At 38.1% G+C, this 61,837-nt stretch overlaps 3 protein-coding genes across 7 annotated transcripts in view; 2 read left to right on the top strand and 1 right to left on the bottom strand.

Annotated features, from left to right (window-relative positions):
• Window positions 1-10,069: 10,069 nt before the first annotated feature.
• Window positions 10,070-30,514, top strand: LOC121941515 (adhesion G protein-coupled receptor G1-like). Of its 3 annotated transcripts, none has more exons than XM_042484331.2 (16): window positions 10,070-10,467; window positions 18,762-18,840; window positions 20,067-20,362; window positions 21,044-21,230; window positions 21,491-21,536; window positions 21,816-21,930; window positions 23,838-23,960; window positions 24,177-24,293; window positions 24,989-25,031; window positions 25,165-25,271; window positions 25,526-25,641; window positions 25,751-26,013; window positions 26,103-26,202; window positions 26,429-26,703; window positions 28,082-28,228; window positions 28,856-30,514. In XM_042484331.2, the coding sequence occupies exons 2-15, from the start codon at window positions 18,777-18,779 to the stop codon at window positions 28,207-28,209; spliced, it is 1,980 nt and encodes a 659-aa protein (XP_042340265.1). In that variant the 5' UTR covers window positions 10,070-10,467; window positions 18,762-18,776; the 3' UTR covers window positions 28,210-28,228; window positions 28,856-30,514. The 3 variants fall into 3 exon arrangements, with proteins under 3 accessions (XP_042340265.1, XP_087937061.1, XP_042340256.1); XM_088080935.1 differs by having other exon boundaries at window positions 10,071-10,252; window positions 10,347-10,467; window positions 28,082-30,514; XM_042484322.2 differs by having other exon boundaries at window positions 10,071-10,467; window positions 28,082-30,514.
• Window positions 30,515-31,886: 1,372 nt separating this feature from the next.
• On the top strand, window positions 31,887-43,918 carry slc7a6 (solute carrier family 7 member 6). The gene is made up of 10 exons (XM_042484310.2): window positions 31,887-32,035; window positions 37,100-37,681; window positions 37,805-37,930; window positions 38,875-39,019; window positions 39,622-39,745; window positions 39,844-39,947; window positions 40,148-40,244; window positions 40,665-40,814; window positions 42,115-42,298; window positions 42,416-43,918. The coding sequence occupies exons 2-10, from the start codon at window positions 37,192-37,194 to the stop codon at window positions 42,481-42,483; spliced, it is 1,488 nt and encodes a 495-aa protein (XP_042340244.2). The 5' UTR covers window positions 31,887-32,035; window positions 37,100-37,191; the 3' UTR covers window positions 42,484-43,918.
• Window positions 43,919-54,662: 10,744 nt separating this feature from the next.
• Window positions 54,663-61,837, bottom strand: part of phkb (phosphorylase kinase, beta) — a 146,833-nt gene continuing 139,658 nt past the window's right edge. For all 3 annotated transcript variants that reach the window (XM_042484300.2, XM_042484291.2, XM_042484283.2), the window contains 5 exons: window positions 60,430-60,564; window positions 59,955-60,084; window positions 58,622-58,729; window positions 57,393-57,533; window positions 54,663-57,114 (listed from right to left, as the gene is read on the bottom strand). In XM_042484300.2, coding sequence (XP_042340234.2) covers window positions 56,977-57,114; window positions 57,393-57,533; window positions 58,622-58,729; window positions 59,955-60,084; window positions 60,430-60,564 — 652 coding nt within the window. In that variant the 3' untranslated portion in view covers window positions 54,663-56,976. The remainder of the gene's footprint in view (window positions 57,115-57,392; window positions 57,534-58,621; window positions 58,730-59,954; window positions 60,085-60,429; window positions 60,565-61,837) is intronic.

The raw sequence follows: 61,837 nt of genomic DNA, 5'->3' as shown, positions 1-61,837 counted from the left end.
TTAAACCAAAAAATGCATATTTTTACAATGTTAGTGTTCTCCTTGCTTACAAGTTAACCTTAAAATTGCCACCACTTTATTTCATTGCTTTCAAAACTGGACAACTTGTGACACACAAGTTTTAAAAATGACTTCATAATTTGCTCTACACTCATTATGAGGACATAAATAGTGTTGCCAATCTTACACATTCCCATTGCATTAAAAAGCCAGGTGTTAGCAGGTGTTAGCTGGGTTTCTGTACAGTGGAAAATAGACTTATGAGTAAGATCCACCCCTCGCTCACCCGCAGCTCCACCCTGTCATCTTCTAGATCCAGAAAACCAAAATGGTGAGGAACCCGAATTTCAGACTTCGAAACGGCAGTTCATTAACAAATGTGTGATGTCACAATAGCAAAGTCCATTTTTTATACAGTTGAGTGGGCAGTGCCTGCTGCCAGAGACATAATATTTGCAAAAAGTATCAAAATTCAAAGGTTCAATAAATTTCTATGTATCAGTTCAAAGGAACGGATCCTGAAAAGAATCGGCCCACCCATCACATGATCCCTCTATCCCACCTTATTCACTGTTAACTCTCTGCTATGCAGTGTCTGATAAAGGCTAAGGTGCTTTTTAAAAGTAGTAATTATGTGTTGACTTTCATTTCCCTCAACTGGGGGGATCAGTGGTAACCATCAGAAACGGAGCAGCTGCCATGGAGACTGTAATAAGTCTCTATAGGTTCAGTACTGCTGCCTCAACCCTCTGAAACCCAGCTCATCAGTTTTCTTCTGCTGCGATCAGAAACCTTCCACAAGCATTTAACCCTTTGAAACATCAGAAAATTTGGTTTGATTTCTTTCAGAAGCGCGGAAATAAAGGCAATAACAAACTTTACAAGAAAAAAGACTGTGACAAGAAAAAGACCTGAAAAATAGCTGAGAGAGCAAGAGAAAAAGAAGAGCAAGAGAACTGGTGTAAAATTATCCCCCCAAAAAAGGGAGAACCTAAAAACAATTTTCATAATTATTGAAATTATCTAATTAAAACTCTGTTACACAAAAATAGATATTAAGAATTATTAATATCATTATAGCTTTTTAAAAAAAAATTGATTTGTTTTGTCTTTTTGGGTTTTTTTCAGTTTTTTTTCTTGTAGGCTTACTTATCAATTTTTTATCATTTTTTTATTTTTTTATTTTTGGGTAATTTCTTAAGTTGCTCATTGCCCTTTTTTTTTTTAAAGAAATGAAGTCATTTTGCTCTGGTTTCAAAGGGTTAGCTCATGCGTTCAGCATTTTCCGTTAGACGATCACTCCAGGCAAGGCCCTGCTGTGTATGAACTGAAAACTAAGTTGACATAAGGTTTGACATCTAATACATGGTTTCTACAGACAAACGATAAAATTCGAGGTGAAATGGAGGTGGAGCTGAGGGCAGAGTGCAGAGGTGGGCAAGAAGAAAGCCAGTTGAGAGGGTGAGTCAGTAAGTGTGGAATGATGGAAAGGAGGCCTGGATGTTTTGGTAGTAGAAAGTCTGTAATCAACAAACACATAGCTGCGTTTGTGCCAACCAGACAACCAGACAAGTCCCTGCACGCCCCATACGTTTCTGTGTACGGGTGAAAACAGATGCTGTCTGGAGTGTGAACACCACCACTCCCACCAAATGAATTGGAGAATAAATACTCATTTGCAACTGGCAATCAATGCAAGGATCAATATGCTAATGCCTGCTGTGCTTTCCCTCATGGCTCTCAGGTGTGTGTCCGAGCATATAAGCAGGCAGGTTAATGAATAATTCTCCATGCTGCACGCCGTGTTCTTTCTTTGTTGTGTCTCTCTTTCTCATACACACGTCACTCCCCATCACAGCATCGCAGTCAGGGTCCACCAGCTGGTCTCCAGCAGGACACACAGTTGTCACCATGGTGACAAAGCCTGGCAGATGAGGACCCATGTGTGTGGTTTATGGCTTGTGTATGCTGTTGGTTTAACAATGTTTTAATAATGCATAAAGGAAGGCCTGTGTGTATGTGCTTTGGTGTGTGTGTGTGTGTGTGTGTGTGTGTGTTTCCCATATTCCCATATAGCCTTCAGGTTTCTTGTCTGTATTCCAGACAAAGAGACTATAGAGAATAACAGAGATGAGAGATAATCATGTTGATACCAACACATCAGTGAGTAGTGTGTTTCATGTGTGTCTGGCACAAATCCTTCTTAACTACCCAGACAATTGTTTTCAGATTTAGTTCTTAAAATTGGAGAGTTTTAAAGAAAAGCAAGGATAGGCCTGTAGAAGGTAAAAGATAAAGAGAGGAAGGATAAAAGGTGCTAGACTGAGAGGAATGAGGGTTAGGGAGAGAGGATAAGGGAGGTGGAGAGGAAGAAAAGGAGCTCAAAGGTAGCTCAGACCACCTGCCTCTCATACCACATCCTCATTTAAAATCTTTTGTTTCCAGTAGCTCCAAAAACTATTCATAGAGAAATTTCAGCACCTTTTGGTATATTTTTTCTCATACCAGATGCAGAACTGAAGTCCTTAAACAGAATTCAGAACAAATGTATGTACAACGAGCTGTCCGAAATGATGTAAATGTAAGGAAGTCTCTTGCTTTTCAGGTGGCGCTACTATAAACTGTAGGGTTACTGTTCATGGTAACATTTGCATTCTGCTATAAAGCAAAAACAAAGGTCTATACCAAACCACTGACAAACATAATGGCTATGAAGGACAAATAAGGCCTTAATAATTTAAATTTTATTTGCATCTCAATGCAAAAAATCTAAATTTAACTACTACTTATTATTTAATGTTCACATTTAAATGTACAGCTTTTTGACTTTAAAAACCATCCAATTCATAAGGTTTGAATTTCTCTGTTAGAGTTTCCACGGGTTTGTTTTTTTAATTTTTCTTTTTCAGTTTCAAAAAGAGCCCATCTTGCAATGGGATTTATGAATTAAAGCGAATGTCAGCCAGGTACTTTTGGTACCCTTACTCAGACTGCACCCATCTTTGAACTTTTAATGTGATCGCAGTGATGCATCTGTAAGGTTTTGTCAGTCAGTGGCATAAAGACTGATATATAAACACCTGGCAAAACTGCTTCTGTGGTAGTTCCTGCTACAATTTGTATCACCAGGACCACATTTTGCCTTGATGACACACACACACTCACGAGGTGAGAACAATACCAGATGTCGCAACACCATAGTAATGGCTCTCCTTGGTAATGAAAATTAAAGTGTACAGGATTTCCTGTTGCTCACCCTGTTGGGTTACATAACTGAAGTCGGATTGATACAGACTTGATTGCTTATACATAGTAGCCCTGATGTTCAAATTTAGTTTTTCATATTGAATTTTGCTGTCAGAATCTTTCCATTTAAGCAACTAGTTTTTTTGTACTTAACCTGTATTTTTGGATCTGTTAAAAATACAGGTTAAGTACATTTTCACACACAGGTTAAGCATTTTCTAAAAAACTTGAACATAAACATGTGACTTTTGAGTAAATGGTGAAGTTGTGATCAAACAGTTGCTATTTACACACCCAGCAGAGAAACAATATTGTTCATTTGGAGATGTGTTTCTGTATACCTTTTAACAATAAGTCCAATATTCATTTTTTTTTAGCTCAGTTTTTGGTCTCCAACCACTCCTGAAGGAAATATCAGGCTCAGATTTAGAAATTCTCCAAAATAATCATTGACTTTGTCTGCTGTTTGGTGCTGGGCATGTAGTCTACAGTCAGAGCTTTGTTTTTTCAGACTTATTTTCACTGCAAACATCTGCCTGTTCTCTCTTATCTTAGTCATTATTCATAGTTGCTGTTTTTTTAAAGTTGCAAACTCCAAATTACCTCCACTACTAGAAATTTCAAAAAAGGGTAATTCGAAACATATTCTAACTGATGGTTCTTTAATAAGATTCAAACTTATTTGCTTCCAAGATGTTCTAATATCCTGAGCCCATCTCATGCCAAACTTGGTAAACAGCACATATTCTGGGACTAAAAGACACCTGAGGGGCCTCGGGGAACGACAACTCTGTAAACTGTACTTCCTCTTTTGTAGACTTTAGGGAAGTGACTGTCAACTGGCAGTCTATGGGCCACATGGAACCTACCAAAGCTTTCCATCCTATCAACAGATTATTAGCCCTAATTAATTAAAATGTAAGGAGGAACCAGATGCAGTCCTGTGTTTAGGATAGATAGCATTTCCCCAAAAGGTTCTTTTTTATTCATCAGCCCTTCAGAACATTCTCCGTTGCAGCTGTTCTGCGGCTTTATGTTGGTTTATTCACCTAGTGTCTGAAAATATACTCCATCAAGCCTCAAAAATCTCTTTTTAAGGATACATTGTGTTTAATATCCTACTGTTATTTCATATTTTAATGAAATGTTTTTCCAAAAGCTTTTTATGTGATTTCTCGTCTGTATATCCTTGTTTAAACTCAGATTAGAAGCACTTTGCCCGGGATGCTATTGTTTTTATTAAATAAGTCCTTTATGCTTTCAGATGTCTATAACTTAATTCACCTCCTGCATGCAATCAGGTCTGTGTTCATGCATACTACAGCAACCTTGCACTGACTCTCTGAGGACCAGAAATAGGACCCACAGACACCCACTGCAAAAAAAAAGATAAAACAACTGCATTAGCTTTAGATTGTTGTGAATCGTTGCTTCTAATTTGTGCAAAATGAGCTTAAACACAAAACTCTGTGGATGAATGGCTGAACTCGTGACAGGTGCAGAGCTGATTTAAACCCCTGTAAAACAGTTGCTTTCATAGGGAAGGCTGTCCTTTTGCCTTTATGACCGTGCTGTAAAGTCATTTAAACTATAGAGGGTCTAGCCCTGAGACCCAGAAAGGCTCTGACTATTGTTGATGAATTTAACAAGAAAGGGCTCCTGTGAGCATCTTCCATTATATAAAGGCATACATGTTTGAAAATGTCCTTGAATAAGTTTGAGATATTTTGATTCTGGAATTTGGCTTAGCCAGTTTAATTTTGACATCATTGGGCAAAAATCCCAAAATAAACTTTGAGTGTATTGCAATTCAGGTAGTCGAAAAGAGAAAACTACACAGAAAACACACAGCTCCTATTGGCTCTGTTTTCAGGCTTTAAAAAATGTATCTCCTGAAGGGAGACTTTAGCCATTTCAGAAAGAGGTGTTCCTATTGGATGTTCTTCAAATGCAGACGCGTGTGCACTTACTTTCTGATGGTAAAGCCTGATACAATGTAGAGAATCCTGCAGAGGAAGTTGCTATTCCAGCATTGGCAACAACCCCTAAAAGGGGGACATTAAAAAGAGTCTACAAGATACTCTGGAAGAGAGTCTAAAATTTAGTCTGACAGTGAATGAGATAAATCACTCTCGGTTAAGTGTTTTAGAGCTGGAGAGAAAATGTTACTATCCTCTTATGCTGAGCCAAAGGATCACACCTGCAGCTGCGTATTCACATTTATGTCGCTAATGTTGGCTACAATTTCAAATAGCTGTATGTTTATCCTACAGACCACCTTGCAGGGTGGAGAGAAGAAGCCCTGCAGATGGAACCATGGTCAGCTGCCGCAGAAAAACCCTAATCTACCAAGGGCAAACTCAGCTTCGAGAGAATGGGCAGCCTAGATTCCCTACTGCCTCAGAAAACTTTCTGCTGCTGCCGTTACATAGGTCAGACCCAACGCTGCCGCTGGCCATCAGCCCCTTGTGACACTTTGTGCTGGCAAAATCCACGCTGCCACAGCTGCCAACAGAAGGTCCGTCCACCGAGCTGCTGCTGGCTCTCCCCCAGGGAAGCGGCCCACAGTGGCAGGGAGCAAGGCAAAGGGACTGTGGAGTAAATAGCTAGATAATTGTTGTCCTATTCATGGTTTAGAAAACAGAGAAAGCATGGCAAGGACGGGCTGAACAAATGAGCCATATGCAGCTCGACAAAGAAATTAGATTAAATAAAGGGACATTCTGTATTCTGTATTTGCCTTTTCCAAATCTCTGAAAACTGCAGCTTCAAGGTCTACGTTCAGATTCAGAAAAATAATTATATTTTGGCAAAAATACGCATTACTCAAGGGCAAAGTCTTGCATGTGGTTAAGTGTGTTTTAGTTGCCAGTGTTGGGCCTTATAAATGCAGTAATACCAACATGTTTCTCACCACACAATGCATAATTGTTGATATGTCGGGCAGTTTCTCACTCTAGGAAGGTGTGTGCTTCCCCTTACAGTGCGGTGTATTTGCACAGTTCACAGAAAACACACAGTTGCAGACAGAACCCTGCTTTCACAGCATGTGATATTTGTCGCAAAATACTATGTCTAGGCATGATGGATTAAAGAAAATTTGCTTCCAGATATTATCCTTTGGTGGGTGCCTGTGGGATACCATAATTGCAGGATGTCAGATCAACTGCTAAGTGACTGAATCACAAAGTGCTGTACTCTATTTCCTGTCAGACTCACACTCGTGATAGGCAACAAAAGCATTTGCCTTCAAATTCAGACAGTAGAGAACTATTTGACCATATTTGGAGCTTTTGACAGGAGATGACATTACACGCTCAGGGGCCAATATACAACTGTAGGACATTGTTTACTGCTGACATGAATGCACAAACATTTTCTGTTTTGTTGCACCTTACCCTGTTATTGTCAGCCCTAATAGTTCATCTATTAAGGAGGAACCTCAGATACCCTCAACGCCTGCTATGGTTTTTACATGGAGATGGATGATAAGATGACTAACTTGTGAAGGCTTGAGATTATCCATTCAGTCTTGGTGTCTCATGCTGATTTTATCTGTAGTCATTGTGCACGTGCATGTGTGTGTGTGTGTGTGTGTCTGTGTGTGTGTGTGTGTGATTGTGTGTGTGATTCCAAGCGCACCTGTCAACACTGAGACAGTAGGCCCTTTATTACCCAAGCCCACGCAATTCAACTGACAAATCCTGCTTCACACAAACATGCACACACACACACACACACACACACACAAAACCACTTACAAAGACAGTTGAACAGAAGAGAGGAGCCAGGTGCTGAATCTAGCCATCCCCCTCTCTTTTCCTCTTTTTTTCTCATTAGTACAGATGTCGGCCTAAATTTAAAAATGAAGGTTGCGTTTGTAGTGGAAAATTTGCTTTAAATTGTCATGTGAGCACGGACAATGGCATCAGATAATGCTGTAAGTTTAAACATTAACCTGCTTTAACACCTACACCTGCAGCGTCAGGGATACTTTTGTGCAAGCCAGCGTACAAAAACAGGTCAAAGTCACAATCATTCAAGCTTTATTTCTAGAACAAATTTTATTAGCGAGAAAATACATGCTTTAAACAACATACAACAGAAACAATAATATATTGTGGACACAAGGGGCTTTTGCACATACACAAATATTTAGGTCTTACAAAAAAGGCTCTTGCCTTTTGTTTTGGCAGTGTTTGCTTCAAACAAGCCAGTGCCAGGAGACCTGGGAGACCTTGTTGGCTCATATCCTGAAACAAAGAAGTTTATTGTGGTGCCATTCAGAGTTTTCTAGACAAGCAGGAGAGCCACAAAGTCAACTGTAATGTCCACTCGAAGCCTTTAGCTGGATAAAGTTCAGTTTAGCTTTTCTAGGTAACACACATTCAGGCAAAGCTGCTTCATAGAAGGCCAGAGTCATGGCTTTGCAGTTATTTAATCTATTTATGGTAAAGGACATCACAGTTCTGAGTTGATATTAACAGGAGTTCCAATGTGCAATGGTCTAGGTCCCAGTGATGCTATAAATATAATCTATGACTGTGCTCATTGTTTTTTATGAAATAAGAGAAATTACCATTAATGAACTGATGGCAAGTATCAGATCTTTGTTGTAGATGCTTGATCTAAATATCTCTTCAAGACTTGCGTCTTTTGCTATTTTCTTAGCTTCACACCTGCCTAAAACCGTTTTAGGGATTTCATAGCACACCCAAGGGATTTTATGTTTGCCAGAGAGCACTTGTTATTCAGAAGCAGTTATCAATACTGCTTTTTTATTCAAGGTTCAAAGCCTCTTCAGGATGAAGCTGTGGTTTGTGGTTATACTTGAAACCTGTATGAGTGCCAGCTGCCTGTGGCATTGAAGTCTTGCAGCTCTATCTGATACCAATGTCACAGAAAATGCCTATAATAATAAAAGCCTGCATCAAGCATGGGTCACTGTTAATGCTTTGGAGATAACCAAGTTAACATTTTTCTATATGGATATGCCCATAGACCAGACAGGGCTCCAACAGTCTCAAGACATTGATAGGGTACTTATTTGAGAACTTGTGCAATACCTTGAAGTATGCTCCTCCAAAACCCAAGGCTTTAACAGAGCAGTCATTAACACAATGAACATTTATTTTCATAGGATTTTGGGGGAGGTTAGCCTATCTGATGTAATCGTCAAACTTAACATCATGCAGGGCTATGACTCAATAACAATGAGATTAAATGGTTGTTTAACAAACTTTGAAGGTTAAGTTATGTAATGTAATGTAAAGTTTTGTCCGTGTCTTGGCCTGACGGTGGCTTTAGAAAGTGAGCTGACTGATTGTACTCTCTTATGCAGCCCCTCCTCTGTGCTCCAAAGATCCAGTCACCCCGTCTGGCTTCCCGTCAACACCTTGCAGCTCGACCGACAGCAATCAAGTGAGAAACAATAGAATACAAAGAGGAAATGACTTTGCCTTCAAAATAAAGGCGCAAATTTTAACTGGGGTGAAAAAAAATCACAATTTACATTAGTCATGGTGTTAAACTGAAATTTTGCAATATGGGTGAATAGGCTATATGCTTGCAATTCTTGGCTTAATAAGGAATCCATTAATGAGTATACATTTATCTGCAGTCAGCATAGGCTACAGCAGTTGTGTTTTAGGTGGAATAAATGAAAAATGGTGGGACAGCAACTACTTTGCACAGATGCCAAAGCACAGTTTGACAATGGCCATAATTTGTTAATGCTCGGTTCCCTGTTTGTAGCTATACTCTGTCGGTTTGGGTAGCTTACTATGCTTGCTAGAGACCATTCTTCTCCAAAAAAGAACACGCAGCACGCAAAAAAATGCTTCTCTGACAAAGTATGTAGCAATGTTTTTTCTGCAGAACTACTCCACATTAAATCTGCAAATTCTTTTTCCTTAAACCAGTGTTTTTTTTAATAGCAATAGGCCCTATGAGGTGAAAATCCTTTTTTTTCTTATGGTTTAAGGCTTACTATTTTTAAATTCATGCTGATTCAGAAGCTAATCCACATCATGGTGACCACAGTAACTATATTCTTTAAAAGCAATATTAGACCCTGTGATTTCTGCCAGTTGAGCAAATGATGATGGCAGTAACAACTTGGCAAGCAGCCAATCAAAGTGCAGTAGGGCAATAAGCAGTCAGCCCCACATGGCACCAAAGTTGTGCCACTGGCTTTTATTACCTGGCCTTTTGTTAACTGGCATTTGGAACACCATTTAAAAACTTTTGACCATAAATAGTAAAACAGTGATACATACTAGCACCATCAAGGTTTATTTTATGAAATGAATGAATCCAGAATTACAATCATTCTTAAATTTGCCCCACTTGCCTTCACAAGAAATCAACATCAAGTCCTACTGTAGCCTATTTGTCTCTTGTATTTTGTTTATTGTGCATAAAAAATGATAATATCTCAATAATAAATACTAAAATATTTAGCTTCTGTATCCCAGAAATTTGTAGACAAAGTTAATCTGTAAATTAGCCCTTCAGTTTCAGGAAAATATATGGGTCTGAAGTAAGAGAACTAAAAACACTTAAGAGGTGATTTATCATGGTATTCATTTATTTTTACGTTTGTTTGTTTTTTTTTAAATTATTATCCTTTAGAAGGAAAAACAATAGGGAAAGATAAGATTACATAAATTATACATACACAGTTATATTAAGAGTGCTTCTCTATTCCGCCGCTCAGGTTGCATGTCAGGTTGAGAGCCTACACTGTCTATGGTTGAGAGATGTATTGTGAAAGTCAATATCGGAAACTGTACTCCTTTCATCGTAGCTGCCTTCACATCAGCTCTTGCTCACACCTCGCGCGCACTGATAGTGTCCGCGAGCACAGGCTGTGTGTGACGACTCTGATCAGCCCTTCAAGACTTTCCATTTTTTAAATATCTTCAGCGTTGTCTCGTGTGTTGAAGACGCAAGAAATGACCTGAAAAACTACGAGTCAACACGAATTAAGTTTTTTTCCCCTCTGGTCAGCCTCAGTTCATGTGGTTCACTGAATTTAAGCGTCCATCCTAGATTGTCACTGCGCTTTGAAACGTTAGCTATTTTGACATTTTTTACAGAGTCCAGTTTGTTTGGAACAGCGGGACAAAATTTTATCTGGAGACTTGAGGCATCAGGAAGTCTTGTGTTTTTCAGGAGGAGACCAGAATCCTTCGACTGCTGACAGGAAAAGTCCTCAAGGTAAGCCGAGGAAACATAGGTTACTAAGGTTATTTGTAGCATGTAGAAACAAGCTATGCTATGCAAAGCAATAAAATTCATTTGTCATTGAAATGACTGATATTCATTTGCAACGCTATTTGTGACCCTAAACATATAATCACTGTTAAATGCTAAGGTGTAACAGTTTTGTTTTAAGAAAAAAATATATAAACCTATTATATGTAAATATATATATATATATATATATATATATATATATTTAATTTAATTAATCAATTGCGTGTCCTGTCGAGTAACGTGATAATGAGTTGAACCTGACTCTGCTTACGGGCAACTTTTTTACGGGCAACACCATTTTTGCGGTTATAGATTGAGTTGCTATAGCCTATATAATTGATTGTAGGTGGGCTAATATCTTATTTATTCATGTAGGGACTGTACTTTATTTATCGTAGTAGACAGGGGGCTGCGGCGTGACTTTGTTGGTTTTGTTTTTAATATCATGACCCTACCTGGAGTCGCAATTATATTTCTTCAGGCATCTCTGAGTGACTGAGGAGAAATGCATGATCCTCCCTCAGTCATTAGAATACCATATCTCACTGTTTCTGGCTATGATAAATGTTGTGGTTTAGGAGATTTTTAAAGAAAATATGCCTTTAAAAACCCACTTGCGGGCTGAGTTCTTAGGAGCATTTAAAATAAATATAAAACATGTCCATTTAAAGCTGAATGTCTCTACCCTAAGCCAAATAAAAAAAACTCCCTGGTGCGTAAAAATTATTTGAAATGCCTCCCCTGTTTTGCACCACCCCCTCCATGCTCATTAATAATGAACAGTCCCTTATTTGTTTGGTGCTGGGGGTCATTATTTACAGTAACAGGGTTGAACACAGACTTGTGCATTATTTTCTCATGAGTGTACCCATGATGGCGTTCGATGTGAAAAGGCAGACATCAAAGACAGGCAGCAGGGACTTTAGGGCTCTACCATGCTCTTAGTACAGCTCTCATATGCGGTTTCCTGACTGTGCTGAGGCGCACAATCAAAAGACTTCACTCAGTCAAAAAAAACCATAGTGTGAAAAAGCCTAAAAAAAATATGGGCATTGCACCAGTTTAAACATTTGTAAAGCAGCGCAGATCAGATGAGCGCTTGGTGTTTGAAACTGAAAGTGAAGTTAAGGGATTTTTTTTTTTTTTCCAAACGCTTCAGCCCTTGAAATGCAAATATTGCAGTGGATGTGTGACTCATTGTAAGAATAAAAAACTTCTCTTTTGTGCTGACTTCATTTTTCATAATGAGGAAAAGAAAGCCCCTGATGGCAAATCAGACCTCGTGACCCACACCTAATGCCACACTGGGGGTGCTTTAGGCCCTAATAACATGCTGGCTTTTGTCTGTGTGTGTGTGTGTGTGTGCGCGTGTGTGTGTGTGTTGTTTTATTGATTCATTCATAGCCCCAAAGGAAATATCTGCAGCATTCCACCTGCTCCTCCAATTTCCTCACAGACAACGGCAAGATACAGATAAAGGAACACATACACACTCATGCAGACACTGCATCACTATGGCGCTGCCACAAAGAATGCAAGGTCCTTTGTAGCCCCGGGGAAATGCCATATCAGCAATATTATGTCTTTCACTTCAAGTTGAAATGTTTCTGTGCAGAAAGCTTTGATGCTCATTCCTGCTTTGACACAGCTCTGCTGGCTTTTATTTGTTTGTTGCATCTGGTGGAAAAAAAAAGTTCATAGGAATACTTTCCATTTGATGTTATGAGTCTCACTTTCAGAAAGGTATTCAGTTTCCGCTCAGTATATGACTGTAAGCCGCCGTTTTTATACGCAAGCCCTGAACTGCTAATATGCTGTAAATCAGCATGTCACCAGCTGCTGCTTGTATTGTGCCTCAGGAAAACAAACCCAAATCTTATCTTGTAACCATGTTGGCAGCAATGCATAACACTGTAGTACTGCAGTCTTCTCACAGCAGCAGCTCCTGCAAAAAGACAGTCGAGGTCAATGTGTTGCTTCAGCACTAAGAGTGAAAGTCTTTTTCTTAACCAGTTTGCCCAACATGACTGGTTTGTGTATTACACTGTTAATTTGATTCCGTCCTTATTACTAAAATTCTTAATGGGTGAAACTGGTATATTTCAGCCTGCACCCTATTTTTGTGTTTAAGTGACTAATGGAAACAACAATTTTTGAAACTGGTTCAGTACTGAGGGAGACCATTGCAGCCAGCAGCAGCAAAATAGGCTGCAATGTAACTATTCAGGGTGCACTTCTAATTTGCCTCCAAAAAGTGCTTGTTTTTGCCACTGGCAGGCTCAGACTGTTATTCTGAGAGTTGGACACTGTTTGGTTGTTTTCAAGCAAACCAGTAGTGGAAAGACAAACCAAGACAGTTGTTGTGAGTTCTATTTTTTTTTCTGTCTGACTTTGAATGAAGTGTGTTTTATGGTGATAAACTGCTTTTTATTTAAATGGAGTCTGGTGAGTTTGGCTGTAGCCTTTTCAGAACTGTTTCTAGTTAAATAAAAAGGATCTTACTCTTTAACAAAAAAGTCTGTCATGTACTTATATATATACAAAAACAAAAATCTTTAGTCTGTATAAATTAACTGTGCAAACATGCCCAAAGTGGTTACATTGCAGCCTGTGTTCACTATTGCCAGGTGCAGCATTCTGGCTTTATACTGGATCAATTTCAAATATTGTTGTTCCCATCAGTCACTTAGACCGTTACCCCTTACCCTTAAGAACTGGAAATAATATATCCAATTAAAATATGTATGATTTCAAGATATACATTTTCAAAGTGGTCAGAAACCTCAGTCCCCTCCCTGTCATTTTGACTGAGTGTGTCTGTTTTTTTTTTTGTTTTTTTTTGTGTGTGTGTGTGTGTGTGTGTCTTTTAGCCATTGGCTTAAACAGCCTCCAAACCAGCCAGTGGTCTCTGACCCATATTCACACTCGCTGTCACTTCAGCTCTACAGGCTGACAACAAAGAGCAGCTTTTGTTTCTTAAATTACGCTTCCGTGCACATTCTTTGCTCCTTCACTCTGCTGCTTGCTGCTTGTGGAGGAGTGGGGTGGATTCAAAGTTAAACTCATGCAGGACAAAATTTAAAGTCTACTGTGAATGCATGTGCAAGATAATGATGTGAATTTTGATGTGTCAGGCTTTGTCGTTAGCTGAACCAGAAATGCGCTGTGCAAGCGACACCTTACTCCAAGAGAAATTAGACATGAAAATTACTAATAAAATGTTGTTCAGAGGAGCAGTCAGCAACATAGAAGAACAGATATGAAAGGCAGTCAGAAAATGAGACATTCAGATGCTGTAACATCTTAAAGAAGAGCAGGAAGTGGTATTTTCTCGAGGTGCTTTAAGGTTCTGAAAACAGGTCATGTATATCACAGGGTTTTTAAGTTTAGATCATAGGTGTAGCTGAAGCTTAAAATCAGCCTTTTGGTGTAATTCATAGCCAGACCTGACAACTTCAATTATCTAGGGAATTTGGACAACTGCAGCCTGTGACATCATCATGCACAGTGGTGCTCTGAGTTAAAAGCTAATCTCAGCATACTCAGTGTGACGATACTAACACACTAATGTTTAGCTGGTATTATGTTTACCATGTTCACCATCCTGTCTCTGTGTTTTAGCATGCCAGCATTTGTAGAACGCAAAGAACAAACTGAAATGTTGACCCAATAATGGTGCTTATAGAAAAGCCAGGTGATCACCAAACTCATGTCATGCCAATCCATCAAATAGTTTTTGAGACATTTCACCCTAAAACCAGACTTTTCAGACATTGCTGAAAAGAGTTGGTACCTTGCCCACTCTCTGTCTGTCAACATTATCTGCTGTCTGTGTCGCGCATTGTTTCGGCTGCCATTCCAATTCGCATGAGGTCAAACGAGACTTGTGAATATGAGGGTGTGAGTCAGACCCTCATGTGACGCACAGATGGGAATACACATGCAAAATTTTACTGGAAAACACAAAGTGACAGACTGGGAGGTCAGGGGTTTGCGGCGTTTGTCTCGTTCACACATGCATGGGTTGGTGGAGGTTTTGCATGTGTTGACACATAAACACACATTAGGGCTCTATATGATCCTGTATGAGTGTAGGAGTGACGAGCACAGTAAGGCAGCAAGTTTCAAGATGAGTGTGCGCTTGGTACTTACAAATGAGAAATGCTGGTATGTGAGCAGCGTTCCAGTCTGCGTCTCGCACACACATCCATTTATGCCAGTCTTTGGTCAGTGCCTCTCACACACCCACATAAGGGTTGGAGAGTGAAAGAAAAGGGGAAATTCTTGCGCTGAGCTGATGCCTGGGCGCCATGCAGGGACAATAGAGAGGGTGTGGGGGTAGAGAGAGAGTTAGTTTACACGTAGTGGCAATTCAGCGAGTTGAAACATGTGAGAGAGCGACATTAAAGTAGTTTGAGTCGTACTTAATGTTCTCTTATGAAGCACCAAAGGAAAAGTTATGTTAAATGCACATACATATACACTCTATGTAGTGGTAAGACATTTTCAGACATGTTCATTTAGGGCAGCAAACACATACAAAAGGGGTTTGTGTTGTCAGTGGGGGACATTTTCGCCTTCTCTCAAACATCTCTAGAGAACTGAGCCTTCCACTGTGGGTTCTTACTTTAAGCTGTGGGTGGGGTGACTTTGGCCACTTCCTTCAGTGCAGCGAGTCTTCATCAATACGCTGTCTATAGTCAGAGAGCCATCACAAGCAGTCAGGGCTGACGTGAGTGACACATTAATGCAGCCGGTGAATTCACCAGCAGTGTGATGCCAAACGACTGTTGTAGAATCTTGTTGTATAGTAATGTGTCATCACTTCACCCCAAAACATGACTGCGTAGTCCTGCTTGGGTCTAATTATAGCAGATGTGGAAATTGTTTTTATGTGTAGTTATCACCAAACCCCAGGCAGTTTAACAACATTTTTGATAACTTTTTGAAAATATCCCAATTTACCTTTATTGTCTTTGTCATAGGATTTTCTGTTGTAGGAATTTTAGATTGAGACAGTTGACACAATTCAGCTGATCTATTAAAGAAGCTTAAGTAAAATCACTCTGCTTTTTTTCTTTGTTTAGCTTTTTTTTAATGCAATGAACAATTCTGTATCTCTATATTCTATTCTAATCTAATTTTAATTGATAGAGATGATTACAGATCTAATATTTTACTTTTTCCCCATGTTTGAACAATAGTCAAGTTCTTAATTTTGAATAAAAAGTGATAAAGCAGTAAAGTGGTATGTACATATAAAGTAAGACAACTTCGTTTTTAACTGGTAGAGATTTTGGAATATCATTTATACTGAGGTAACTTTCTATGCACTACAAATTAATCTGCTGAATTACTTTGATTTTTCAGTTGTTTATTTAGCTGGATTTGGCAGCCAAATTGCCAGATGTAGTCTACATATGCCATGCTGCAAGTTTCTCTATGTGTAAGCATAATAGACTGCAACCACATTTGTAGGCTGTTTGACTGTGAAGTTTGTTATTGAGAGCGAGTCAGGCCTAAACCAAACCTGAACCATTTCTTGGTATTGGCCTCTATTTTTAAATAGAATCATTTAAACATTTTTTTCATAGAGATTTTTGTCCCATTTATCAAACAAGACATAAACATGAGCTTATCTCAAGGTACAAATAGAAAACTGTAACCAAAAGAAAGACAGAGACAGATCGCAAGAAGCAAAGAAGAAAAAAAAACCCAAACAAACAAAAATACATGTATCATAGTGGATTCAAGCAGGGCAGACCACCTGAGGAGGTATAATGTTATAATTCCAGGCCAGGTAGACTATTCACCTAGTTTATAATGGGTGCCAGGTGAAATAATAAAATAGCTTAATTGAGCCAGTTAGAGTGCATCTGAATTTCTCCAGATTGATGTTTTGCATCACATCTGTAATCTATTGGTAACATCCTTACCATTAAATAGAATTCAGTGTCTTGTAAATTGAGAAGAAAAAGCAATAACTTTCTGTAAGTGAAAACAGACACTGGAATTATCTGAAACCAAGAAGGCATTCTGTAAGCCTTGGAAATGATGTCAAAAAAGAATGAGCAGAAAGGGGCAGGTTTTGGGCAAGATCGCAGCATATGCAGCAGTGTGTGTGTGTATGTGTGTTATATATTAGTTCCTTAACAAAACCACTGTGAAGTCACACCTTAGTGCCTTTTCCCCATAAAGTTTTATTGTCGCTCTTGAATTTAAAAAAGGGAAGTGCCAAAACCACAAGTCATGCAGAGTAAAATACACAGAGGTTGCAGTTTCACACTATCTTCCTTTGCCTTGAAATGAAAGTACTCTAAATTATAGGTATTATAGTGCATCATCTTTTGTTATTGTAGAATGATAAAGTAAAACATAAATATAATGAAAACATTTTTTTTGCAAGATGTTTTTTTTTTCTTTCATGTGTGGTAGTCATGTAGCATGCTGTATATTTAAAATAACTTCTGGTAATGCAGTTTGAGTACACTTCCAACTGGTTGTCTGCCCCCCTTGTATTTTCATAAATAATCAAAAAGGTTTCTGTAAACATAATATTTAAACACATTTTTGAAATATAACTTTTCTATCATGCTAACCTATTGGCCAAACTTATTTACAGTATTAAATGGGGTTTAGTAACCTAAAGCCAGAAATTTTTATTTTAGAAGGGCATGTTTTTGCAGACACCGGACATTTGATTGATAGATGCTTGATAAGGCATCTATAGTGAGTGTCTGTTTGTTAGTCTGGCTTGTAAATGCTAATGCTAGTTAAGCCTGGTTCAAGATATCAACCTGAAAGCTATCCTGAACAGGACCAGGGCTAGGTCTGTTCTTTATTTTGAGTATCTGTTCATCTGCTGCTCCCTAACACTCTGACTTCAGTGTGCAAATGCTATGTCTGCTAAAGGTTAGCAAGCAAGATCGAGTGTCCCCAGGAGAGTGATGTGAGCACTGTTGATTTTGTTAAAATGACTTTGGAGCTAAACATTGGTCCCTGAATACAGTAAACAGTCAATACCAATGAAGCATGTATTGAAATATTTAACTTTGCCATCTGTTTAAGTGTTGAAGTGTCACATACCACACAAATTTATCCTAGCTTGTTTCTCTATATTGCTTTAACATACTGTGTGTGTTTGTTTATCAGTCTGTCTCTGAGTGGTTTTCCACGGCTCAGGTCCTTCTCCAGTATCAGGTGTGTGTTTCAGCATATGTAGTTATAAATAGCCAGTTGACCCCCCTAGGCAATGCAGCTTGATATGTTCCTCTGTTTCTTTTTGTCTGTTTTTTTTCTTTCCATCGCTGCCTCTCTGCTTTGTCTGTGGTTCAGCCGGTTCCTGTCTTGTGATGTCAAGGACAACCACGACAGCTCTGTTTCCCTTTCATACTCAGAGTCTGTATCTTCTCGCACGTTGTCGTGTGATGATGTGGTGTCTGTTTATTTTAAATTGCAAGGTTTGACCATGATCCGACAAAGTTGGTAAATGACATAAATCTGGAACATCTGTGTGAGCACAGCTGTCTGGAATGAGTTGGCATGTTCAGTAGAAAATGTCAGAAAGTCAGAGAGACACAGTCTGAAAGTCAGACGTGTGCGTGTGAGTGTGGTAAATTGACACATGCTGTGTGGTCACACTCACATGGTTCTCAGTAAGTCTAAAATGATGCAAAGTGTTTTTTTTTAGGGCAATGTATATTGTATTTTCTTCTACTCTAAATACTTGAATGTCTACAGTGTATTATTAAAATAGTCAGTATCAGCTCAGTGTCTTTCTTCCTGCAGTGAGTAAAATCTTACTATCAGCTGATGGAATGACTGAGTTGTCGGTTGTGTGTTAGGATGTGTGCATGTGCCCGTTAAAGAGAAAGACTGTTTCCATTGATAACAGCACAGAAAGGTCCCCTTTGTGGGTTTTTGACATGAACTCATTTGTATTCATTGATAAGAGAGTATAGATAAGAAAGCAGGCGTCTGGATAAGAATAGTATCGTTAAAAAAAAAAACGTGTCATGTCGAACCTATGCCGCCTCTGGATAGGGACTTTTTATTTTATAAAGAATGTGTGTTTGCACATAGAGTGAATGTAAAGGAAACAGTATGATTGTGTTTCATTGACCTTTTAGAGTCATAATCTGTCAAAAAATGCACAGCGGTGGAGTTTCCAATCTGCTGATTGTCCCTGCCGATGCAGGATAAACTAATGAATGGTTCCTCTTTTACAACTGTATTTCTCTTTCGTTGCTTTCCAGTGACAGCTGTTATCAATGGAGCCCCGACTCACAGATATCGTGAGGGTTGTGTTCATCTTGATCATCCTCATCTCTGCAGGTAAGATAACCACACTGGGAAAACAAAACATGTTCATCTTAATTAACTCTTTGAGCATTACTTTATTTGTCACAAGTAACCAACATATTGTAGCTCCGCCTTGCCTGTTTCTGTGTATGGTATACGTTGTCATGAGAGGAAACATTCAAGACGAGACATTCAAGATGAGATATTCAGATACGACGTATGGTAGAAACTTCAAACAGACACCACACATTTCCTCTGTGGAGGAGATGATCTGATTAGATTTTGAAGCATTTTCCGACCAATATTCATATTTGTGAGCAAAACACAGCAACTTTAAATTCCTGTAACTTCTCTGTATATGTGTAAGTAACAGTATTATGGCACAATTGATAACATATAATGTATATATTGGAATTATGACCTGATTGCTATAGTTTGTTATGTTTAATATTTAGCAATGTGAATTTCAGGAACATGTGCCTCCTATATATGAAAATGAAAAATATTCTGCCGACATTCCGATAATTCCACTCCACCAATGCAGTTTTACTTGTACCGGGAAATGTGTGAGGGTCAGTATGTTGAAGCAAGGTAGGATGGGCTTCATTAAGAGATAGCAGATTCTGAGGTTTAGTAAATGATCTTCAGAAATCATTTAGAATCTTATCTGTTGTTGTAAATTGGCCTTTGTAAACTGTTTAAAAAACTCTGCAAGAGTACAGACAGCATGTGTAACATCAGTGTTGCTCACATATGCATGCACACACGTAGGTTGAATTTTGCATTTTTATTTTAAACATATATGTGCACATGTCAAACACAGGGCTCTGTTTTACTGCACTGACATATTGGCTTTTTCCTATTGTGCACTCACCTGAGACAGTTTGACACACCACCACAGGCAGACGCATGTACTGTAATTTTGGTGCTGATGATATGTTTTTTTCTGAACATCATTTCACAAGTCTGAAATCTTATTAAAAGTTTTATAAGCCCATATGAATATTGGAGGATGTGGTTTAAAATGTGCCTTATTTTCAGTAAAATAACATATACATATAACATATTTTATAATGGCTGTTTTTTGTAGTGTGAGCTCATCTGTGTGTAAACCTTGAATGTTTGTTCACAGAGTTGCATTCACAACTCTTCTTTAGATTGAATTTATTTTACTATTTTATTTACTAAAAATACATTATGCTTAGAACCAAACATTAAGCCCCCTTTTGTCAATGTCCACCTTCCTTTGTCTTCTTCAGGTTTAAGCGAAAATGACCTGGACTGGAAATTTTGCGGCACCTGGCGCCATGGCAATGACTCCCCGAGCCTGAAACTCAACCTCTCCCCAGGCTGTAGTATGATGTCCATCTCAGCTACTGGAAGCACTCTGTCCATCGATGGGCAGATCACAGCTCAGTGTAGGCAGTCTGATGTGATTCTCCTCAAGGACCTTGGAATTGGTTCTGGGGAGGAAACTCACTTCTGTCTGTACTGGGAGCCATTGCTGGACCAGTTGAAGCTACAGGTGAATCAGACAAAGGAAGAAGGAGGCGAGGTGAGGATTTGTAAACCAGGCGAGGCTGCTGCATAGAGGCAGAGGAGGTTGCTTCCACTATATTTTTTCACAACCAAGACAAAGATCATCATCATATTATTTATGAAATTAATTTTCAAAATCAGTTATTGAAATTGTGATTAAGAGAAAGACAGTGACACTTACAGGGCAGGCTCAAGGGGAACAGGCAGTCTGTGTGGAGTGGTGGGATGGGGTGGGGGGGCAGTCTGCTGTCCTCCTCAGGGTGCAATCTCTTTAATGTAATGTGAATTTAATGTACTACTTTTTTTATGCCAATCTGCTATTGGCCAAAACACATAAAATGATGCTTCAATGGAGTACATTCTCCTTCACCAGTCAACAATTAGAATACAATATTGACATTGCATCGGTCCACTGTATTGTACGTGTGTGTGTGATGAGCTGGCAGTGAGCAATATATAGATTTATACTGTAGCAATGCACTGCATTTTGGAAACTGGTTAAATGTGAGAGGATGGCAAGGACAGTTTGTACAGGCTGTAAAGTAGAAGGTTTCTGAAATGAAAGTACATGAAATGTGTTCGACTTAAAGAAATACCAAGTGAAAAGCGTTCCAGTTCCAGTTATGCTATCGTCTTAATTGCGTTCCTTGTTAAATAGCTTTATAAAAGTTTGTTATTTTCTTATTTTGTTGCACAGGTTGGAGGGAAGAACCTCACTCTGTGCTGGCCTGCCAGTGTGCAGGGCTCCTGCTGCACCGATCTGTCTGATGGTCCCAACACATCCGAAGCAGCCTACGGCATCATGAATGCTATAGTCAAAAATGATTTTGTCACCAGCAAAATTCGAACAGCCTACAAGTTCGATGCACATTCCATCGACTGCAGTAAGGAAGAATGAATGTTGTCTACAGTACATCTATAAATGGAATATATTTAGCAACATAAGGGTTTTACTGATTGTACACAGATTATTTATCTGCTCCTTTAAGTCAGTGGATTACATTTTAAACACAAGGACTCAAAACTTAATTCAACCCAAACTCCAAAGATAATGTGAATTAACTTTAGAGTCAGATTTCTGTTTAAGTGTGAACATTTTAAAGTTTAACATGTCTAATTCTACACTTTGCCTTTTTTTTTGCAGAAGCATTGTGTAGTCAAGAGAGCCAGGGATCCACCCAAGTCAACATGTAATTTCCTCTCTCTGTTTTCTCAAATGCACATTTACTGCCGAAGTAGCATTGAACTTTTTTTTGTCAACATCCTTTTTCACATGAGTTTGTCTTAATTGCAAAGGCCACTGTTTTGAACCTTTCTGTAATCAAAGGAACCTTTACCACAAACAGGAAGCTACTTTTTATACTATGTAGGGGTGGGGGTTACAAAAATAACCTTGCATCTTTGAGAAGGCCATATGGAACCACAGTTTCTAACGTAATATCATGGTGTGTGTTGATGTTTGTGTCCAGAGCTAAAGAGACTGCGGTGATGTCCTGGGATGGGGTTCATATTCAGCATCCCTGCGCTCGCAGCTACGAGGTGGAGATGAAGAAGGATTTCAGAGGCGAAAACGTCATATCACCTGTAAGACCAACGTGCAAACACTCACACATTGTAGATGTGTGAAGTCTGTTTAATGCTTGGGTTCTTGGAAACAGCAGTCGAGAGACCAATGTTACAAGGAGGTCAATTTGGTAGCTGTTCAGGAGCTTCAAACATATCATTACATCAAAGTATAAACTGTTTCTTAGCTCAAGAATAAATTGAACTTTAGAATTTACACCACATTGTCAGGTCATGTGTTAACATATGCTGCAGCGTGCACAGGCCACATCAGCACAATTGTGGCTACACTGGTTTCATTTGAGTTGCTTTTTAGCTACATATTGAAAAATTAAGCACATTTCCTCTGAGACAGAAACTCAAATACATCCGTTTTTTGTGCTTGTGTGCGTCTTTTGCTGGAATCATAGAATTTTAGAGATTTTTTTTTTCATTATGTATAAAACATCAGTGTGTTCAAAGAGTTTCATAAGCTAGCAGACTATGTGTCCTTGCAAACATTTTTTTTTGCTTATCACCAAAGTTACAATTTTCCTGCTAAGCTGTTAATATGGCTAATGAAAATAGATATTCCACTTATATTCCTGCAATTCCATGCAGTTGTGGTATTTGTGCATATTCCAAAATATTTTGATTCCAAGTCTTACACAATGTTTAAAAGTAGGTGTGTTTTCCCCTCTGACCAGAAATTTGGGGGGTTTTTTGGGCATGTCTCTACCCCAGTCTTGCACACTGTTGTCAAGTTGATTTGAGTACAACTTATCCATAACATTGCACAGTGTGGATTGTAAACTGGCAAGAGCCCAATGGTTTTAAACTGTGGCAAAACAAAACAAAAAAACAGTTTAGACACAGAGACAATATTCCGAATGCACTGTATCCAAAGAATGCTCCTAAAACCAGAATACTATCAGCATATCCCACATTTTAAGATGAAAGGCCTTACTCAGAATATCCAAAGAAAATGTTGTTTACATGACCGGTATCAAATTTGGAATATTTTGATATCCACAATAAAAAAGAACATTAGTGTGCATGTACATGTTGTCATTCAAAACACTGATTATTTTTCTTTATTAGTGACTTGATTGCTCAGTGTGTGTTTAGGAAAACCGAGATAGCAATAGGTGGAACGAGAATTTAAAAGTTCTTTATCAGTGGCAGCAAAGAGAGCATTCCTGGTTATAGATAGACAATCAGTTGATAATACATAATTTATTTGAAAATTAACTCATGACCTCACATATTCATTTATTCACTTGAAGCCTGTTATTGCACCAACAGTGGTCAGAGGGCATGGAAAGCATTGCGCTGACTTGTCTCCACTTCACAGTATAATGCTGCTTAATTGAGTAGGCTGCTTCACTCCTGTGACTGTTCATGTCCATCTTTAATCAGGGGCTTACTTTATAGCAGGTTTTTAACCCACTGAATGAGTAACCGTGTAAACGTTTTCATTCAAGTCAAGGGTGGTGGTGATTTAGTTAAGAAAATAGGTAAGAGGTTAACCACATAAAAGTGAATGATAGCTGCATTTTAGTGACAAGTAGAGGATGGATTTTAAAGGCTGACATTTTTCCTCCAAACTATGTATCTTAAAATAGGGCCATTTGTGTAAGTACCCAGCAATCCCACTTGCAGATCTACTAATTACAGCTGTGTACAGCATGGGGTTGTGATGCACTCTCACAAGCACAGCAACAGGGCGGTTCAAGACTCGCCATTGATGTGAGAACATTTTAGTTAGTTGTCATTGTTCCTACTTCCTGTATTTAATGTAATAATCAAGAACTGATGCTCAGTTTATGGATAGTGGTTTTATAGTGTCAGTGTTCACTTTGCATGTATTGACATGAAGCACAACTGATCTAAACCCTGCTGTGCTGTCTTTAACTGTGCAACCCTGTGGTCTTTACTCTGTTTTCCAGGCCACTAGAGGTGTATCTGCAGAGTCCAATACCACTGTCTTCCTCCCCCCTGCTCTCAAAAAAGCAGCAAAAAACACCAGCAAAGTAGTCTGCACTTTCTTTAAAAACAACTCACTGTTCCAGGTAAGGCTCTGTTTGTCCTCAGTCAACACAGGCAGTGGAGAGGAGAAGTCAGTATGACTTAATACACCTGCCTCCTGTGTGCCATTATTCTTGATCCAAACCAAGACTTTGATACAATACATACATTGACGCTGATATACTGAAGTTCTGTGAATTAATATGTAGACTGTGTTATATCAGGTGACAGATAAAGATGTGTGTTTGTGTGTGTTCCAGGACGGTCACAGGAAGAACAGGGTTCTTGATGATGTGGTGGAAATCAATGTGGGGAACGAGGTCATCACTGATCTGTCCGAGCCAATTAAGATTGACTTTTACCATGATGTCCTACCTGTAAGTTTGTGTGCTTTTAGTGCCCTTTTATCTGTATCAGTGTGATCAGTGTCCAGACTGGCCTGTATATAAAGCTAAATACAATGAATTGAGTGATTAACTAATTAAAGCAAAAATATGTGCTGGTCCATATCTTACTTTAATGGTTACCACAGATACATATTGCTTTTATGAGCAGTAGAGTTGGATATTTTTCACAAACTTCTCAAATGTTGGTTTGCTGCGGATGCTGTCAATCCAAAACAAGAGGCTTCTATTCAGTTTTGTGATGTTGGCCTCCAGCAGTTCAACTTATGAACACAGAGAACACACAGAAACCACTTGAAGGTTTCTTTTCTTGCCTCACATCTTGCAAAAACAAATGGTGATGATGTTTCTACTCTGAGGACAGTCTGTTGCTTCCTCTCTGCAGCGCACACATGCACATAAACCCACTGTTCAGTGTCATACGTGGTCTACATTATTTTTACGTGGTAACTTCAGCCATCTGTGACAATGTGTTTAAACACAGACTACAGACACATTATGCAGCAAGGACACAAGTAGTGAATATGATTATTGACAGTGGTAGATCTTTCAGTTACTGCAGAATCAATTGGCAGTTGTTACCTTGAAACATTACTATAAATATGAATGTGTGGCATCCTAATGGAAAGTGATAACAGCCCACATCTCTCTCTCCCTTTTCGTTTCAGGAAAAATATCCGAGGAAGTGTGTTTCATGGGACACCAGGAAAGGTTGGAGCCCTTTAGAACCAACCTCATAAACAATATTCATTCAACATATATATGAAGATTTTCCTGTTTATTTACTGTCACTCACCATAGATGCAAGATAAGTATGTTTAAATGCATATCTTTTTTTTTGCAGATCCATTGCAGGTCAATTGGTTGGTGGATGGATGTGAGACAAAACTGAGAGGGGCTAAACACACGGAGTGCCTCTGTAACCATCTGACCTACTTTACTGTACTTGTGGTGAGACATACAACAGAAAGACTGCTATTTTTTCACACAAGAAACAAAACATACAGAAAGTAATGTGATACAGGAACATTTTATTACCAAGAATTATCAACAGCCTACAGGAATTAGTTTATATACACATACAGACATAATCAAACATATCAATTTATGGTGAAGAAACACACAGCAATACATAGAGAATTAAACGTGTACACTCATATTTTGATGTATGAATGACTTGTTCATTGCTCCTCATATACTGACAGCAAATGGAGCCTCGTCCAGTGCGCCACCTCCTGGCCCTGACTGCTATTACATCTCTGGGCTGTGCTGTGTCTGTGATCAGCTGCATAGCTCTCATAATTTTTCTCTGCAAAAAGAGGTAAGAGTACTTTTCGGGGGCTTATGCGGTTTACCAAAAAAGATGTATATTATATGCTATATTTTAACAATTAAGTAACCTAGTCAATTCCATTTCACTCTCCCCCCAGCAAGCGATCTAAGGAACAGTCCATACCCATCCACTTAGGCCTAGCTGTGTCTCTCGCCCTTCTAAATCTGCTCTTCTTCTTTACTGGAGTACTTGCCAACGGGGTTGGGGAGAGCATGTGCTCCTGGGTGGGGGCAAGCCTCCACTACACCCTACTCAGCTCTTTCACCTGGATGGGCATAGAAATTTTTTACACTTTCTGGATGGTCTACTTGATTTTCAGCCCCTCACCAAAGCCGTATATATGGAACCTGATTGGCTTTGGTGAGTGTTTTAAGTAATATCTCTAAAAATGTACTTCATGGTGCATTAAAGTTAACATCATAATAATATATGAACTTTGAAAATTTCAGTTCTCCCTGCTGTTCCTGTAATCATCCTGGCTGCAGTTGGTGACATTTATGGAGTGAGAAAGGTGGTGCCAAGCGATGACATCCACAATCCCTATCTGATGTAAGCAAGATTGTTTCATTCAATTAGATATTTTTTTTGGGGGAAACATAATGCTTGGATAGTGTGGAAATAAAACAGTAAATTATTAAGTTACACATCCCATGATTTAACAGTTGTCTTCAACAGGAGCATGGTGGACTGTCTGTTGAATATTGTTGTAGCATTTTATTCATCCTTTTTGGGGATTATTTGCTTTTCCTTCACTGAGTGTATTTGGTGTTTTCAGGTGCTGGATGACAACTACCTACAGTGCCTTGCTGGCCCACTATTTCACCAATATGACAGTCCTGGTTATACTGGTGTCCTCGGGCATTGTGATGCTCTTCCTGGTCTACAGGAAGATCCGAACCAGAGATGAATGGAGGCAGAACCGTGTGGCTTTTTTCAGCATCTGGGGCCTCAGCTGTCTCTTCGGGACAACTTGGGGTCTGACATTCCTGGACTTTGGGCCCCTCTCTGACTTCATTCTTTTCCTCTCCTGCACCCTCAACTCTTTTCAAGGTCTGTGTTTGCTTAGGTTTATATCATGTTGAGACTTGCTTTTTCAGACATTCAACTGTGTCACCAGACACATATTTGTCACTTAGGCAAACACACTGATCCAACATGGAAAAAACACTTGAAATAAACCACGACACACTACATTTTTTATCATCATCTTATCGTTACCACCTTCACACAAGGCTTAACTATATATAGTCTGGGGTATTTTCATTGTTGGCTCAGAGATTTGTGGCTGTGTATTTGGAGCCAGTGGTCCATTGTATCAGTGTGGGAATGAGACAATGGCTATGGTTAATCAAGGCCTTCTGTTACTGGTGCCTATCAGAAGAAAAGCTGTTTCCTCTCACATGCAGGACGCTTGTTTTTGATTCAGGTCTCAACCTGTTAACCCCATTTTTGCTGCACATTTGCAGTTCAGTAAGAGAATTTCTCTGCCAAATGGCACGCCTAGTTTTTACAGAAGGTGAACTTTATGCACAAAAATTGTACAGTAAATATGTGAGGAAGTACTTGAGCATTATGAGAAATACACCTATTTGCTTTCTTACTGAGAGGTAGATGAGAAAACCAGAATATCTCTCATATCTGTTTTGTAAAAATTTAACTGCAGCCAGGAGCTGTTAGCTTAGCTTAGCACAAAGACTGGTAACAGTATCCGCCTACTAGCACCTCTAAGACTCACACATAATGTTAATCTGTACAAAAATCCAAAGTGTAAAAACATGTTGCAGATAGTATAGTATAGATAGAAGATAGTATAGTATAAAGATGGTCACAGACAGTAAACTCTTAGCAATAATCAATTTTGTCACATTATTTCGTCTCATATGAAGTCTTGTAAACTTGGTGCTATGATACAACTAAAACCTTAAGTGATGAGTTGCATCCAGTTAACTCTTAATTGACTAATTCGGGACTGAAACCAGGGATTACTAGCAGGCAAACATTTCCTTTATCAACACAGTAATACTAAAATGCGGATGAAATGCCTGAAAATTTTGGAATACATACACAAACATCTTGTGCCAGGTAATGAAGCAAGTTCTTTATTCACAGTCTACACCTTAAGCATGCAGGTTGAATCTTTTTTTTTTTTTTTAAAGGTGTCATATCCTATAGTTATTATTTTTCTTAATTTGAGAAAACACTGTTTACCTTAGATTTGATTTAGAAACAAGTTAATTTAGGTTCTCCCACTGGAAGATTGTCTTGTTTTAAATCAGATTGCAATAAAGTAATTGTACAAATGTATTTGAAACCTGCCTTGACCCATCTCTCTACCTTCCACTTAGTGCACAGCTCTTAGGGATACTGAAAAATTAGAATAGAAAAGGAAAACGAATGATTGCACCTTTGTTCTTGTCTGTTATCCCAGGTTTCCTCCTGATGCTGCGTTTCTTCATGCTGGACCGGATGCGGAAACAGGCTGGTGGCTCTTCTCTCGGCAGCACCAGCACCGGGTCCACCAGGCAACACATGCTACAGGCCCAGGAGAAGAGTTAGATGGACCTAAAAAGAAAAGGTGTGGCACATAAATCAATGCAAATCAAATCTGCAGCAGTAAAGCTTTTTATGTAAAAAAATAGTCTTCTTATCAAAGTAAATGATAAAATGGAGAAGAACGGTCCACCTCTGACTGCGGCACTGTAGAATCACTTTTTCTTCAGCCGTAAGTCAGTTGTCAGCTGTGGTTTTTCCTGGGAAAGCTGAGTCAAGTGAATTCCCACATTTGAAGAGTGACTCTAAAAAGCGCTGACTGAGCTCTCCATACATCCTACAGCTCTCATTCTTGGTGTCCTGGGTTGGTAAACACAAGTACACAGTGAAATTCACAGACATCACCTCACTGGAGCACCAGATTATCAAGTTAAATTGACTTAATCAGTGCAAAGTGTGCGTATGAGCCATCTCATGAGGAGAAGAACATTTTGATCCATTTTGTTGTAAATTATTTTTGTTTAGGTAGAGCTACAGATCAGACTCAGAAAAGTGTAAAGCACATGGATGGAGATTAAAGGTCTTCACGTGTCCCAAATGATGGACCTGAACCCTAAAAGACCTGGGAAATGTATTCAGTGATCCAACCGGACCTGAAACGAACGTTTCAAAAATATATTTACATGACACATATTTGCCTGATATATTACAGATTCGACAGGATGCATTTTGGAGAGGACTGAGGACTCAGGGATCTCGGGTCTTGGGTTTATTTTATTCACTCAACAAACCTGGTAATTTAAAATTGCAACTAAAAATGCTATGCTACTGCTTCAAATACCATGTCAGATAGGCTTACAACACAGACTACTGTTCTTCCTCGTCTAAATGGATATAATGTTTAATTACATTGCAGATGTCTATTTTTATTTTTTGTGTTTTTCAATTTTCACATTTTTTGTGCTAACAGTTTATGGTAGTTGCAAGCTGCTTAGATCGCATATAAAATAATACCAGTTTGAACTTTTGTCATGTGACACATCAGTAACTTGTTTAGATTGTCCACCATTAATTGTGCAGTTCAATTTATGGAAACCGTGAGCATCAGAGTACAGTTCATTCAGATTTACCGGCATGGGAAACAAAAAGGGGAAAAAAGTTGACTCCCTGCCTTTGAAGCAGTCATGGAGTCTATATGAGTCCATTCCTCAATCATTTATATTCCTTTAGACAGATGTAAAATGTTTTTTCATCAAATTAATCCAGGTTAGGAACACTGTTGAGCTATCCTCTATCCTCGGCTCTGTCTCCAGCTCCACTGATCACAAGAGACCATACTTGGATATTACACAAAATGATGAACAGACCCATGACCACCACTCACAGACTGAGATTTGACTCAGAGCAAAAATGTGGACCTGAGCTTGCACAGGTCCTGCGTCTAAGGGTCTAGGTAGACCCTTAGAGACCTCCAATGGAGATTACTGTAATCACACTCTGCTGGAAGTATTTTAATCAACAAAATCCACTTTGCTGTCAAAACATCATTAAAAAGATACTTGATTCTTCTTCTCTGGGAAATAGAGAAGGAATGACAGCATCACTCAGGAACTCGTCATACAGGCCTGGAGCTTGTATTTGTAGAATACCTAGACTGGGTCTAGTTTAAGAAGGGAAAACTTTTTTTTTGTTTTATTTTTTTTTATTTTTTTTATGGTAAACTGGATGTAAAGTTAAGCTTTATAGTACTGTGTTGTCATTTTTGTAAAGTTGTCAGCAAAGAAAATCTATAGGCTATATTATTATTGAAGCTCTCTTTGAACCTTAGATAAGCTTTTTATTTTTTATTTTGTACTGTGTATGCTTTTGTGTTTTAGCTCATTTTAAATCTTTTTAGCACTTTAGATTCTCAGCCTTTGAAAAAATTTTAATTATAGAACCATAGTGAGTTCTTTTTTGTATTGTTCTGATGTGCATAATAGAAGGCATTATATATATGGCTTGTGCATTATAAAATAATAGCTGAATGTTTTATAATATATGACTCCATATTTTTTCCCAGACTGTATTCAGACCTTCAGTTAAAATGTTTAACATAAATGGACCAAGTTGCATTTAAATTAGGGTAATTTTAACTAGATGTGATGTTAGAATGTGATCCGATTTTAAAAAGAAATTTCACTTTTGTGTAAAGGAAAATTCATTGAGTAGGACATTTCTTTCATCTCATGTAGAAACCACAAGTAAGTTATTACATACTGTGATATTTGCACTTTTTTTATTTTCTAAGGGTAAATTTATGTCATTCAAAACAGTGTGTACAGTTGGGTGTATATAGAAAATAAAAAAAATGGCTGGGTATTAAAACAAATGGTTGTGTGTGTGTGTTTGTGTCTAAAACTAAGTGTGCAGCAGTGCAAAGTAAGCACATTAGAGGCTTGCTGTTTTCCTGCTTTGCCGTCCCTCCTCCTTATCTATGCCTGTGTGTGTTTCCTCCCTGGAGGTTTCAAATTTCTTGTTCTCTTCACAAACATGCTGCTTGCTCATCATCGAAATTCTCAATGTCTCTTCTATAAATGTGTGTGTACAGTTTTTCTCTCCCAAGCTCATGATACCGTGCTGCCTTGCAAGAAGCTGACTAAACCAAAAGCAGAGAAACTTAAAGCTACCGCCTTTTTTTTTCTTTCTTACATAAGTTATCTAAACTGTCAACCCATGCAGACATGCCAAGTGAAAGTGTGATAAAGATGGCCTCGAGCCAGAGCCAGAGGAATACTGACAAAAGTAATTAAATATTCATAAAAGCAAAACATTGTGCAGTTCTCTACTGTTTATTCAGTCGAATTTTCATGGATATATAGTATATAGTATAGATATATAGTATATGCCAGCATCCTACCATTATTTTATAGTGTCAAAAAACATAAATTACTTCAATAGTATATTGCTGTTAAACTTATTTCAGTATTCTACAGCAGAATTTGAGGTCTGCAGTGTATTGTCTCCAAAAGGCATCAGTGTAAACCGCAGTTTGTGGCCTGTGCTTGTAAATGTGTTTGACCATCCCTGACACTTCACTAACATGATAATGGCACATACTGTTCAAAGGCCTGTCCCCTCTGCCCCATGCTCCTAGCAGGACCACTCTAATTACATGTCTACTCTTCACACACTAGCAGACTTGGAGTGTTTATTTCAATATAGTAGAGAGAAGTTGATTGGAGAAATGGCACATAAGGAAATGATAACAATGCAGATGACCATAATTCAAAGCTGACTTTCAATGTGCTTAGAGAATGTATAAATATATAGAAATATAAATAAATAAAAAGGAAAAACAAAACTTGACTCCACAGTGCTTTAAAAAAAATATTTAAAGGGCCTTTGCACCATTCCCTTCACTCACATAAATAACAAACAGTCCATTACAGTGAACTTACACTAGGCCTTTATGGAATTATTTGATTTTGCATGTCTAAATAGTAATTAATTAATTTGTTTTTTTCTATATGACATTTATCAATTTAGTTGTGATTAAAGTTTAAATTGTATCACTCTCACACAAACACACGCACACACACACAAAACTAAGAGGTCTCAGATATTGACTTTCTGTGAATAGAGGAAATAAGAAATAAAAAAAAATAAACGACTGAATGACAAGCATTTTTTGGTAACTGAAGAGATGTTCTGTTCTGAAAATAAACCCATATATAAACACATATGTAGGCATGTTGTGGTCATACGATGCTCCTGAAGTAGAGCGGGGTCACGTGACGTCTCTGAGCAGCAGCAGCCAGTTGTTTACGGGGACTGATGTATTTGCGGATGGACACCGTGTTGGCTGGCTGTCAAAAAACGCCAACGCTCGGCGGGAGGCAAACCAGCAAAGGTAAGACCAGCAAATGCCCTGTAACTGTTGCGGCTGAACGGGAACAGTTTATTTTAAAACGGGACATTATCTGTGTGTTCGCCGAAGATAGAGGTACCTGAATGTAGATAAAGCGAGGGGACAAAAGGGAAGTCCTGCTTGTTTGGAGTCGCGGCAAGGTAACCGCAGTTAGCCAAGACGGTACCGGAGGTAGAGAGGTTCACATTTAAAACAAAAGCCAACATTTGAAATGCATTGCTACACGTCGTGTGTTTTGTGTATGTGCCGTTTTATTGAAGGGAGGAGAACACAGACATGTTTTGTCTAGGTCACAGCAGTAGAATAAAAAGCCATTGGTGCGCAGTGGGTGGCAAATAATAAGCTAACATTAGCAAAAAATTTATGCTAGCTATGAACACAAATTTAAAAAATAAATAATAAGAATTGTTACAGGGAAATTTTCACTAAGAGCGTATCAACGGTGTCATTAGATTCATCTTTTACTGTCTAAAGGATAGTAAATGTGCATATTTTCTCATTGTTTTGTTGTTGCACACCAGCTAGCCTTTTCCCAGATATGGGGCTCTCCCATTTAATTCCCCCCATCGTAAAACCCATATGGTATATGACTATGTGCGTCTGGTCTAAAGACAAAGAATCTTGACTTGATATATTAAGTAAAACATGGTTTGTGAGAGACAAAAAACTTTAACTTAAGTTGCGTGCGTTTTAATTTGGCTTTACTTTGAAAGTCATAAGCGGAAACCAGCTCTAGCTATTTTAATGCTGCTTGACGTATTTAAACAAGAAAACGCCGGCCCGGTGCTTTGTAGCGTTAAAAGCGTTTTATTTAATGATCGTGTTTTATATCTTTTTTTATTTTTTTTTTGTGTCACAAATTCGTCTGGCAGAGTGACATTAAATCAATAAATGGACATTTTACCACCGTTTTAGCCTCACAACAAATTAGCTAAACGAAAGCTAGTTGAGATCATCAGAGCTGTGGTGGCAGCATCATATTCAGTTAGGAGACATGGCATTTGCGAGAGGGGCATAAGAGGAAATTCCCATGGAAATAATATTTTCATCCACTTTTCAGTTGCTGTTTCACGCATATTGCTCTTTTGCCTTGTTAAAGTATACACAGTTTCACATTTTTCTGTTAAATATTGAAACTCTCTTGAATATTTCAGTTACAATTTATCCAATATGAAAAAAATAAAGTAACACTGGTCGTTTTATGTCTCATGACATTGTGTTTTTGTATACGGAATACTAATGTTTAGAACGTATATTTAGTTCAGTACTTTATTTATCAGAGGAGGGAGGTGGCTGGGTGTGCCTTTTTTTCCTTAACCATCCCTGAAACTATAAATATTATACCGTGAGCCTCCCTGTGTGACTGGGGGAAAATGCACCATGCTCACTCCAACATAAATTCCTTTTTTAAAATATTCTCACCACATCATTGTTGTATTGGAGTAAATGCAATGAGCAAACATCATGAGAGTTGGGGCATCATTAAAACAATATCAAAAGCAAAATGCTAATCCCTCTTAAAATGATATGCCTAAAGACTGTTGAGAATGTGAAAATTAATTGATATTTTCAGTTTTCACAATGTTTGGCCTGGATAAATGGTGTGATTTTGGCAATAAAAAAACCCATCAGTACTGAGGGTTTAGAGGGTATTTAAAATTAAGTTTAATGTCCCTCACCTAAGCCAAAATAAAAAAGCATAAGTCCCTCCCCAGTGTTAAAAAAAATTATTTGAGATGCCTCCCCTATTTTACTTTACTCTCTCCCTCCTCATAATTAATGAACAGTTCCTAAGTCAAAAACAAGAAAACTACACAATAACATAGGTGGGAGAGTGGCTTTACTTGCGTTTAGCTCCTCCAACACTGAGTTGTCTCTGGTTAGTCAATAGGCTGGAAACAACCTTTAAATGGCTGGAAGGTACATATGATAATAAGCTTGCAGTGTCAGACAAAGACATACTGTACATGCTCACATACATACTTAGTTGAAAATAATAAAGCTACAAAATTATCAATGTCCATAGGGCTGCTGTCAACAATAACTATTTTCATCATTGATTAATCTGGCAATTATTTTCTCCACCAATCATTTTTTGATCTATAAGTAGTAAGAAAATAGTGGAAAAAAGTGTGTCACAATTTTAAAAAAGCAATTCTTATATAATCTAGATTACATTAATATTATTATTATTATTATTATTATTATTAATAATAATAATAATAATAATAATAATAATAATAATAACAACAATAACCAAAACATTAAAAATGCTGTGCACCACACCTTTGTTATGTCTTCTCCGGGCTCCTGAACTTAATTGCATAATGCATGACACATTTCACAGCTAACACACACAGCTTCATACACATATTAAGATAAGCAACACTAAACACGTTTAGCTCCTGGCATGAATCAAGCATCAGTCATGCTTTGACTTGCAGGAAAACGCTTCTGTTTGTTGGTCTGTGTATGGGGTAGTGTCTATTGTTGAGTAATGGTATTCAAATAAATAGCAGTGTGTTTGTTTGAGTCACTGATTGGGCTGTTATCATCAGCAGGTGGTGTGGTGGTGAGTTTGCGCATGTGGAACAGATGCTAATGTCTGATGATTGAAGTGAAGCATGCAGCACACATGTGCACTGACGCAACACACAAGCACCCACCAGCCCATTGTGAAAACTGACCCTTCAGTCTTATTTATAGTTATGTTACTGTCCTGTAAATTGTGCATTCCACACCTACATTCCCGCAGCGCTACCCCTGTTATTCCAACCTGCTTTTCCGTCATCCATGTGCTACTTCTGTCCTCTAACCTCTGCCTGGAGATAGTTTATATTATTTTCAGAAATTATACCATCTTCAGACCAATTTCACAATATTTGTTCCTTAAAACATTCAATACATTTTTAATAATAACTTTATTTATATAGCACCTTTAAAAACAGATGTTAACAAAGTGCTTTAAGATAAGATATTCCTTTATTGATCCCCTGAGGGGAAATTCAAGTATTTGCAGCAGTACAAGGGTAAAGGTCAAATAGAGTAGAATATAGTAGTTAAACAGACAAAGCAAAGGCAGGAACTTTGGGAACAATAAAATAAACTCCAAAAAACGGGCCAGACACAGACAGGGCTGAAACAGTCAAACATAAAGGCGTAAAAAATGTGTATACAAAGGGTCAACAAGATTACAAAAGTAATAAAAGTGATAGGGCCTGCAGATCTCGAATGGCAGTTCAAGAACTAAATTAATCAATTTAGGAAAATTAAAGGATAAAAGCAATAGAAGACAGTAAAAATAATTAGTAGAATAGAAGTAGTGTAAGGAGACAACATTAGATCAGAAGGGATAAAACAAAGATAAGATGATAAAAACAGATAAATAACAAATAAATAAGCAAGTAAATACATTAAAAACATTTACTAAATAAATACATAAATACATTCAAATAAATACATAAAATAAAAATAAATGTTACGAACAGGAACAACAGAAGGCTGACAAATGGATATAAAGAGTATGAGCGACATAATGAATGAACAGGTAAAGAGATTAAAGAAGAATAAAGAATAATAATAAAGAATAAAGAAAGAATAAATAAATAACGATAAGATCACATAAAAGCAAGTTTGTAAAAGTGAGTTTTAAGAAGTGATTTAACAGATGTTACTGATTCTGCCAGTCATATCTCCTCAGGCAGATTGTTCCAAAGCCGAAGGGCCCTAATAATAATAAAAACTTTATTTATAGAGCACCTTTAAAAACAGTTGTTTACAATCTGCTTTGGCTGACAAAGCAAAAGCAGGAACTCAGGGAATAATAACATCAACAATCAAGCCAAACAGAGAGAGGTATAGGACCGTCAAAAAGGCCAGATCAAAATAAACATACAAAGGTCAACAAGAGTAAAGCAAATTTTTAATGGTAAATGGCAAAGGCACAGTCTGCTTGCCAGAAGGGCTGCACTTGAGGATCTGAGGCTGCACGTTGACTTATAGGGGGTCAGCATTTCAGAAGTGTGGAGGGAAGCAAGGATGGGAGTGATGTGATGTCATCTGTTAAAACCAGTAAGGAGCCTGGCTGCTGTGTTCTGAACCAGTTGGAGGTGGGAGAGTGATTTTTGAGTGATACCTGAGAGAAGGGAGTTGAAGTAATCCATTCGAGAGAAGATCAGGGAATGAATGACTTTTTCAAAGCCAGCAGGTTATGCAATTAGCCAGAAAATAGGGCATTCTATCTTGATGTCTTGTTTTTGTGTGTGAGCTATGAAACAGGATGGCCTTAAAACATGTTTTAACTTGTGGTATTAACATGAATAGATAGATGTTTGCTCATGCCATTTAACCAAGTGGGACAGCCAGTGTGTGATCAACAGAGCTTCCCTGCTATATTTAAAGGGACAGTTTACCTCCAAATAAGAAACACATTTTTTACTCTTATCTGTAGTGCTATTTATCAACCAAGATTGATATGTTGTAAATTGCTGAGCGTTGGAGATATCGGCTGTAGAGATGTCCACCTTCTTTCCAGTATAATGGAACTATATGGCACCTGTGGTGCTCAAAGCGCCAAAAAACAAAAAAACAAAAAAATACAAAAAATCAACAGCAATGCCTCTTCCCAGAAATCAGGTTACTCAAGATAATCCACAGACCTTATTCTGTCAACATGACAAAAAAGACTTATTTTTGGTCATGTAGTTGATGATGCTGCTTCATAAGCTGCAGAATCACCCTCTGTATCATGGTACATTAAATCCTCCTAAACAAGAGTGTGTGACTCAGGGCAATGTGTTATGTTTCCCCTCCTCCCCACTTCTGCAGTGACTGTTTCCACTTTCATTGACCTTTCTGTTATCTGATCATCCCAAACCTCTTTACTGTTTCCCTCCCTACTCTGTCATAACCCTGACCTTTCTTTTACCAGAGTTTGACACATTTCAGAAAAAAATACCAGCTAACACTCTTCTGACTCACCATTGGGCATTGAGCTCCTCTCTACGTCACTAGCAATGACTTGTTACATCTTAATCTGTCCGACAGGTTGTTTCAGAGGTTGCCAGAAAGGGACAAGGATCTGTAGTGTCCACAGCCAGTCCACGGTTCCTGCTGGTCATCCCTGAGACGGAGGCACCATGGCCGACAGTGAAGAATCTAAGAAGATAAATGGCAGTGCTGGCCACTCTCCCTCTCATTCGGAGCCACCTAAAGAGAGCATGCAGCTTAAGAAGGAGATCTCGCTGCTCAATGGAGTCAGCCTGATCGTAGGAAACATGATCGGCTCTGGTATCTTCGTCTCCCCCAAGGGTGTACTTATCTACAGCGCCTCTTACGGGCTGTCGCTAGTCATCTGGGTCATTGGGGGCCTGTTCTCTGTGGTGGGGGCCCTCTGTTACGCTGAGCTGGGCACCACCATCACCAAATCAGGGGCATCTTACGCATACATCCTGGAGTCATTCGGTGGCTTCATTGCATTCATTCGTCTGTGGACATCTTTATTGATTATTGAGCCCACCAGCCAAGCGGTCATAGCCATTACATTTGCAAACTACTTGGTGCAGCCGCTCTTTCCAACATGTGAACCGCCATATGTAGCAGCCAGGCTCATCGCTGCAGCTTGTATATGTAAGTACTCAGATCTACTGTGTGTGTGTGTCCCACTGCTCTTTGTTTATGTCTGCCTAGCTGTTTGTTTCTACAAGAGCAGACACAACACAGAGCATCTATTAAAGGTCTCTCTCTCCGCAGGTCTACTGACATTCATCAACTCTGCCTATGTAAAGTGGGGCACGCGCGTGCAGGATATTTTTACCTATGCAAAGGTGGCAGCCCTCGTCGTTATCATCATTACTGGCATTGTGAAGCTGTGCCAGGGTGAGTAGTGTCACCCTGTATTATTCATTAATATTGTTCCTGTAGGAATAATATTATTCCTGTAGCCCATGATTTTTAACCCTGAGTGGCTCATTTCACTGGCTTTTTTCTTCTTCTTTTTTTTTATAATGTAGGCTGTGTTTATGCATATGGCACACATTTTCGTAAGATTTTGTTTAATCTTGGAACTTCGAACTCAGCTCCTGCAATAGGTCTAAAATACACTTCATAAATAAAAATTGTTACATTCATACTGTTAAGTGCAAAAAATTTGTCATTGAATCCAAATCCGAATTGCAATTTTTGAGCCCACAGCCATAAAAAAACACAGAATGATAACAAACACCTGGCATTTAAAGTGTTCAAAATCTGAAAATTAATGAATATTTGATATTCATGATTAGGACTCAAACTCAATGAAAGTAGGAAATAATGTAAATGTATAAAATTTTTAAAGCCTGATTTTGAAAAGCACATTTTGTGTGCAAAGCGATACGAGTGTGTGTAATATTAAAGTGGGCCCTAAGAGTTGAAAGTGCCATAAACTCACACTTTTGGTGAGCTCACGGTTAAAAGAAAAATCACATATATGGATGTTGTGCAGTTGGCAGTGTGGTTCATACAACAAAAGAAATAACACTTTACCTGTCTGTATTGCAAATACTTACTGACATGAACTGTATCCAGTCCTAATATAGGAAAACCATTTGTGATTATTATTTTTTTATTCATTTATTTATGGGATATACTTTAATAACTTTTTTTGTCATACAGTCAGTACTGAAACATGCCAGTAATTTTCAAATCTCAGCAGCTATTGAATGATAATGGCTGCTCAGCAACAGTTTTGATGGGCCACAAATGCAGCGTTACGATAATTTTGTACATAAATGCAAAAAATATTCACAAATTGTTCCTTTAATTGTTTACTCTTTCTCTCTTAGGTTACACAACCAACTTTGAATCCTCCTTTCAGGGATCATCTACAGACCCTGGTGACATTGCGTTGGCACTCTACTCTGCCCTTTTCTCCTATTCCGGCTGGGACACCCTCAACTTTGTTACTGAGGAGATCAAAAACCCTGAAAGGTAACTTTTACGTCTGCGTCCTTTTCTGTGTTAACCCTTTGAAACCTGGACTGACATGAGTGTGTTGTGTTGAGACACCTTTCATAATCTCTTTGAACCTCTGAAAATGGAATAATTTGGTTTGATTTCTTTGAAAACCTGGGGAAACAAGGCAGTGACCAACTTGGCAAGGAATGTCCAACCAATTGCAAGAAATTAGTCAAATGTGATGAGAAATACTTAAAAATTAGTTTAGAAAAAGAGGGGAAGATTAGAAAACTGTTAGAAAAATTTTATAAATAAAATTATGTTACAGAAACAATAAAATAACATAAATACACACACACACACACACACATATATATATATATATATATATATATATATATATTTTTTTTTTTTTTCTACATAGAATTTTTTTTTCAGGGTATTTTCTTGTAACTATTTTACTATTTTTTTGCAGATTTTTGGGCCATGTCTTGTTAAGTTGCTTGTTGCCCTCTCCCCATGTTTTTGAAAGAAATCTAACCAATTTCCTAAGTTTTTAAAGGGTTTTGTATGAGCAGAGGAGAGTCAAAATACATGAATCAGCCTGGTAATGATCCAATGCCCTGTTGTTCCAGGAACCTACCCCTGGCTATCGGCATCTCTATGCCCATCGTCACTATTATCTACATCCTCACCAATGTGGCCTACTATGCTGTTCTGGATGTCAGTGCTATACTGGCCAGTGACGCAGTGGCAGTGGTGAGTAAACTAACTCATAGGTGCATAAAATGGAAAACTGATGGATGTGTGTAAGTTGAAACTGCAGTTACCAAACCAGTTTCAAAATCTGCTTTCAGACATTTGCAGACCATACTCTTGGTGTGATGGGCTGGACCATCCCCATTGCTGTGGCTCTTTCCTGTTACGGAGGCCTCAATGCTTCCATTATAGCTGCATCCAGGTAGAACACTCACACACACACACACACACACACACACACACACACCAATTTGAGCAGCACTGCAAAAATCTGTAATGGTTATTTATTAATTATTATTTACTCTGGCTTTGTAGCAGTTCCATTTTAAATGACCAGTATGAAAGGCCTGTACTTTACATGGTGTTGGGACATCTTTCTTAATTCACTTTTTTTGTGTCCAGGTTGTTCTTTGTGGGTTCTCGTGAGGGTCACCTTCCAGATGCTCTGTCCATGATCCACATACAGAGATTCACTCCGATTCCTGCTCTGATCTTCAATGTAGGAAAACAGATCACTCATTTGTAAATTATAGTGGAGGAAGTACAGGACATTTCACTTACTGGCAGTAAACTGTAGAGACCCTACAGTTTACAGCCTTCTTACCCACTAGTCTCCTTCATTGTATTTTCTGATTTGAAGCTGGAACTTCATATACATATCTTCTTTATTTTTTTTTCTATGCTTAACCTATTTTTTACAAAAAAAAGTAAAATTAGATTCTAGTGTTAATGGAAACTAAAAGCATTTAACAACTCTTAGCCTGCTCATATGACACTCACCTCAGTAAAATAAAAATGTCGGTCATTTAGAATGTGATAATAATACTAATAATGATATCTGTATTCATTGACATCTTAAAGTGGTTATGTTCTTGCTCTCTGTTTTCATTTTTCCTTTCTTTGTCCGTCCACTGTCCAGTGTGTGATGTCTCTGATCTACCTGACAGTGGAGGATGTCTTTCAACTCATCAACTACTACAGCTTTAGCTACTGGTTCTTTATGGGTCTGTCCATTGCCGGACAGATCTACCTCCGCTGGAAAGAGCCCGACAGACCTCGACCTCTCAAGGTAAGACAACTGTGTAATCGGCCCGTGCGTTCATCCATTCATTCCTGTTTTTTTCTGCCTCTTATCTGGTCTGGGTCACAGTAAAAGCATATTCTGTGCAGAATTGCACTTTAAAATGTGATCAGTAATAGTTATACTGTTTTTTGATACTTAACACAGGAGACCACAGTGGAGACTTTTAACTGTTTACCATTGCCACCATTTCACAATAAGACAGATGCTTTCCCATAGTGTTAAATCTTTAGCAGATGCAGGTGCTTAGTGCCTGGGTACAGAAATGCAAAATGCCCCACCACCTCTCCTACATAGGAGCAAGATGCACACAGTTTGTGGGAATTTAGCCTCTTTCTTGTGTCTCTTTGAGGTCTATTTTTTTGTCTCTTTGGGGTTATTTTAGGTTTTTTTGCCATGTTTTGTTCGTAGTTTACGCTTCTTTGCACTTTCTTTGCTTCTGTTTGTGGTCTTTTTGTGTCTCTTCATGGTGATTTCGAGTCTCTCCGTGGTTATATTGTGTAATATAAATTACATTTTGCAGGGGTGAATGCCAGGGGGGCCTCTGGGCCTGTGCCTGGTAGGCCCATTCCCTGACACAATCATACATTTGTGTTGTTTTTTTTTTTTTTCGTTACTGAAGATGAATATATATGTTATATTTTTGTTTCTGTGTTTGGTATAAAAAAGAAAACATTTCCCACTGCAAACTTTTAGAGATACTGCAGATGTGTCCTTAAAGATCCACTTAAATATACTGCTGAATTAATGAATTGTTGTTAATTACTATAAAACATTTTAAAAATAAAGCATATTATATTAAATTGCGTATCATTAAAGGACCTATTTGTTGGTGCCAGCCACCCAGTCCAACAGAATGAGGGGCAGTATTTTACTATTTCTTAATGTCACAACACTGTCAATGCGTAGTGCCCCCCTCAGTGGTTATGTTTAGGGCTAAGGGTTTGGGTCGGGTTTAAGTGGAAGGGAAACAAAACACAAAAACACCAGCTGGCTCAACTTCTTCATCCTCTCCTGTGGCATACTCGAGGCTACAGTGACTCACTATCGCCTCTCAAGCCAGGATGTAGTTTTACAGACAGACCGTCCCTGGCTGCTGAGCAGTGGATATCTCTGCAGTACAGTACAGCACCTTTGACATAGCATCAAAAGCGTTACTTCTTCACACTCTGTTAACAGGATTAGTTCATTTTTTGAATACATTTAAACTAAAATAATGTCTAGCTCTTTAAAGCCAATCAAGTTTTCAAATCAAGCTCACAGTCTTCTTCCTGGTCTCTCTCTACAGTTGACTTTAGTGTACCCAGTGGTGTTCTGTCTGTGCGCTGTTTTCCTGGTGGCAGTTCCTCTCTACAGCGACACCGTCAACTCCCTGATTGGCATCGCCATCGCTCTGTCAGGGATTCCTGTTTACTTCCTGGGTGTCCATCTACCAGAATCCAAGCGACCACCTATCATCACCAAGCTATTGCGTGAGTTCACCACACATTCAGCACACTTAGACAACAGGCACACTTTTCATTTAACTGCATCATTCCTTACCCTCTTTCAACAACACAGACTTAACTGGCTTACATCTTTTACTGCAGGTTCTCTCACATACTTCACCCAGTACACCTGCTACTGTGTACTGACAGAGATGGACAAAAGTGAATAGCAGCCAATACACTGAAAAACTTGATCCAGCAGTCTCTGCATCCTCACAGCTGACAGTCACCACAGGAGCTATATGAGGGATTCTTTGGTGAAAAGGGGATTTTATTGTACGGTTCACAGTGGTGAAGCTCTCAGACTTGACTGACTTGTTTACAACACTGAAATTGCTGCCACAGATGCCACGTTCAGATTTATCCTGAAACTCAAGGAAATTCAAAAACTGCAACTGTAAGGATAGACAGTACTGTTAAACTGCATACTGTGGACATTGCTTCTCTTTCATTTTTGCATCACACTATTTAATGACCTCTATACATATAGTATTATATCATGGTAAAAAATTTGCCCTGTTAATTCTATAGCTATGTGTATATAATCGTGCAATGCCTGTTCAAAGCGGGCTGACCTCTGGTATTGCTGCTTGCAGCCTTCTCAAGAACCACTCATCCAAACAACTTCACACTTGACTCGGCGCTTCCTTCCTGTGCAATACACCAGCCATGACATAGTTACATATCCTAGCTATGCCAGAGTATTACGCATCTTTTGGGTGCTCACACAAACATTTTATGGCCTCAATGAAGTCAAAGCCCGGCTGCACACGGGAACAAAAAGTGTTCATTCCAAAAGTTAAATCACTGATGGTTGAAATGCTTGCGTTTGCCACACTGAAACATCAGCCTTTCTTTGTCTGTTCTTAAATGTACTGTAGCGAGCGTCACAGAGCTAACAGTGGCCAGGGGTCCCCTGTGAACACACTACACATCATGTTCTTCAGGTGGTCGTACCCCATTACTAATAAATATGCCCCGTTGATCTCAAGAACTTGCACTTCACAATGCACTTTCGTGGGTCCTCAGCAATACACCTGGCAAGTGTGAAGTGGATTGGATGAACAGGGACAGACTTACAAAGATTCTTCCATTTTACTTCAATGCCTTCTAAACAGTGTGTGCCTGTGAGATCAGACAGCTGCTGCACATGACCACAGGGACTCCTATAATAGTAAATACAATTTTCTAATATGGATTTAACCCATTTTAAAGATATTATGTACAGTATGTGTGAATGTGCTTCATTACACCAGAATCACCAAAAAAAAAAACAAATCATAAGTTATCTCTTGTTTACTTCCTGAAAGAAAAAAATGGAAGAATTTTCTTTGTCTGCTGCTATGTGAAGACTTTTATGTTATTGCCTTTATGTATTTTTGGTGTCATTGTCTCTTTTTTTTTGGTATTATAACTACTGTATGTTGAAATGATCAGATGAGTTCTTCGTTTTTTTTTCTTTCTCTTACATTTGGTGGCTGAGGCAGTTAACTGTCTGCTAAATCCACTCTGTGTACCATTGTAAGAAGCTGTCCTGTTCTTTATGTTTGCTTTAAACTGTGTGCCCCTAAATCAGTTCATAATAAATATAATTTCTAAATAATATTTCATTTGTATGTTGAGGTAAATGTGCACAAACTGAAGTAATAATTCAATAGTAATATTCACATAACAGGTAAAATTACTTTAATCTTGAATGGCACCTCTTAGTCTGTTTTCATTAAAGTGTAACTTATGTATTTTCCATTACGAACAGGTTTCCCTCGTTTTTGTGTAAAGTAAAAAAATGGAAACAGCTATTTTTGAAATTGGTCCAGTATTGAGCGAGAGTGCTGCAGCCAGTAGCGGAGAAACAGGCTGCAATGTAACCACTTGGGGAATTTGTGTGCTGTTAATTTACATCTCACTCAAATGTTTTTGCCACTTGGATTGTTACAACAAGTATGTGACAAAATTATAGAAAAAGATCCCCACAGAGACAGACCTGTGGTTAAAGAGTAAGATCCCTTTTGTTGAACAAGAAACAGCCCTGAAATAGCTATCACCAAACCAACCCGAGTTCATATAAATAAACAGTAATTTTATTGTGAACAGAGCTGGTATGTTTTCACATCTAACTGGGTGAATAAAGGCTTTATTGTCACAAAACCTGTATTGCACAGAAAGAAATCAGAAACGTTTGACATCACGTATAGCAAACAATTTATTTAAATGCTGTAAGTGCCAGTAATTTGATTATTGACAAAACTTTCAAAATCATATTTATACTGTACCATATTGTATTATATTATACTATACTGTACTGTACTATACTATACTATATTGTACTATCCAATACTATACTATACTGTTTGTTTGATTACATACTATGCTGTGATGTTTTGATTACTGCATTTTTAAAACATGATACTGGCTCACGAACCTAAAACTTTTTTTCTGGTATTTATGAAATACTTTATGAAATACTATTTACTGAAATACTATGTTTGCATCTTTTTGACATACTTTAGAATGATCTTTTTTGTGTTTTGTTGATATACTGTACAATTACTTTTTTTGACATGTTATACTATAACTATAGAGTTAGTTTGGTTCTATACCATGCTGACTTCGATGGAGAGCCTGTCCTAGTGAGCGCTTTTCAGAGAAGGGCTGTTTGGATACAGTTTGGTCAGCTGTGTCGGATTTCGTTCTTGGAGTGACTGAACCGATTCGCATCAGGATTTTGGATAAGTCAGAGTATAGGTGCTACATAGACTATGCATTTTTTCTTGTATTTTTCAGAAATACTATACTTTAATGTCCATTGAAATACAGTATTCTTACTTTTTTCCGCATTTTATAACACCATGCTGTGACTTTTTGTCTGATTATTATAATATAACAGTTTTTTTTTTGTTGCTATTTTATAATATGACTTTTTTTAATCCATCAATCAATATGGGACATGTCATATTTTGACAGTTTTAGCCATACTACAGCCTTGCCTTTTCGGTCAATTTTTCGACACGCATCATTGGTGTTTTTGGCTGTTTTTGCAAAATTCTATGTCATGGCGTGTCTTGGAACACTATTTTATAATGTTTTGAGTTTTTTTCAGCTGTTTTGGGGACGTCATATTTTTTTAGCCATACTATAGCCTTGCTTTTTTGGTCATTTTTCAACATCCATTATTTTAGTATTTTAGCTGTTTTTGCAACATTCTGTGCTATGGCTTGTCTTGGCACGCTATTTTTTTCTGTTTTGTGGTGTTTTCAGCTGTTTTTGGGGCATGTCACATTTTGACATTTTTAGCCTTACTATAGCCTTGCTTTTTCGGTCATTTTTTCAACATGCATAATTACACTGTTTTTGGCCAATTTTGCAACATCTTTTGCCATGCCGTGTCTTGGCACGCTATTTTATACTGTTTTGAGGTGTTTTCAGCTGTTTTTGGGGCATGTCATATTTTGACATTTTTAGCCTTACTATAGCCTTGCTTTTTGGACATGCATTATTATAGTGTTTTTGGCTGTTTTTCAAAATTCTTTGCTGTAGAGTGTCTTGGCATGCTGTTTTATGCTGTTTTGAGGTGTTTTAAAGAATTTTTGGGGCATGTCACATTTTGACATTTTTAGCCTTAATATAGCCTTGCTTTTTCGGTCATTTTTTCGACATGCATTATTACAGTGTTTTCAGCTGTTTTGCAACATTCTATTCTATGGCTTATCTAGACACGTGATTTTATGCTGTTAGCCTTGCCTTTTCAGTAATTTTTTCAACATGCATTATTTTAGTGTTTTTGGCTGTTTTGTCACATTCTATGCCATGGTTTGTCTCAGCGCACTATTTTATGCTGTTTTGAGGTGTTTTAAATTGTTTTTGGGACATGTCACATTTTTACATTTTTAGCCTTACTATAAACTTGCCTTTTCGGTCATTTTTTCAACATGCATAATTACACTGTTTTTGGCCAATTTTGCAACATCTTTTGCCATGCCGTGTCTTGGCACGCTATTTTATACTGTTTTGAGGTGTTTTCAGCTTTTTTTAGGACATGTCATATTTTGACATTTTTAGCCTTACTGTAGCCTTGCTTTTTTAAGTCATTTTTTCATCATGCATTATTACACTGTTTTTGGCTGATTTTGCAAAATTCTTTGCCGTAGAATGTCTTGGCACACTATTTTATGCTCTTTTCAGGTGTTTTAAACTTTTTTTGGGACATGTCATATTTTGACATTTTAGCCATACTATAGCCTTGCCTTTTCAGTCATTTTTTCAGCATGCATAATTACACTGTTTTTGGCTGTTTTTGCAACATTTTTTGCCATGGCGTGTCTTGGCACGCGATTGGATGCTGTTTTGAGGTGTTTTAAAGAGTTTTTGGGACATGTCACATTTTGACATTTTTAGCCTTGCTTTTTCGGTCATTTTTTCGACAAGCATTATTACAGTGTTTTCAGCTGTTTTGCAACATTCTATGCTATGGCTTATCTAGGCACGTGATTTTATGCTGTTTCGAGGTGTTTTCAGCTGTTTTTGGGACATGTCATTTTTGACATTTTTAGCCATACTATAGCCTTTCCCTTTCAGTCATCTTTTTCTACATGCATTATTACACTGTTTTTGGCTGATTTTGCAACATTCCATGCCATAGTGTTTCATAGCACACTATTTCATGCTGTTTTGAGGTGTTTGAAATTGTTTTTGGGACATGTCATATTTTGACATTTTTAGCCATACTATAGCCTTGCCCTTTCAGTCATTTTTTCAACATGCATTATTATGATGTTTTTGGCTTTTTTTTTGCAAAATTCTTTGCAATAACGTGTCTTGGCACGCTATTTTATGCTGTTTTGAGGTGTTTTAAATTGTTTTTGGGACATGTCACATTTTGACATTTTTCGCCTTACTATAACCTTACCTGTTCGGTCATTTTTTCAACCTGCATAATTACACTGTTTTTGGCTGTTTTTGCAACATTTGTTGTCATGGCGTGTCTTGGCAAGCTATTTTATGCTGTTTTGAGGTGTTTTAAAAAAATTTTGGGACATGTCATATTTTGACATTTTTAGCAATACTAGCCTTGCCTTTTCAGTCGTTTTTTCAACATGCATAATTATACTGTTTTTGGCTGTTTTTCCAACATTCTATGCCATGGCGTGTCTTGGCACGCTATTTTATTTTGTTTTGAGGTGTTTTCAGCTGGTTTTGGGACATGTGATATTTTGATTTTTATTTTTCGCCATTCTATAGCTTTGCCATTTAGGTCATTTTTTCAACATGCATTATTGTGGTGTTTTCAGCTGTTTTGCAACATTGTACTCTATGGTGTGTCTTTGCATGCTATTTTATGCTGTTTTGAGTTTTTTTCAGCTGTTTTTGGAACATATCATATTTCAACATTCTTAGCCTTGCCTTTTTTTGGACATGCATTATTATAATGTTTTTGGCTGTTTTTGCAGAATTCTTTGCTATAGTGTCTTGGCACACTATTTTATGCTGCTTGAGGTGTTTTAAAGTGTTTTTGGGACATGTCATATTTTGACATTTTTATCCTAGCTTTTTAGGACATTTTTTGAAATGCATTATTACAGTGTTTTTGGCTGTTTTTGCAACATTCTATGCCATGACATGCCTTAGCACACTATTTTATGAAAATTTTAGCCATACTATAGCCTTGCCTTTTCTGTCATTTTTTCAACATGCATTATTTTAGTGATTTTGGCTGTTTTTCCAACATTCTATGCCATGGTTTGTCTCAGCGCGCTATTTTATGCTGTTTTGAGGATGTATTCATCTTTTTTTGGGACATGTCATATTTTGACACTTTTAGTCATACTATAGCCTTGCCTTTTCAGTCATTTTTTCAATATGCATAATTACACTTTTTTTGGCCGTTTTTGCAACATTTTTTGCCATGACGTGTCTTGGCACGCTATTTAATACTGTTTTGAGTTTTTTTCAGCTGTTTTGGGGACGTCATATTTCGACATTTTTAGCCATACTATAGCCTTGCTTTTTTGGTCATTTTTCGACATCCATTATTTTAGTATTTTAGCTGTTTTTGCAACATTCTGTGCTATGGCTTGTCTTGGCATGCTATTTTTTTCTGTTTTGTGGTGTTTTCAGCTGTTTTTGGGGCATGTCACATTTTGACATTTTTAGCCTTACTATAGCCTTTCCCTTTCAGTCATCTTTTTCTACATGGATTATTATAATGTCTTTGGCTGTTTTTGCAACATTTTTTTGCCATGGCATGTCTTGGCACGCTATTGTATGCTGTTTTGAGGTGTTTTAAAGAGTTTTTGGGACATGTCACATTTTGCGATTTTAGTCATACTATAGCCTTGCCTTTTCGGTCATTTTTTCAACCTGCATAATTACACTGTTTTTGACCAGTTCATTCTATGCCATGACATGCCTTAGCACACTATTTTATGAAAATTTTAGCCATACTATAGCCTTGCCTTTTCTGTCATTTTTTCAGCATGCATTATTATGGTGTTTTGGGTCGTGTTTGCAACATTCTGTGGCATGTCTTGGCATGCTATTTTGGTCATTTTTTAGACATGAGTTTTTGACTTTTTTTTGGACATTCTACACCATGGCATGTCTTGGCATGGTATTTCATGCTGTTTTGAGATGTTTTAAACTGGTTTTGGGACGTCATATTTTGACATTTTTAGCCATACTAAAGCCTTGTCTTTTCGTTCATTTTTTCAACATGCATTATTATGGTGTTTTGGCTATTTTTGCATGCTATTTACAGTGTTTTGGGGTGTTTTCAGCTGTTTTTGGGACATGTCATATTTTGACATTTTAAGCCATACTATAGCCTTGCTTTTTCGGTCATTTTTTAAACATGCATTATTGTGGTGTTTTTGGCCATTTTTGCAACATCCTATGGTATGGCGTGTCTCAGAACGCTATTTTACGCTGTGTTTTAGGTTACTTAAATGTGTTTTTGGACATGTCATCTTTTGGCATTTTTTGCCATAGTATCATATTGCTTTTTGGGTTGTTTTTTTTTAGACAATCCATATTATGGTGTTTTGGGGTTTTTTTTTGTAACATTCTATGCTATGGCATGTCTCAGCACAGTATTTTTTGCAGTTTTCAGCTGTTTTTAGCTATTTTAATGGACACATTATTTTTTGACATTTTTCGTCATACTAAAGTATTGCTTTTTGAGTCATTTTTTTCGACATGCCATGTAATTCTTTTGTGTTTTTTCAACATTCTGTGCAATGTTGTGCCTCGGCAAACTATTTTATGCTGTTTTCAGCTTTTTTGGGGGGCATGTCATGTTTTGACATTTATTGTCATACTATAGTATTGCTTTTTGGGTTGTTTTTTTGATATGCCATATTATGGTGTTCGGCAGTTTTTGAAATATTCTAATGAATGGTGTGTCTCAGCACTCTGTTTTAATGCTGTTTTAAGCTGTTTTTTGGACATGTCATGTTTTGACGTTTTGGCCATGTTAAAGTATGGCAATTTTGGTCTTTTTTTACATGATATATTATGGTGTTTTGGACCATTTTTACAACCTTCTTTGTGTCTCTGCATGTGTCTCCATTTTTTGCCATACTATATTATGGCATTGTTGGTCATTTTTTCAACATGCTATAAATTGGTGTTTTTGGCCATTTTTGAAACTTGCTATGTTATGACATGTCTAAGCATGCTATTTTGTGTGGTTTTCAACAGTTTTTTGGACATGTCATATTTTCACATTTTTCTTGTCATACTATAGTACGGCATTTTGTTTGTTTTTTTGACATGTTATATTATGGTGTTTTTAGCCATTTTTGCAAAATTCTATGCTATGGGGTATATTGGCTTGCTGTATTAACTGGTTTCTGCTGTTTTTTGGACATGTCATATTTTTACATTTTTTGCCATTCTATACTATGGCATCTTGGGTCTTTTTTTTTGACATTCTATATTATGCTTTTTGGCAGTTTTTGAAACATTCTATGCGACGATGTATCCTAGCATGCTATTTTATGTGGTTTTCAGCTGTTTTTTCGACATGTTATATTATGGTGTTTCTGGCTGATTTTGCATTGTCGGGTTGACTTATATGCTTTTACAAAATATTAACGCAATAAGGTCTTTGATAAACGATTATCAGTAATTTGGATAGTGGGTAAATGCAAACAACAGAAGAGCTCATATTTTGACTTTTTTTTTTTTTTTCTTTTTTTTTCCATACTGCCATACTCGGCATGCTATTTTATGTAGTTTTCAGCTGTTTTTTCGGACATGTCATATTTTGACATTTTTTGCCATACTACAGCATGGCATTTTCTGTCTTTTTTTTTGACATGCTATATTTTGGTGTTTTGGGCCTTTTTGCATTGTAGGGTTGACTTATGTGCTTTTACAAAATACTGACATAATAAGGTCTCTGATAAATGATAATCAGTAATTTGGATATAATAACTAAGTGGGTAAAGGCAAACAACAGAGCTAGGACAGTCTGGTAAGGTCAGAAAACTTTACAGTAAAGCAGCCAGGTAAAGATAACACTTAGACAATTATGATATCCAAAATCTACGACTACATCTAGTATCAAATCATGCACTTGGGTTGGGTACGAATATATCTTGGTTGTGGCTGACCAGTTCACAAGATTTGCCCACGGGTATCCAAGGAGGAACAAGTCTGGACAAACAGCTGCTGAAAGAATCTTCAGCGACTTCATTCTCCGCTTTGGCTATCCATCAAAGTTACACCATGACCAGGGCAGAGAGTTAAAAAATAAACTATTTAAGACACTAGAACAATTTACCAGAGTAAGCCACTCTGGGACAATACCTTACCACCCTCAGGGCAATCAAGCAGAAAACCTCAATAGAATGCTGCTTCAGATGCTGAGAACCCTAGAAGAGAAAGAGAAGGGCAACTGGAAGCAACACTTTTCCCAGATTGTGCATGCGTATAATTGCACCAAACATGAAGCCACAGGCTTTTCACTGCACTATTTGATGTATAGAAGCCACCCTCGCCTCCCTGTTGACCTGTTTGGTCTGTCCATGGAAGAGGAAGCAGACTCTTTCAGGAGTTATGTGGAGAAATGGGCAAAGCAAATGAGAGAAGCCCATTGAGTAGCTTTCGAACATAGTCAACAATCAAGTGCTAAAGATATCATGATCGTCACCTGAAAGGGGTCGTCCTCCAGCCTGGTGATAGGGTTCTTCTCAACACGCACAATATTATCACAATGTTGTCATAGCTGACTACCAAATCAATGAAGAGTATTTACCTGCAGAACAAACACAACTGGAAGAGTATGAGTGTCAGGGAACACAAGCCAGTGCAGATGGAGATGAAAGACCTATGACCCCCGATGCAGTGGATACACAGAGTGAACCAGTCAGGAGATCCTCACGAGACAGAAGGCCCACCCAGATGTTGACATACGAGTCCGCCCTTCTACCTGCTCCGCAGCTATGTAAACACTGTGAAAGTACAGCCAATACCCTTCTGGGAGATCAAGCCGTATCTCAGGTTGCAGCAGGAACATTATCCAATATTTTACCAGTCATCTTACCAGATACCTTACCAGACGCTGATTTACCAAGAAATGCCTCACACCACTGTTGTCCCTTACTCTGTCTGTTTACTTACACTGAAGGACTAACCTCTACCTACCTGAGACATACTTACCTCTACCTTCATACTTACCTTTACCTATCCACCTAAAATACCAAACACATATTATCTAAATAACACATATTTACCTATACCTACCTGAAATACACATACTTACCTTGTTTTACATTTGCCAACAAATGAGTGTATTGTTAATTCCATTGGAAGACCCTAAAAATTTTCATGGTAATGTTTGAATAAGTGTTTTTCGATGCCAGCAGCCACATTTTATTTTGTGGGGAAGCGTGTGACACACACAAAATGTGTGGTCACAAGTTTTTGTGTGTGTTTATCTAATTATTATTTTCTTTTATTTTGTAATGTTGTCATATTTAAATATATTGTCTTATTTGAAAGAACAGCAAAAGAGCATTGTCTCAAAATACTAACTTCCTAGAAGTGTGCTCTAACCTATGGCCAGTAGGTGGCAGCGCAGCACTGTGGTAAACTTTTGGACTGTGGACTGTGTGCACCAGCTACATCTTCCCCATAGCGGGATAAGATTTTGAACGAGACGTTTTATTATTGTTCCTGTTTTCTGAGACACACGCATGCCAGCCTGCATGCTCTCTTTTCACCTGATGACCTGATGAGATGTTGATTTTAATGACATACTATCCTGTGTCATTTTTTTATGATTTTTGGTTTACATACTGACCTATGTTATTTTTCATGATATTTGGACGACATACTAAACTTATTGTTTGCATGGATTTAAGACATACTATACTATGAGGAAGACATAGAAACAATATATGAGTATTGTACAGTATTGTGTATTGGTCTTCTGATTAAACACAGTGAAACAGCTCATGGATATGCCTCCACATCCATGGGATTTCTACACAGTGTTTTCCATTTTATTATGATTTATTTTCTGAAAAATAAAAACCACGGAAGCATATCATAAAAATAAAACCAGGATCATATCTATCTCATTTCTTGAACTATACTGCATCCTAGTGGACTTGTGAGGAATAAACTCCTCAAGTGCAGAATGCTATACTTTAAGTTTTTCTTTGTTTCTTTCTTTCCTTTTTTTGTAGATGGGAAGTTGACATTGAGGAAATTGAAATCTATGATTATAAATTGAATTTTTACAAAATTCTCTGGCTCTGCTGTTTTGTGTGAGTTAGTATTGCTCCTTCCATAAACTTGGGTAATGGAGAGATTTAAAAATAATCCTCAAAACTGAAGCAGTAGACACCTAAATATCCGGACTTTCAGTACCTAATGGACCTTTCCTAAACTGCCCCCCGCGCTCACTCCTCAGCCACTTCCAAACTTTCTCTGCATTCACATGGAGTGTCCACCACATTATGTGCCACCCCAAACCAATTAGCATGGAGTGGAAGTGGGCTATAAAACCCTCCAACAGTGAGCAGAAGATTGACAGTGATAGTCCTCTTACAAAAGCAACAACAGCTCAAGACAACAACAAAAGCTCAAGCTAAGGTAGAATTTAATATTGTAATATGGATGTTAACAACTAAATTGTTAAAAAACCAAACACACCTTTTTCTAGTCTGCTAAAAAAAAAAAAATCAGCTTCTACATTTAAGAGTGAAAAACAGGTAGGTTGTTATTTGATTTGAATTTGGTGAAAAAAGTATGTTATACATAAGAAAAATAAGAATTCAGATACCAAAATTCAGGTAAACAGTAGCAGCTCTATCCGTGGTTTCGCAATGATACAACAGTTCTGCTTTCTGCTGAAGGGGTAGGTTTGAAGCTTGCCACTGTATTTCTGCACCTACACCTAAACAAAGAATACTTCTTTCAGCTGTGACAGTGACTACAAACACAGGTACACTCCGTGACCGAGTCGGAGTGAGGTGTTTCCAGTGTGAAAGGCACAGAGTAGGTCAAGCTCCAAAGACACTGGATTTTAGACTTCCCATTATAGCATCTTTTTATTTTACCCTCTTTGATGGCATCGCCATTTTCTGGAAGGTGACAAAATATATTATACAAGTGTTTTAATAGTAGTAATCTATCTGTAAGAGCAATATCTGTGGAATCCTTAGCGGTTAAAGGGAGATGCATTTTCTCTTAAATAACATGAAAACATGATCCTTTATGATACATTTACAGTTGTATAGCTAAGTAGCAATGAATATTTCAAATTTTAACTGATTAAAATTAATTATCTGAAAAATAGATTTTAAAAAGCTCAGAAACTTTTTGAGATCCCTCACTTTATAATGACAGAAACTAATTTCTTTTGGATTCCTTTCAGTGAAGAAGAGATTTATTTAACAAGACAGGCAAGATCTCTTCTCACCAGCATGCAAGTTGATTTGAATATATTGAGTGTGAGGCAGAGCTCATTTATCTTCTCCTCTGGCTCTCGCCCACCTTTCTCTGCCAGTCAGTTAGTCAGTGCTGCAGACAGCATATGCAGCCTCAGTAGCGAGATGCAGATTGATAAGGGTTTTGGGCAATATAAGTGGGTGTAACTGGTAGGATCCGATACAATGCCAAACGCGGCACTCAGGGCTGTCGCAGTCACGCTCCATTTCTGCTGCAGTTTTAGCCAAGAAACAAGAGGTTTCTGCATCACATGAAGCAATTACATGTCGGTATTTCATATTCACATAACTGTAGAGGAAAAAGGGAAATCTTCCAGAAGCAGCTGCATAATGCAAACTTATTTACACATACAGTTTAAAAAGGTGATAGTAAAGTGCCACAAAGGGAAGTGTTTATAGTTTCCATCATAACTTTATTCTTTGAAACTACAGTTTGAGTTAAAAATACTTCTTTTGAACAACGGTAAACAACACACACACACAGTGACAAGGTTGGGCGGATTCATCACAGTGATGATATTCAGAGAGGCACGCTTTTAAATAAGTCAAAGTGAATCTTATCATTTCCACCTAAGGATGACAGCAGTCTTTACTGTTGCCGCACATTCAACAAAACAGCGGTTTCTAAAGGGTCGTCAGTCCCAGGACATCAGATGAGCAGTAGTCATTATCATGCAAAGCCCCATAGTGCAAAACAGGCCTCTCTGAAACTTTATTTTGTAGCCTAAAACATTCAGAAAAACCGTCACAATGGTTATGGCAAACAGCACCTACTGTCATGCGGCAAACTGTGCATGCATAGAGGTAAGAGGACACAGTGTCCCACTAAGAGAAACTCAACAACAAACACCAAACTTCAGCTGAATATACTGTGATTCACTATGAAATCTCAAATTCTCAGACCTTCTAATGCCAAACACACACTGACAGTTTAAATAAGGATAACCGCATTAAGTTGTAATTTGATGAGATTCATATATGAAATAAAGGCTGACTTTATGTGACTATGTGCACCTTTTTAAGGCCCCTGGGAGCCAAATGGATCAATTTAACAACCACACCTCTTATGATACAACATGACCTTGCACTAATTGCTGTGTAACAGCTATGGGCTATTGCTGGGGAAGTATAGCTTACATCTGAGCTCATGGTTCTCCCTTTATTATTTTAAAGTACTTGAAAGTCAGAGTGAAAACATTCAGATTGAGTTTTTGAGCAAAACCAAAAATTAAAAAAATAGTTCAGAAGTTTTTGATATCCACTGATTCAAAATAATTAAATAAGAGGACTGATAGAGCATACTTTAGAACAGAGCCAGGCTAGCTGTTTCCCCATGTTTGTGGTTTTATTTTTATGCTAAGTTAAGCTAAAGGCCCTGACACACCAAGCTGACAGTAAGCCGTGGGTCAATGTTAGGCCGACAGTGAGTGTCTGCTGCCCTACTTGCACCACACCATTGGCCCCTGTTGGCCCTAGTCAGGGTTTTTTTGACACTCTGAAATCACATAGTGGGATTCACCTCAGTACACAAGAGAGACAGAAATGAGGAAAGTAAACAAACGGCTTAATTTATCTGGGAGTGAGTTAAAAAAAAATTGCTCTTTAAAGTATGAATTTTTTTTTAGACATTGAGCTCTTTAGGAGAAAAAGTTCACGATGGACTGTGTTATCGTTCACTAGCACAAGAAATACATGTTCTTTGACGGTTAGACTGTGATGTGCTAACTGGCGAACTAGCATCGCGACGATCTTCCGATATCCCTTTTTGATTTAAGTAATGCAGACAATTGCCATTTGCTAGCATGGAGAATTGCTTTCTTTTGAGCTTTACTTCCACTTTCTTTGTGGTATGTTCAAGTGCAACTTTTTGGCCAAGACACAGGTGACATGACACCAAAGATGGCTTTTGTCGCCCTTAGGTGTTTGATGTCAGTTTGGTGTGTCTGGGCCTTAAGATAACACAAAACTATTATCACTTTTGTATTTTTTTTTTCAATTACTTTGTATTTCAATAAAAATCTGTATTAATGGAGAAAGAGCAAAATAACAGTTGGCTAGGTACAGTAATTAATAACACAATTAAAATGTTCATTTGAATACACAACACAGCTGGGAGACTAAACTCTGGCTATAAAAAGATGTATAAAGATTAGAGAAGGTCCTAAGTGCTACAGTCGTGAGTTCAGCACAACTGGTGTGTGTATACAATGTCAACCCTTTAAACAAAACGCAGACATCATAATCTACGGCATCCAGGTAGAGGATAACAAATCTGCTCAGTCAAGTGCAGTACAGTATGTGGCAACATTAGCTAGTTGTGTGGCATTTCACATGACTAGCTACCAATACTAATAAACAGCTACAGTTTTACGAGGTAACTCTATTAAAATGTTACTGAACAAAACTGTCTAGAGGTAAAAGAAATATTGCATTTTACTTTTTATATTAAACATGACTGGTGGATGTATTTTAAAGCCTGGAGCAAACATGCTAATCTACACCAACCGAGGCTTCTGCTCACAGCTTCTACTGCTGTTGAGGCAAAAGTCCAGCTAAAATGTAGCTTGCAGGAGTGGGCAGAGTGCTGCCACAGGGAGGACTGGAGAGGTTAGAGGTTACCTTCTGAATATATGTGATGGATACTCAGTAGACCATTTCATGACTACACTGCAGCGGGTCAGGATTAGGGGTCAAAGCGCTGTAAATCTAGCTAACGGAGCACGGGTCGTCCTTGCAGGGCTTGACATCGCCTTGCAGCAACAGGATCATAACAGCCTTGGTCAGGTAGCTAGAGGTGCCTCTTTTTCCCACTGGTGGTGTGTTGTAGAAAGCCTCCATGTCATCCTAGCAGAGTTAAAGGAATTTTCAGAATTTCAAAATAAACTGCTCACCAAATCTTAAAAGTTGAATAAAGAATTGGACCATGACAGTCTGTTTCTATGATGCTTCTATTCATTTAAGATACCTCTTTAGTGAAATTATCAGTGTATGGCTGGAACACAAGCTCAAACACATCAATGAAGAAATGTAATGAGATCATTTTGTGTCTGACACTCAGGGCACATCCAGATGAGAAAATGTTATAATACCACTTAATATCAGTTGCAGCCAAGAGAGACTACCTGTTTCTCCATGCCTTCAAAATGACTGCGGTCCTTCTGGAAATCACTGAAGGCTTCCTTCACCAGATGGTCCAGATCCACCTTGTCGGTGAACTCCAGCTCCGGGTTTCTCTCCAGCACTATGGACACCACCATCAGCAACTAGTCACACAGTGGAGATAGGATAAGACTGTCAGAGACTAAGAAAAGAGCATTCTTTTTTTAAACCTAACTTAATTGTATTCACAAGAAATGTTAAAATCACTCTCAAAACATCACTACCACCTCACTGTTGTATGTCTCAGCAAACCAGTCAGAAAGCAGTACAGTTTACATCCATGTCTGTAAAACCATGGCTGCTTTACACATCTTCCACCGGCAGCACAGGAGAGCTATACAATGTCTCCCCTTCTGTTCCTGAGTTATGATCATGAGTAATGGTCAGGAAAGTGTTTTTACAGAACATTACGATGTCACAATGAAGTTAACCTTTGACCTTTCAGATACAAAAGTCAGTTCATTGTTGAATCCAAGTGAACATTCGTGCCAAAGAAATTCTCTCAAGATGTTCTTGAGATATTTTGCTCACAAGACTGAGGTGGATCCAAGGGCACTGTTACCTTTGATCTTCAACCACCTTAATTTGACCAGTTTATGGTTTAGTTCAAGTGAACACTTTTGCCAAATTTGAAGAAATTTCCTCAAGGGGTTCTTGAGATATTGCTTTCACAAGAATGAGACAAACAAGGTCACAGTTACCTTGAACTTTGACCACCAAAATCTAATCAGTTTATCCTTGAGTCCAAGTTACTGTTTGTGTCAAATCTAAGACATTCCCTCAAGCCGTTTTTGACATTTCATGTTCACAAGAATGGAATAGATGAGGTCAAAATGACCTTGACCTTTGACGTTGTGCCGAATTTGAAGAAATTCCCTAAAAGCATCCTTGAGATATCACATTCACAAGAATGGAACGGACGGACAACCTGAAAGCATAATGCCTCTGGCCACGGCTATCGCCAGCACCGAAGCATAAAAATGGACATCAAGGAAGAACTGGAGTCACTTAATATCCTCGCCGCTCGACTGTGGACAAGCTGCAGTGCTTACACAGGTGTGTGATCAATGGCAGAATAAAGAGATCAAAGTCAGTGTCATGTTGAATACAAATCGATACACATTTAATTTGTTAGCTCAATTTATTTAGATTCTGTGTGCACTTTGGTTGTGTGTGTGCGTTTGGCGGGTACCTCTACTATGATTTGTCTGTACTCAGGCAGGACAATGTTCTTCAGCGTGTCCTCCACCAGCAGGGAGAAGTTCATCTCATACATGGTCATGTCAGACAGTGTCGGTTGCTGCAGGGAGACAGTTGGGAGTAAAAAATGAGGTTCATGTGAGCGTGAACAGACAGCTGCTGGGTGCTGTAATCAGTGATCATTGTGTATATCCTGTGTGTGTTTGTGACCAGTATACAATGATTAACGGCTGTTATTATTATTCTTTTTAATTATTTTGTCCTGATTAAAATGTCAAACTGAATCATCTGACTCCATCACTGTGAGCACAAAAGAGGCAGAGGAATGAGGGATCTCCCTCCTCCTGCGCACTAACAACCTGTCCATCATGGTGACTGCAGTAACTGTTAGAACAAGTCAGTCTTCGCACCTTCAGCTAAAGACTCTCCCTTTTCAAACAGATTATGAAAGATGTCGAGAAAATAAATAGAAATTGTGAAAACTTAAGAGTGGAATTGGCTGTGGTCCCTCACTACTTGGCAAATTGTGCTTACTGATACACTAACAAACAGTGCTTTGAAGCAACAGAATACCAGTGATGTGTGTAGGAATTTTTTCGACAACTGTCTTTCTAACATGAGTATAAAGAGAGCAATTATTCCTTTGAAATGAAATTCTAGCTCTGATACAGATTATTTGTCAGTGTATTTATAAAATTAAGGCCAATTAATCAAGTAATCCTTAGTCTTAAATATTTTTAAGAACAGGATGTTTTGGAATAGGTAACACAATTTCCACCTGCAGGCCTACATGAAAACAACTTTCATAAGCATGGTTAATATTGTAATAACCATGACATAATTACACAGTTTCCCTTTGGAGTTGTTTTGAATGAGACTTATTGATGAGGCATTTAGCTGGAATAGACCTACAATACTTACAATGTGTGAACGGAACACTTGTTACAGTAACCTAATTATGTTGTTTAAAAAAGGAGGTTGAATTAAAATACATTGTGACAACTTTTCTTTTAGTTTTAGTGGTTGCAAAATGAATCTATAAACGTCAAATCCAATAATGGGAATAGACCAAACAGCAGATGCAGTAGCAGTTTTGTAACTGGTCCCTGTTTGTAGAAAGAAGTATTTTGGCAGACATTGTCACTAATGTGTTATGTACTCACAACAGTCAGCATAACACATGTGCCTGCAAACATACATGTGCCCAAGGAATAAAAATATTCATGCAGGTTTCTATAAGCCGTAGCCGTTTGCATAGCAGCACACAGTAGACCAGCATCGGTCATTGGTATTTATCCTGCAGCACAGTCAGGGGAGACAGGTACCTGTGGGAGGTGAGTTCCAGCCACCGTAAAGCCGTTGGGGGTCCTCTCCAGGATCTGCCACACACGATCATAAAAGCCCAGAGGGGTTCTGTTCAGAGAGCCATCAATCTGACGCCTGTTCAGCCAAGACCTGAGGCAAAAAACAAGGGTGAAACTGCTGAACCAAGTTTGAGAGACTGAGGAAATGTAATGTTGATGGCTGCTGTGTTGGGGGCAATTGTCTATGAGTCAATCTGTATTAGATAAGATGAGATAAGATAAAAAACGTAATGTTTCCCATGGGGAAATTGGGTTGCAGCAGCGGCAGATCATACGATATGGATGTAGACAAGACAGAGGATGAAATAATTAAAACGAAAAAGATAATACAAGCGAATGTATTAAGATAACGACACTGCCTCTTCAAAGGCAGATTTGTGAGTAGAAAGGAAGAAAGCACGGTTATGTTACCATAGTGTGATGTCTCTTTGAGTACCTGCCAGTGTGTTGAGGCTGCAGCACGTCCAGCAGAAGCTGCTTGATGTCACCTGGGGACAGCTGGTAGATGTCCTGGGGTGGCATGTCTCCCGCCCTGATCTTCAGCTCATGTTTCATTGCCTGGACAATCCATCTAGAATCCACAATACAGCACCATGGAATTAAACTCTATACAGCTCTTTGTCAAAGACCAGTGTGTGTCAAAGTCCTTACTGTAGTATTGTTTCACAGTGTCAAGTTTCTCAGGAATTTTTGATCTTTTTTTTTTGTGTTAAAGAAATAATACAGTAAATAAAATTAAATAATTATGCCAAGATTTATCTCTTATGTATGAAATATTATCTCCTAGGCTACATATTATGTCCTAAGTATGGGATAAACTTTGAGAGTTAGAATACCATGCAGAATCTCTCTTTCGCTCTCGCTCTCCTTCTCGTTTGGTTTCACTATACCTACAACGGACAGCACCGCTATCCATGCTACTGAACTGTAGGCTATCTTGGAAAATAATTCTGTTATTTTTGCTATTTTTCTATAGATGAATAATTGCAATAACCCATGTGTCAAAGTATAAATGTTACCTCTGCGCCAAGAACAACATAGTCAGAACAATGGCAGTTCTACAAATAAAAACAATCAATCTAACTGGTTAAGTGGAGAGGCATTCCTCGAAACTTCAAGAAGGAATTTAAACATGACAGTGAGATTGAAATTTGAGTTATTTGTCATGTAAGCAATGCTACTGCAAAAAAACATGAATCAATCTGTCCCTCTCTCTTGCTGACTCACTTGTTTGCTGAGTTGACTGTGTAAGTGCATGCGTGGGAATGTAGACATTGTGGGCAGACGTTCTTGTGCGTACAAAATTAGAATCCTGCCTACACCACTGCACAGTTCCATTATGTTTTCCCCGGAACATTTATACTTCATGTATGCTACATTTGGCTGAACATTCAATGCCTTTTGTATTGTGGACTCAGCATTTCATTCTACTTGGCTTTCGCACTCTCAAAACAGCATAATTAAGTTTCACTTTATGTGACAAGTAGAATATATTATCTTCTATGTAAGAGATGACATCCCAAATAAGGAGTTAATATCTCTTATGTGGAAGACAAACTCAAGTTTTGACCAATATTACACGCTTTTTTTTTTTTTAACTTTACCTCTCAGGGCTTCTGTAAAGAAAGTCCAGAAGTCTCAAACTTTATCTGCTACATAGGAGATATTGTCTCCTATGCATTATCTCCTATGTAAGGGAAAAAATCCCATATGAGGAGTTCATATCTCCTACATAGCAGATAAACTTAGTTAACTTGTATTTAACTTCAGGCCTTCTACAAAAAAGTCAAACACAGACAGATAAAAACAGCTGCCTTGTTTGTATAACTAAACTGATGGAAGAG

The sequence above is a fragment of the Plectropomus leopardus genome, chromosome 1 (assembly GCF_026936395.1).
Source record: "Plectropomus leopardus strain MGB_pleo_1.0 chromosome 1, ASM2693639v1, whole genome shotgun sequence".
In the NCBI taxonomy this organism is placed as follows: domain Eukaryota; kingdom Metazoa; phylum Chordata; class Actinopteri; order Perciformes; family Serranidae; genus Plectropomus; species Plectropomus leopardus.
The sequence above is the reverse complement of the archived record's forward strand: the minus strand, read 5'-3'. Positions and strand labels throughout refer to the sequence as shown.

Coding starts and splice junctions, on each gene's coding strand:
- LOC121941515 (XM_042484331.2), top strand. CDS start 18,777: ATGGAGCCCCGACTCACAGATATCGTGAGGGTTGTGTTCATCTTGATC. Junction 21,537..21,815: donor GGATCCACCCAAGTCAACAT/GTAATTTCCTCT, acceptor GTTTGTGTCCAG/AGCTAAAGAGACTGCGGTGA. Junction 23,961..24,176: donor AAAACAACTCACTGTTCCAG/GTAAGGCTCTGT, acceptor TGTGTGTTCCAG/GACGGTCACAGGAAGAACAG.
- slc7a6 (XM_042484310.2), top strand. CDS start 37,192: ATGGCCGACAGTGAAGAATCTAAGAAGATAAATGGCAGTGCTGGCCAC. Junction 39,020..39,621: donor GAGATCAAAAACCCTGAAAG/GTAACTTTTACG, acceptor CTGTTGTTCCAG/GAACCTACCCCTGGCTATCG. Junction 40,245..40,664: donor TTCCTGCTCTGATCTTCAAT/GTAGGAAAACAG, acceptor TCCACTGTCCAG/TGTGTGATGTCTCTGATCTA.